The 57,844-nt window shown below is 42.8% G+C and overlaps 2 protein-coding genes, 1 long non-coding RNA gene and 1 pseudogene across 7 annotated transcripts; 2 read left to right on the plus strand and 2 right to left on the minus strand.

Annotated features, from left to right (window-relative positions):
• NECAP1 (NECAP endocytosis associated 1) lies at positions 1,529-9,421 on the minus strand. Of its 2 annotated transcripts, none has more exons than XM_021394289.1 (8): positions 9,190-9,421; positions 6,640-6,740; positions 6,384-6,488; positions 5,917-5,998; positions 5,091-5,199; positions 4,821-5,007; positions 3,937-4,030; positions 1,529-3,818 (listed from the first exon to the last, which is right to left on the minus strand). In XM_021394289.1, exons 1-8 carry the CDS (start codon positions 9,285-9,287, stop codon positions 3,770-3,772), a joined length of 825 nt encoding a protein of 274 aa, XP_021249964.1. In that variant the 5' UTR covers positions 9,288-9,421; the 3' UTR covers positions 1,529-3,769. The 2 variants fall into 2 exon arrangements, with proteins under 2 accessions (XP_021249964.1, XP_021249970.1); XM_021394295.1 differs by having other exon boundaries at positions 3,937-4,061.
• LOC110397687 lies at positions 9,424-11,026 on the plus strand. The gene is made up of 2 exons (XR_002437918.1): positions 9,424-9,730; positions 10,798-11,026. It is a non-coding gene; the product is annotated as an uncharacterized LOC110397687 (long non-coding RNA).
• On the plus strand, positions 18,855-23,404 carry LOC110397631 (annotated as a pseudogene).
• Positions 23,542-53,896, minus strand: FOXJ2 (forkhead box J2). Of its 4 annotated transcripts, none has more exons than XM_021393998.1 (12): positions 53,733-53,892; positions 52,486-52,609; positions 34,777-35,129; positions 34,166-34,240; positions 32,362-32,430; positions 31,892-32,032; positions 31,229-31,427; positions 29,048-29,368; positions 28,561-28,662; positions 27,905-28,105; positions 26,662-26,760; positions 23,542-26,069 (listed from the first exon to the last, which is right to left on the minus strand). In XM_021393998.1, exons 3-12 carry the CDS (start codon positions 35,107-35,109, stop codon positions 25,981-25,983), a joined length of 1,629 nt encoding a protein of 542 aa, XP_021249673.1. In that variant the 5' UTR covers positions 35,110-35,129; positions 52,486-52,609; positions 53,733-53,892; the 3' UTR covers positions 23,542-25,980. The 4 variants fall into 4 exon arrangements, with proteins under 4 accessions (XP_021249673.1, XP_021249663.1, XP_021249681.1 ...); XM_021393988.1 differs by having other exon boundaries at positions 52,486-52,612; XM_021394006.1 differs by having other exon boundaries at positions 31,229-31,424; positions 52,486-53,896.

Below are 57,844 nucleotides of genomic sequence, written 5' to 3' on the forward strand. Positions count from 1 at the left end.
TAGAACAATGCCAGGACCCCAAGCATATATTCCTAGAATCATAAATGCATTGGGTTTGAAGGGACCTTAATGATCATCCAATTACAATCACCCTGCCACAGGCAGAGTTGCTAACAACTAGATCCGGCTGGTCAGAGCCCCATCCAACCCGGCCTTAAACATCTCCAGGGACGGGGCAGCTGTAACTTCTCTGGGCAACCTGTTTCAGTGCCGTACCACCCTTCGAGTAAAGAACTTCTTCCTAACATGTTACCTAAACGAGAAGAGGGGAGATTTAAAATTGATCACCCTTGTCCTATCACTATCTGTCCATGCAGAATGCCAGTCTCCATTTTGTTTATAAGCTCCCTTCAAATACTGAAAGGGGTCTTCCCAGAGCCTTCTCTTCTCCAGGCTGAAGAGACTCAGCTCCCTCAGCCTGTCTTCATAGTAGAGGTGCTTTAGCCCTCTGATCACCTTCATGGCCCTCCTCTGAACATGCTCCAATAACTTCCCATCTTTCTTGTGCTGGGGGCCCCAAATTTGGATGCAGTACTCTAGACGGGGCTTCATAAGGGTAGAGCAGAGGGAGACAATCACCTCCCTCGCCCTGCTGGCTACTCCTCTTTTGATCCAGTCCAGCCTACAGTTGGTCTTCCAGGTTGCAAGCACACGCTGTTGGCTTGCATCAGTTTTTATCCACCACAAGCCCCATGTCTTTTCCCACAGGGCTGCTCTAAATGAATTCTCCCTGTCTCTGCTCATGTCTGAGATTGCCCCAGCAAAGATGCAGCACCTTGCACTTTCTACATCTTCTAGAGAACTGGCTGCGTGGACTGAAGCTGTACTGAGGGATAAGCTATATCTAAGCTAAAGCACTCATCCTTGATCCCTATCTGACCTACAGTACAGCCATGACCCCACCTGGAAGCGTATCCTGCTGATCTGAATCCTCATCCTAACCTGCTCTACCTTCCTGTTTAGGTACCACAGGACTTCCCTTTTTTGGAGAAGCCACTGCTCCTGCCTACATCACTGACTCAGCTCCCAGCTTGCTCTCCTTTTAGAGTAGTCTGTCCTTGCTTTCTCCTGACAAAGGGCCCACTCAGCTCATCTCCGCAGTCAGCAAAGACTGCTTCCCATTCACAAGCACCACAAGAATCAATTCTGACAAATACCTGCAGGATATAAAGCCTCTAATATCTGAAATGTTAGTTGGCAAGACAAAAGTTTTCTCATTTGCTAGTTTTATCCACATTCTTATCAAGAAACATACATATCCCTTTAGTCAAGTCTGTTTTCCACATTGTTTTTTTCTCCCCCTCACCACTTGGAACAGCCATAGGTCATGGTTACATCCTTCTTCCATGCTTATGCTTCTTTGCCCAGACAGAGACTGAACTTGATTCATTTCTAGATCTGCTCTTGCCCAGTTTGCAGGCAGTAATGTGCTTACAGAACAAGCAGGCTAGTGGGATCTTGTTGGAGACAAAGATCTTCACTCTGCAGTGCTTGCAAAACAACAATTTGACAACTTAGACTCATTATATTCTTTTCCCCAAGATTACTCATTTAATTACCATTTCACCAGTACATTTTATGCTTTATATACATATCTTTAATTTTTGCTTTTTTAGCTTTTCAAATACATAATATATTATCTCCAGGATACTAAGACAACATGGAAGAGGCTCCTAATTAGTTTTAATTGGTGCTACGAACATCCTTGGTTTGGAGAACTGATATGTAGTTGAAATGACAGGACCTGCCAATGCTATAAGGGAAGGGAAAAAAAAAAAAAGCCAACCAGTAGAGTCCATGGCTTAGCTAGCATACTATAGCCACCCACAGATTCTGAGCAGGCGAGGAGCTTACGTATAGTAAGACTGTGGAAATGTCTTGGAAGGTGTGGGGGGAGGAGGGTGGAAGGAAGTGAGAAGCAGGGGAACACCAAGAGAGACAAGTTATTAGGACTGAATGAGTGCTTAAAATACATCCAAGAGCAGTCTGGTCCCCACTACCACAAGCAGAAGTGCAGGGCTATTTTCAAAAAATAGTTTTGCTTCCAAGAATGATGGTCTCAGTGAAATGTAGTCCCCATAATGCCCTTAATGTAGTAAAAGGATAAAACAGACCTCAGAGCTTTGCAAATGCAAGGTACATACAACTAACTACTCTCTCTTTTAACCATCCTCACCAGGAAACCTTAATCCTACAGGGCACAATTTACTTGCATATCCTAGTTACAAAAGTGTTGCTGCTGGGCTGGTTTACTGTTGAAAATGGGAAGAAGCCTTCTAGTGAAGCACCAAAGCGCTAGTGTTCTAGTCATTGCCACCATCATCCTGGCTAGTGTTTTGCTTGACAGTTAGCATGGAGGTGCTTGGGAGATTTTTAGCCTGCCAGCAGGCTTTACCTAAAGCTATCAGCAGACTTACACCCCAGATCACATCCACAGCTGCTGAAGATGAAATAGTGTACAAAGGGCCTTCTGAAACTTTTCCAAAGAGGACAGAACCATATAGGAAATTGAGGATTTTCAGGGCACATTTAAAAAAAAAACAAAAACAAACTTTCCAAGTTACAGGAACCAGCTCACAGCCCTAGAAAGTTAATCTTAGAAGAAAATCCACAAAGAACCCAGGTGGGATAATTTGGCTGTCACAGTTGGACACTGGACTTACCATACATATCTTGCCCAAGTGATAAGTAAAAGATGAAAACAGGAGAGTGACTACCCCTTCACTGGAAAATAATCCACTGTCCCACCATGGTCCCTACTGTGGCATGAATATGCAATACTTGTAACAGTGAAAAGTTAACAATGAGTATCGCTTGACAAATAAAGGTCAGGGCTCAGGAGAGTGTCACAGGAACATGAAATGCTGAGCGGCAGGATAACTTGATTGTCATCTAGTGCAAGTAACTACCTAATTACAAAACCAGGCTTTTTTTTTTTTTTTCTTTAAAGCCATTTCCAGTTAAACAGCTTACTGATAATGAGGTTTTTTCCATGAAGAAAGGGGGGAAAAGGAAGAAGAGAAAGTGAGAAATTCCTCCAGTGAATCTGCAAGCCAAGCAAGGAGCCTCATGATTGGGTGTCCAGCTGGAGCGAAATCACAGGGGCAGCAAGTCTACTCAAGGGCTTGCATAATTCCTCCCATAGGAGCACAGGAACATCCAGTACTATCAAGAATTGCACTAAAGAAAGGAAGAGCACTGCATGTGTGGCAAGATTCACTCTTCACCACTGACATAATTAATCAAATGGCATTTTGTGTTAAGACTCGGGAGAAACATGATAGCTTAAAGCTTCCATTTAAAATTGCAGCCTTCAGCACTGTAGGCCAATCCACAGCAACTCAAGTTGCTATTGGAAGCGGATGCAGAAAGCAACAGTCTGTAACCAAAAAAATTTAAAGGACGAGGAACCCAGAGACATCTACCCAGTCTCCTCCTGTACGCACTTTCCTCTTGCTTTCCTTATACGGAAAAATAGGGAAGAGCTAGGATGTACCATGCAACAGCCAAGTGAGTAGAAGAGATGAGGCTCTCTTCCCTTTGCTCACCTTGTGAGGAGTCAGTATATTCTCTTTAGGTTCAGTGGGTTTCACTGTGGGATCAAAAATAGTAAGTTTTGACTGAAGTAAAGATCTGGCTTAAAAAAAAAAAAAAAATTGTCCTGACTTGTTTTTGATTGCAGACTAGAGAGACTTGTGCCCCCTGTGACTCCATTTGGTGCCTCTACACTCTTGGTCATCAGTTTATTCCATTTCACTGCTTTCACCATTCAGAACTGGACCCAGTTGGACTGTTGAGGAGCCTGATTAGGAACACCACTGAAAGAAAGAAAGGACAATCAAAGGCGTACCCCTAACAAAGCCTGTTAACTCACTGCTCCTCCAGCACATATCAGGATGTCACCCTTCCTGCGTGCAGTTCCCTTCATCAGTTTACCTGGATGCAGCGTTGAAGTCTCCCCAGACATCCGTGGTAGTTGATGTTGGTGTCTTGGATGCACATGCAGGAGCATCTAAGTCTAACAGAATATCTAAGGCAGAAGAAGAGGAAATAACTGAAATCTGTCAAGAGAGTAGAAAAACAAAACAAAGAAACATGCAAGCATTTAAACTGTCACCTTCTACAAACCACTGGATGCAGTGGCACAGAATCTTTGAATGGACTCCAGCTCTTCAGAAGAACAAAGTGAGAATTTTTAAAGACCTAGTCTGTTTTAACAGCAGCCCCTTTTGTCAAATGTGCACTGTGGCTCCAGCTCCTGCTATAGGATTACTCTGTCTTCAAGAACTATTAGGTGTCCATCTAGCATATCAACTGGAAGGTTTACAACATATTATTCCCTCCAAGTAGACCTAAAGTTTAGTCTCAGTGCAAGAACAGCAGCCGTAACAGTTGCTATCAGTACAAATCACACACTGCAGCCCAGCCCTATTCAGAAGCTTGTGGTTTCTTCTCACTCAGGTCTGTATATAGCACTGTTTCTGGATTCACAGGCATACCACCAGCACTCATCCTGTGGTCATGTATTTAATTCAGCATCCAGAAGACTCAGTAATCTCTTTGTTACAGCCCAATCTCACTATATTTTGCACTTTCTGGTCTTCATACTAAAGCTACCTCCTTCCCTATTTAAAGCCTCACAAGAAGTGCTTTTCCTGCACCTTTCAACAACCATGGGCTTATCTGTATTTCCCTACAGAAAACAAGCAACTGAGCACTCCTTTTCTGAACACTCTACACAGCTCTGCCAGTGCCCCTAAAGCACATACAAGTTTAGAAGAATCCAGGTAATTAAATTCCATATCTACGCTAACGTTTACCTGCATTGCTCATGTTACTGGATTTCAGCACGGGTGGTGGTGTGACATGGTTGGCAATAGACGTGGAAGAAGGGGGAGGGATGGAAGGGACTGCAATTTTGCCTCCTGGTGGGGGTGGCAGCAGACTTAGGCCCCCTGATCCAGACACACGAGGCTTGGCTGCTCCTCCTTTCTTTGTTGTCATGTTCTATATAAAAACGAGAGGACAAGTGAGAAAGATTATCCACTGGCATATCCAGAAAAAGAGGCAGGGTCATCTGGGCTCCTTACCCCAATGTTCAGTTTGATGGTCTGCCCTTCCTTGAACCCTAAATCTAATTTAGGACGTGTGTCAGCTTCTAGGGTCTCCTTGGAGATCTCAGTTTCCTGCTTCACCCACCTAAAAAGAAGACAGGGAAAAAGATAAGAGACTGTGGCAAACGGGAGCAGAGTTTCAAAAAGAAAAAGAAAGTGTGATTCTTTTCCCCCACGTGACAAAGAACTATCTTGCCTTTTCAAACCAGCTACCCCACTACTCCCAGTGTACTACACCAAAAAGCTCAAACGCCACAAACCCAAGAGACTGTCTAACACTGAACCTCTAGTGTCATAGGATTTGAGCATAAGACTCTGGCCCGCAGGAAAGCTGAGGAGGGCATATAGGGAAGAAGGGCATGTAGCAACAAGATGAGGAAAAGGGCAGATTTAGACTAGATATTAGGAAGACATTATTTACTGTGAGGGTGGTGAGACACTGGAACAGGTTGCCCAGAGAGGCTGTGGATGCCCCCTCCCTGGAAGCATTCAAGGCCAGGCTGGATGGGGCTTTGAGCAACCTGGTCTAGTGGAAGGTATCCCTGCCTATAGCAGGGCGTTGGAGCTAGGTGGTCTTAAAGGTCTCTTCCAACCCAAACAATTCTATGGCTTACAGATCAGACCCTGGAGGATTCTCAGCTTGCATGACAGTTGGCAGTACGTTCAAAGTATCCCGAATGGAGCCTGAGCAAGGCTTCATGATCTTCCCAAGGAAACCTCTGCTAAGTGAACAAGCACCACCACCACCCAACACATTCCAGGGGCCAGAGGAAAAACAGCATTCCAGAAAAGCACAACTCACTTGAAGTGATCCTGCAAAGACACATTGAAGTCAAAGGCATCACCACGATCTGTGAAACCAATGCCTATAAAAGCACTTCGTCCTAGCAAGGAGACAGAAGGAGTCACTGGAGGTGCCTTGCAAACAGGCCCATGTTCATTCACTCCAAAAACCACTCTGTGCCACTTCCTTCAGATTCATCTACAGCTGAAACCAGCATCTCACAGAAATTCACTGTTCCTAGCCTACAGGATGTGCTCTTCATGCCATGTGGTACTCTCAGAAACTGAATGCTCCTCCCCAGCCCCTGGACTGCGTACAACGCAGAGAACCCTTCTGCACCAGCCTTTCCTTCCCGCCCTTCCCGGCATCCCGCCCAGCCTCTTCAGCACTCCCATCACTATCTCAGTCCACCACACATACACACAGCTTCATCGGGTTCAGTGTCCTCCACCCCTGGCACTTGGCATACACATGATTCAACTCACCAGTCCCATCCTGAATCCGAATCACAAAATAACGGCTGGAATCTGTCACAGTCTCCACTGCAATGCCGGGATATTGGTCTATGGGAGCCTGAGCAAAGAGCTCCCCTACAAACAAAGAATTAAGTAGTGAAGACAGCAACCTTTTTTCTAAAGCATGTCCAGGACTGTCATGAACAGCAATGGGCAGGCTTAGAAGAACAGGCTCATAATTAGCAACCACAGTTACAGTTTCAACAAACCACATCACTCCCCTTACCTGAAACCTTATCCTCTAGTTTTACATATGCTGTTTTGCCTTTGGAGGTGACACGAAGTCTCCCTGTCCAGTCCGGATTATCCAGTTTCCAGTCAGATGCCCTGAAAAGAAAAGCAGCTGTTCACTGACCATATCTCAACCCTTCAGCCCAACCAGCTCAGCTAAAGTCTCTGACCCCAAACCTTCAACACATGAGGCTGTCTTCTCTCCTCAAACAACACACAAGATCTCAGCTCCTCTCTGTTGCTGCCAATCTACAAACATAGCTCAGATTGGTCTGTCTTTCCTCCATATAAAGGGAAACAGACAACAACCAGAGAACATCAGCTCTGCCTCTACCTTTATAAGCTTGCAGAAGAGGGAAGACTGAAGCCCAAAAGCTCACTTGGAACAGTAAATCCAAAAGGGACTAAAAATCAATTTGTGAGTATTTTCTAGGAAGACCTAAAAAAAAAAAAAAAAAAAAAAAAGAAAAACCAATCCAATCCATTATTTTACCTTACTGTTGTAAAATAACATCAAGTACCTCTGAATCCAGAGGTAGCTATGTTACATATCAGGTGAAATATCATACATGCAACCATCTTGATTGGCCCATCAAATAGACTGCTGGGGAGAGAGGAGGAGAAAACAACAACACACAAAAAACATGCCAACCTACAGAAGTTTACAATCAAATATATTTTCTAAGAACCATGATGAACTCCCGGCATCCTCCCTGCTATTGCCAGAGCCAACAGGTCAAATTCAACACTTGGTTATCCCATCCAGAGGGACCCAGACAGGCTTGAGCAGTGGGCCCAGGAGAAACTCATTAGGTTCAGCAAAGTCAAGTGCAAGATCTTGCATATGGGTCTATGCAACTCACACTACCAAGATAAGCTGGGGGAGGAAAGAATTGAGTGCAACCCTGCCAAAAAAGACCTGAGTGTACTGGTGGATAGGAAGCTGGGCATGAGCCAGCAATGTGCCCTCACAGCCCAGAAAGCCAGCTGTATCCTGGGCTGCATCAAAAGAAGCATAGGCAGGAGGGCAAGAAATGTGATCCTGCCCCTCTACTCTGCACTGGGGAATCCTCACCTGTCCAGATGTAGAGTCCTCAGTACAGGAGAGACATGAACCTGTTGGAGTGCGTCCAGAGGAGGGCCACAAAAATGATCCAAGGTATGGAACACCTGTCCTATGAGGACAGGCTGAGGGAGCTGAGGCTGTTCAGCCTGGAGAAGAGAAGGCTGCAAGGTGACCTGATAGCGGCCTTTCAGTATCTAATGAAAGTATCCAGGAAAGAAGGGCACAGACTCTTTAACAGCGTCTGTGGTGACAGAACAAGGGGAAATGGCTTCAAGTTCAAAGAGGGCAGATTTAGGCTGGATATAAGGAAAAAGTCTTTTACTGTGAGGGTGGTGAGGCACAGGAACAGGCTACCCAGATATATGGTTGATGTCCCATCCCTGGAGACATTCAAGACAAGGCTGGATGAGGCCCTGGGCAACCTGATCCAGCTGTGCACATCCCTGTTCACTGCATGGGAGTTGAACTAGATGACTTTTAAAGGTCCCTTCCAACTCTTAAGGATTCTACAATATCAAACTCATGTCTCAGGGAACAGTTCAAACTGAGAGCAGCAGAAGCTGGCTCTCCCTGGAAAAAGCATAGCAAGTCACTAACATGCTCTCATGTCCTGCACATGATTAACTAGGCTATCCTCATTCCTCCACAGTACAGGAGGGAGTGCTCGTGGTCTAAAGCACAGACAGTATACGAGGTGATTAAAATTTATCATAAGTATTCAGTATGTCATCTGTAGCTGAAGTCAGCAGAGCTAGAAGTGCTGTGGTCTCAGAAAGTACTTCTGACCTCCTTGCAACCAGAGAACAGCTCAGCAGGCACTAGCACCTACAAGAACCTGCCTCCCAAATCCCTGCTTATTCACGCAGACGGGCTCATGCCAGCTGATCACTTATGTGAACACCAGAGCCACCTGCTACATTAGCTGTGCTAGCTTTGCAAGAACAACATCAAAAAGGGATGGGGAAGGTTGCACATCTGTTACCAGGACAGCAGCTAAGGTATGACCCCAAGCACACACGTGGAAAGATCTGTGAAGTAAAAAGAAGCCATTTTTATGGCTTCCCCTCTGTCCCGGCTAAGCAATTATCAAATCCGACAGGCCTGATGCTACAGCACAATCTCGGTTAGGAAGCAAGCAGAAACGACCACTGCTGCACCCACTTCCAGTGGGGCATGAAGCACCGGCTCCGTCCCGACCACCCGCCTCGCTCCCGCACCGGCTGCGGCACCGCCGACAGCTGCACTCCGCAGCACAGACGCTGCCACCTTGATGTGATCACTGGCCCGCGGCAAGAACGCGCCCTCGTTCTCTCCCCAGCCCAGTGAGCGGGCAACAAGGGCTGGGCCAGACCAGGCAAGGGCAGTCACGGGGCCACCCTGGGAGCGCCACGGCTGACGGTGCGGAAGCCGCGCACAGCTCCGCGCCGAGCATAGGCCCCCAGCCCGGCCCCGGTCGCCGGCATCACGAGACCCTCTGACCTGTATCCGCGGTTGGAGGTTCGCGGCGGGATGCGGTACACGTTGACATCAGGCTTCACGCAGAGGACAGACTCGTACTCCAGCTCAGCCGCGGCCATCTCAGAGGCGAACGAGCACTCCAGTGAAGGATGAGGGATGGGAGCCTAATAAGAGGGGGCTCTTCCAACAGCCATCTTTGATGAGGTCAGACACAGTCTGGGGGGGCGCTGGTGAGGCCTTACTGGAGTCAGGCCACGTCGAAGGCGTGGAGGAAGGCATCTTGGATCCTGGCAACAAGACGCTCCGTAGGGGGCAGCCATCTTGGAATCGGTTCTGATAATACAATAGGAGCCGGCGCCATCTTAGATCTTGGCAGTGCCGTCGCCCGCCCCTCACCCCCACCTCGCAGTGGCCATGTTTGGTGCGGGCTGATTAAGTCGTACAGGCGCTCTGCGGAATCCACGTGCCTTCCGTTTAGCTCAGGTTCCGCACTTGGCGCAGAAGGCAGCCTTGTCGGGAGTGGGAAGAGCCCGGCTGAGCTCGAGGGCGGTGTTAGTTGCTGGTAAGGACCCGTGGACTACCGCGGTGCCACATCTGTTGGCTCCGGGGCTGAAGCGCTGTGGGAGCAGAGTTTGCCCTGGGGCGACGGTAGCGTCAGGAGGAGCGGACGGGCTTCCCCCTCGGGTCGCCGGGGAAAGCCCCAGGCTGCCAGGAAGGTCGAGAAGCAGCTTTCTGCCTGCCTTGGTCGCAGGGAAGAACGACCGGGGAACTCCAGACTAGTGTGGCACCGAGCAAGAGATGATGGTGTCGTGATGACTACTGAAAAGCCATAGCTTGGGTCACGCTGAAGAAGAGTTGGTTTTCACACAAGCATTTAGGGGGCTCTGAGGGATAGTTCTGGTTCCTTTTTCTTCCCTTGCATTTTTCTTTTCTGCAGTGTTACATCAAAACTTGGACTGCAACTGAGAATGGTTGATCATGCTCTCCGTAGTTGTGGGAGTGGGAGGTCTTGGGTAAAAAAGCAAACTAAGGAGTGCTGTACAAATGATTGCAAGTTTTCTAGCCAAAGCTGATAAAAATACACAATAAATCAGGCATGTCCAACCTGCTAACCTTAGGATGCATGTGGCTTGGTGTGAGCCATCCTGGCTGCAGATCTGCCCCACAGAGTGGGCCAGCCTCAGACCCAAACCCATCACTCAGCAACAACTAAACTGTCAGTGTACTATGAATGCTGTTTGAGCAGAAACCAGGACACCAGAAGGCTGCAGTGCCAACTCAAGTTATGGCAAATAGTTATCTGCATTTTGATAGATTGACTATACACAGTCTCATGAACAGCAAAAAATATGCAGCCATGCTTTCTGTTTTGATAAAGGAATTGGAGAATAGGTTTCAGGGTTGCTGAAAAAAAAAACAACTAGTTTTCAGATACTTTGCAACTCTATTTGACAAACACATTTTTCAAATGGAATATATAGGGTTGCAATCAGATATTGAACTCAAGAATCTCAATCTCAAGAATCAAGAATCATAGCTTTACCAGACTGTTATAAGAGAAAAATTTATAAGAGAAAAAATATCACTTGCTTCGCAGTCATGCCTTATTCATGTCATCGCTTTTGGCAGTACACACATTTGTGAGCAACTACTGTTGAGGATGAAGCACGGGAAGAGGAAAACTTCACAAAAATTCTCTGATGAGCACTTTGAGACCTCACAAAGAACTGCAACCACAACCATCAAACCAGACTGATGCTTTGATTTCACAAAAACAAGGTCAAATATCCCACAAGTTTTAGAGTTTTGTTCCTCTCTTCTTTTCTTACAGTTTTAATAAAAATATTAAATATTAAAATGTTTTGTTACTTATATACATTAACTATTGTAACAATGGAAAATGCAACACTGACAGCAGAGCAGCAAGATCTCAGGCTGCTATGAGTAAAGATTCACTCAAACACAAAATCAGTGAGCAGAGAAATAAAAGAAGCTGAATACCTTCACAAAGCCTCAAGTATACAAGGATCTCCAAAGAGATACTCTTAACTCCACTGCTAACCCTTAAAGGAGGTCTGGGAAGGGGTGGATCCTGGCTCCCCTGTGTTGGCCCTGCCTTCCCACCAGGTGCTCAATCACTGATTCAAGCTGTGACTTAGCATTTCTTCTACAACTATATTATACATTTTACGAGGACTGCTCCACATGTTATGCCTCCTGTTTTATTATATTGGCCCATGATGTCAGAACTGGATGTTGGTGTCATAGTAGTAGAGGTTGAACCTTCCCACTAATGGTGCATTTTGTTGCCAAGTGACAGATGACAGCAGGGGGACAGTCTGACAAAATAGTGTCTGTCATGCAAGTGCATATGAAGCAAAGGTGTGTCATTGAATACCTCCATGGGGAAAAAAGGGCAGCCACTGACATTCATCAGTGCTTGATGAACGTTTATGGAGTCTAACAGTGGATGTGAGCACAGTGAAGTGGTAGATGCTGTGTTTCAGCAGTGGTGACAGTGACAGTGGGTCACCTCCTCTGGTGGAAGTTTTGACAAGCATGGCATGTAGGCTCTTGTTCATCACTGGTGAAAAATGCATAGCTAATGGTGGTGAGCATGTTGACAAATATTGTTTTGTAGCTGAGAATTGGCTCTATCAAGCAGAGTTGCTGTGCTCATTTGTTGTAGTTTCCACAGAAATAAATAGGAGGCATTACTTTTGGAGCAACCTACGTATATGCAACTCACAACATTTCCTCTTCACTCAGTGTAGCCCAGACAAGCTTAAAGGTTAGGCATCTTTGTGCGTTAAGTAAATGTTAATTTCAGGAGAGTGACTTTCCAGAAGTGTGCCAAAAATAAGCAAATAGAGCAAATAGATATGAATTCATTTGTTTAGGTTTTTAGGACAAAGACTAACGGCATCTAAACAATTTGCAGTGTGGTAACACTTAATTAAGCTGTCCCTGTGTCAGGTTAAACATCCAACTAGCCCAGCATTTTCTCTCTTTTCCAGTACAAAAAAACTTTGAATCTAGGAAAGGGAGACTATGTTGGTGATTCTATAGATCTGGTAAACAAAACTGTTTTGAAATCAATAACAGGAAGAATCTTGAGTCATTAAGATGAACAAAACAGCAAACTTCTAGTTTAACTGCCAGATCTGAAAGTAACTGCCCTTGTTTAATAAAAAATGTGGACAGCTATATGAGTAAATATATAGAAGCAATGACAGTGCATGACTGGTGTGAGCTAGGTACCCTAACTGACAATGGAATTGTGCAAATATGAAAATTCTGTTTTCTTTTCATCAGAGGGCCAGCTAGTTCTGCCCCTCTGAAGTGGGAGAGAGGGGCTGACACACATTACTTTGTGGTGGATCTTGATGCCCAAGGAGCAGATGTCCATACCCTGCTGTGTGGATGAAGAAAGTCTTTGCTCTACCAGGCTACACACTAGGGCAGACAGATACCTGCCTAGGAAGAGAGAGCTGAACACTTGTGCGACTTGCTGAAGGATGAGTGGAAGTATTTGGAGCTGATTCTTAATGCGGATGTGTGCCACAATGTAACATAAAGCTCTACCTCCCTGCTTACAGTATGCTACTTTTGCTTGCCTGCTTGCTAGATTTAAGGCAAAGAGGTTAATGAGAGGCAAACCTCGGAGAAGAACAGAGTAGAGCTACTTAAAGCAGTATATACGGCCTTTTCCAACTCAAACCTTTCTATGATTCTGTGATTCTATATGGGTGTAACTATTTAGTAACAGGTAGACTGTTGCAGTTTTGCAATGACAAATCTGAAGTAAATAACATCAATTGTAATTTGCGTTAAGGTTTTAGTCAGTTGGTTATGATCACCAGTTGAAGTTTACCACCAAGGTAAGTTTCAACACAATCATCCTCATAGACACAATGACGGAGTATGAGCTAAATAAGTGGACAGTGAAGTGGACTGAAAAGTAACTGAAGTACTGGGCTTGGAGAGTGGTGACCAGAAGAGCTAAATCCAATTAGGTGCAAGTCAGTAGTGGTATTCAGCAGCAGCCAGCACTCATTCTGGTACTGTTTAACTGTGTAATAGCAACCTGGATGATGAAGCAACCCTTAACAAATTTGCAGATGATGCAAAACTGGCTGACACACTGGATGGTTTTGCTGGCACTCAGAGAAGCATCAGCAGGCTGATTGGCCAGACAGGAACATAATGAAGTTAAAGATGGGGAAGTGCAAAGTCCTGCATCTGAGAAGGGACAACCCCGTACACTTGATCATTATTAGAGCCAACTGACTGGTAAGCAGCTTTGCAGAGAATGATGATCTTGTGGTCCTGGTGAACATGAGCCAGTAATGCACCATTGTAGTAATTAAGGCTAACAGCACTTAAAGCTACATTAGGATAAGTGCTGCTAGCTGGTGCAGGGAAGGGGGTCCTCTGCTTCCTCACCGCTGGTGAGGCCACATCTAAAGTGCTGGGTGCAGTTCTGAGCTCTCCAGTACAACATGGACATAGCAGAGTGAGACTTGTGAAGAGCCAATAAGAGGATAAGTGTCTGGGATACCTTTCATGCAGGAAAGGGCTATGACAGCAGGGACTGTCTAGCCTGGGGAAGAGAAGGCCCAGGGCCATCTGATCAGAGTGTGTAAAGGACATGGCACCAGAGTCAGTGGTGTCTGGTGACAGGCAGTTGACACATGGAAAATTCTGCCCAAAGGACACAAGAAAACACTTTTTTACTCTGAGGGTACTTGAACATTAGAACAGATTTTCCACAGAGGCCGAGAAGTCTCCTTCTGTGGAGACTTAAAACAGTCCTAGATAATCTGCTTTAGCTGATCCTGGTTGGAGCAGTGGGGTGTACTAGACCTTTCTGTACTAGCCTTCCTGTGATTCTGTGAGTTGGAGCCTTTCTAAGCTAACTCTCTTTAACAACTGGGGGAGGGAGAGATCTGGAAGAGAAGAAATTAATATAGTATGGTGATTTGGAATTACTATCACAGCTGCAAGTCAAATGTCTGGTTTGATCAGGGGCCATTTTCTCGGAGTAACAAAATGCACCATCTTCTTTAAATGTACATCATTACCTTCTTCATTCTGAAGTGGGTGCAAAACACATCACTAGTTGAACTGTTTAAAATATTAATTGGAAACATAGAAAAAGATACTTCTTCATCTTGTCACTGTCCAGAATGAGCTGGTTGGACTAAAGATAATGTGCTTGTTGTGACAAGGTTGGCTGTAGTGGAGAAGTTTTAACTGAAGGAATCAGACTTCACCAACTGGTAGGGAAGGGTCTTTTTGCAAGGGGAAGTTTGACTAGAGCTAGCCAGTAACATGGTGGTGAAAAGGATGTGCTCCCATAGGAATATAGTGCTCTCAACAGGACACACAGATCACTTTCTAACCAGATCTCAGGAGTCCCTCAGGAAAGATGACAGCTGAGAATTGATGCAGCTAGAGGAATTGTCCTTGCAGACTGCTGACCACCCAAACCATCTTTAGGAGAACAGCTAATTTTTGGCTTGCCTTCCTATTTGTGGTTGTATGGCTTTTGTGTTTTGAGTCAGCATCCATGTGTTGCACAGAACAGATAACACGCTTGGGAGCAGAACTCCCCATATTTGTGATTCATTTTCCAATATAAAACCAAAATACTGAAGCCAATTCTTGTACACCTGTGATTTGCCATTTTTGCTAGCATCTCTTGATTTCTCAGATTAAGTGTGTTGGGGGGAACCTATTACTTGTTTTAAATTGTAGAATCATAGAATCATGAATCATAGAATGGCTGGGTTGAAAAGGACCTCAAAGATTATTGAGTTTTATCCCCCCTGCCATAGGCAGGGTTGCCAACCACTAGACCAGGCTGCCCAGTGCCACATCCAGCCTGGCCTTGAATACCTCCAGCGATGGGGCATCCACAACCTCCTTGGGCAACCTGGTCCAGTGCGTCACCACTCTCTGCGTTAAAAACTTCCTCCTAATATCTAACCTGAATCTCCCCTGTCTTAGTTTAAAATCATTCCCCTTTGTCCTATCGCTATCCACCCTTGTAAACAATCATTCCCCCTCCTGTTTATACGCTCCCTTCAAGTATTGGAAGGCCACAATGAGTTCTCTCCGGGGCCTTCTCTTCTCCAAACTAAAGCCCAGTTCCCTCAACCTTTCTTCACAGGAGAGGTGCTCCAGCCTTCTGATCATCTTGGTGGCCCTCCTCTGAACTCGTTCCAAGAGCTCTGTGTCTTTCTTGTGCTGGGGCCCCAGGCCTGGACGCAGTACTCCAGATGGGGCCTCACAAGAGCTGAGTAGAGGGGGAAGAGGGGGAAGAGGAAGTAGAACATAGTTGGCCTTCTGGGCTGCCAGTGCACACTGCTGGCTCATGTCCAGCTTCTCGTCCACCAGGACCCCCAAGTCCTTTTCCGCAGGGCTGCTCTCAAGGAGTTCTTCCCCGTTTGTATAAATACCTGGGATTGCCCCAGCCCAAGTGCAGCACCTTGCATTTGGCCTTGTTGAACCTCATTAGGTTCACATGGGCCCACTTCTCCAGTCTGTTCAGGTCCCTCTGGATGGCTTCCATTCCTTCCAGTGTATTGACTGCACCGCTCAGCTTGGTGTCATCTGCAAACTTGCTGAGGGTGCACTTGATTCCATCATCTACGTCATTGATAAAGATGTTGAAGAGCACCGGTCCCAAGACTGAGCCTTGGGGGACACCACTCCTGACCGGCCTCCACCCTGACACAGAACCATTTATGACAATCATTTGGCTGCAACCAGCCAACCAGTTCTTAATCCATCAAACAGTCCATCCTTCAAATCCATACCTCTCCAATTTAGAGAGAAGGATGTGGTGAGGGACCACGTCAAAGGCTTTGCAGAAGTCCAGATGCCTTACCTCTTCAAATGCCTTACCTCTTCTTATAGGCTGGCCACATTTTATGGTATCAACATTTCAGTCGACCAGTTCAAACATTTCATCTTTCTTTTTTTTTTTTAATTTTTAAGAAGTTAAGTACGCTAAAAGATCAGAAAACAGATTAAAATCCCTTTGATACAACCAATTATGGTTTGTCGAGTACAATGTCCTGTATTTCATGAACTAAATTTTCTGGGGTTGGAACAGCAGCTGATCTGGACTGATAAAAATTCAGAACGATAAGAAACTGGATTGGCTGGACGAATATTCTGATCTCATAAAATATGAAGTAGCTACAAAACAACAGATCGGACACCGACACCTGATGGTATCATGTTAGAATTTGTATTTATGAAATAAATTCAGTGTTATGCCAATAGGCAAGATATCTGATTTGGCACTGTGATCTTGTTTTTTTCTTATGGAAACTTTACAGTAAAGTATGTGTCTGCGCTTATCATTCCTTAGCTTCCTGGTATTCTTTGGCTCAGGATAGTATTTTGACAGTGCTAAAGCAGTTTCTTTTGGTTTTCTTGTTTTAGAGGCCAGTTGCCTCAAATATGAGTCATTGTAAGCCTTTCCCTCAAGGTGGGAAGGTTACTTTGCACATACATGAACATGAAGGGAAAAAAAGCAGTTCCTAAAATGAGAATTTCTTTTCTTTAGTCACTCTGGAGACATGACTGATGTTTCTTGCTCCCTAACACACTGAAATAACTGCTTAACTGGGGTAGGTATAATAAGCTACAGAATCCTGCTTTCCTCTTCAGTTTCTTGCAGTTTCTTAATGTTTACTCCTGAAAAACCTGGTACCCCTTCCAGTTCCCACTTACATCTATGTAACTACACAGCAGCCCTTTTAGCACTCTTGAAAACATAGTGTGGACAGTATTTTCTTATTTATTCATTCCTCTTTCTGCTTTGGAGTAAAATCTGTATTGCTATGTTCACAGCATTCCCTGATTCCCTAGTCTTCTACCATCTTCAGTAACTATATGGGGAGACAGCAAGCTTCAGCTCTTGCAGCACTTTTTTCCAGTTGCTCCTGAAAAAGTTGCTTCTGCATGTAAAATCACAATAAACTGAACAAACATGTTAGAATTTTAAGTCAAGTCCCTAGCTGCTTTCCAGTGACTTACTTCATAGCTTTCCTTATGGGTCACACTCACCTAAAAGCTAGTGGGCAACTGTTACAAAAAAAAAAAAAAAAAAAAAAAAAAAAAAAAAAAAAGGTAATTACAATGTTTGTTGCATTCTCTTTGTGATTAAACTTATCATAGAATCACCAAGGTTGGAAAAGACCTCCAGGATGATCCAGTCCAACTGTCCACCTACCACCAATTTTTCCCACTAAACGTTTCTTGAACACCTTCAGGGATGGTGACTCCACCACCTCCCTGGGCATCTTGTTCCAGTGCCTGACCACTCCTTCAGAGAAGAAATGTTTCCTAATCTCCCACCTGAACCTCCCATGGTGCAACTTGAGGCCATTCTCTCTAGTCCTATTGCTAGTTGTCCTGGAGAAGAGGCTGACACCCACCTCATCACAACCTCCATTCAGGTAGTTGTAGAGAGCTATAAGATCTCCCTGAGCCTCCTCCTGACTAAACAATCCCAGTTCCCTCAGCCACTTCTCATAAGATCTGTGCTCCAAACCCTGCACCAGCTTTGCTGCCTTTCTCTGGACATGCTCTAGGGCCTTGATGTCTTTTTTGTAGTGACAGGCCCAAAACTGAACACAGTGCTTGAGGTGCAGCTTCACCAGAGCTGAGTACGGGCGGATGATCGCTTCCCTGCTCCTGTTGGAAACACTATTTCTGATACCAGCCAGGATGCCATTGGCCTTCTTGGCTACCTGGACACACCGCTGGCTCACATTTAGCTGAGCGTTGACCAGCAGCCCCAGATCTATTTCTTCCACATGGTCTTCCAGCCACTCTGCCCCAAGCTTGTAGCATTGCCTAAGGTTGTCGTGGCCAAAGTACAGGACCCAGCACTTGGTCTTGTTGAACTTCAACCCACTGGCCTCAACCCAGTGATCCAGCCTGTCCAGATCCTTCTGTAGGGCCTTCCTACCCCCAGGCAGATTGACACTTCCTGCCAGCTTGGTGACATCGGCAGACTTACTGAGGGTGCTCTCAATGCCCTCATCCAGGTCATCAATAAAGATATTAAACAGGATAGGCCTCAGTGCCAACCCCTGGGGAACATCACTCCTGACCAGCTGCCAGCTGAATTTAACTCCATTCACTACCATTCCCTGGGCCCAGCCATCCAGCCAGCTCCTTACCCAGCAAAGAGTGTACCTGTCCAAGCCATGGGCTGCCAGCTTCTCCAGGAGAATACTGTGGGAGAATACAGTGTCAAAGGCTTTGCTGAAGTCAAGGTACTCTACGTCAGCAGCCTTTCCCTTATCCACCAAGTGGGTCACTTGATCATAGGAGATCAGGTTGGTCAAGCAGGACCTGCCATTCGTGAACCCATGCTGGATAGGCCTGATCCCCTGGCAGTCTTGCACATGCCATGTGATGTCACTCAAGATGATATATTCTGTAACCTTCCCTGGCACTGAGGTCAGGCTGACAGGCCTGTAGTTCCCCAGATCCTCCTTACGACCCTTCTTGTAGATGGGAGTCACACTGGCAAGCCTCCAATCCTCTGGGACCTCTCTGGTTGACCAGAAACGCTGATAGATGGTGGAAAGCAGCTTGGCTCTCTGCACCTTAGGGTGGATCCCATCTGGCCCCATGGACTTGTGACAGTCCAGGTGGAGTAAGAATAGTTGGTCTCTAACTGTTTCCACCTGAACTGTGGGGGGTTTATTCTGCTCCCCATCCAGACTTCCAGGTCTGGGGGTACAGTACCCTGAGGATAATTGATCTGACTTTTAAAGACAGATGTAAAGACGACACTGAGAACCTCAGCCTTTTCCTTATCCTCAGTGGTCATGTTTCTCGGTGCACCCAGTAAAGGTTGTTGATTCTTCTTAGCCTTCCTCTTACTGTTAATATATTTGTAAAAAAAGTTTTTTTGTTCTCTTTTGCAGTGCTGAGGTTGAGTTCAAGCTGATCTTTTGCCTAATTTCCTCCCTGCATATCCTAACTTCTTTGTACCCTCCCCGAGTTACCTATCCCTTCTTCCACAGGAAGTAGACTCTCTTTTTCTCCTGGAAGCTCAGAAAAAAGTTCCTTGTTCATCCACGTTGATCTTCTTCCCTGACAGCTCATCTTAAGCATAGGGGAACAGCCTACTCTGTGCCTTTAAGACATTCTTCTTGAGGAGCATCCAGCCTTCCTGGACCTCTTTACCCCTCAGGACTGAATCCCAAGGGACCCTCCATACCAGTGTCCTGAATAGTTCAAAGTCTGTTCTCCAGAAGTCCAAGGAAGCAATTTTGCTGCCCCCCTTTCTGACTTCACCATGCATCACTCCACATTTAGGCTATATGTTATACAAGAAATATATTGATTATATGGTAGTTTTTGTTTTGTTTTGGTCTGATTTAGTCCTGCAGTCAGCAATCTGTGACTGGCATCTAATTACTGGCATAACAGAGGTTTAAATAGAATCAGTCTTGGTTTTCTTATTCATGTAAGCTCAGTTACTTCTACAGGCTTTATTCAGCTCTTGCCTATGTGGTTTCCTTGCCTTCTGACAATGCTTTTAGGGACCATTCAGCAACACAACTGTTTTCACTGATTTGGTGTTTAGTTAACAGTGATTTTATAAACAATTCTATTAATGCCTACAGAATGAGTATCAAGCTCTTTCTCTCTGACCTATCTTGGCTTTTCTAGATTTCTTAACTTTCCCTTCTTAATTTACTATTACTTAAGTCCAAGAATTACTGAACAAATAAAGTTTTTCCACTGCCACTTTCACATAGTTTGAAAACCAGAGGTGTTCTTTGACTCAACTTCATTGTCATGCAGTAAGACAGCTTTTCTTAAACGTAAATGGTTCAATAACAGTATTACTATTGTATTTTTTCTCTCTACAACTACATCCCTGTCTGTCATTCTTAAACCATTAATTTCTTACCTTTTTACTCTTCAAGACTAGCTTTCCAAAAATCTAGCAGAGGGCTCAGAACACACACATAGGCTAGAAATACAAGGAAAGGAAGTGCTCACTGAGACTTCTCTAACAATGTTCTTTAACATAGATGCTGTCCTATCTATTTATAATGTCCAGAAAGTGGAGCAGGGTTATTTCATTAAGACAAGCACTGCTTTCTCAACCTAAATCTATTTCATTGGTTATGCCAGCAAAAGACATTTTAAAGGGAAAAGGAACTAAAATGCTGACATCTTTCTGAAGAAGAAAATTATATACAAAGCAGGAAGGTTATCAGGGAAGAAAACTGGTGATTTTATGGGCATATGAATAAAGTGAGAGCTCCACTTCAGAGTTGAGAATAAAAAGAACAAGGCTGAAATCAAAAAGGATGACAGAAATAGAAGAATATAAGTGTATACAAAACCTGTTTGAATCATGGACCTTACATAGCTAAGACACCATAAGAATGACGAAGCAGTATAACTGTCAGATTCGTATTAGTAAGTATTTAGTGCAAACTAGTATAGACTGATGCCTTTGTATACATCTAGCTCAGTACTGTTTCCTGACTCAGAGATGCTTCAGTACAGATAAAGAATCTGGGGAGGTGGGTATGTATCGTCTACTAATTTGTTATCTGTTTTATAACCACAGAATGCCTCCACTCCTGGTTAATAGCAGTTCATGGGAACAGGATGCTGTACATTACGCACCAGAATCCACTGGCTCCCTGTTATCTTCATCATTGTTTTCATCCTAGGTATGCCAGGCAACAGGTTGGTTGTCTGCGTAGCTGGTTTGAAAATGAAGAGGTCTGTGAACATCATCTGGTTCCTAAACCTTGCTGTGGCTGACTTCAAGTGCTGCTTGCCTTTGCCATTCTTCATTGTTCACTTGTTCCTCTATGAACACTGGCCATATGGTTGGTTTCTCTGCAAAGTCATTCCATCACTCATAACCTTCACACATGCTAATGTGTGTTTCCCTACTCATGGTGACCAGCATCAACCAGTGCCTCCTTGTGATGAAACCTGTCTGGTGTCAAAATCATTGAACAGTGAATTTTATTTCACTAGTATACAGCGGCATTTGAATCCTGGCCTTCTTTTTCCGCTGTCCTGGCAAGACTATCACTGATTATGGCAAAACTGAGTATGGCTACAATTCTGGAAATTATGAAACGCTAGATTATATGGATGACAGTGGTTCTGTAAATGAGTTATGAGAAAAATGCTCACCTTTAGTAACAACTGTCATGTATTCTAGCACCATCCTCACTCATGAGCCTGCTGACGATTATCCAGATTTTAGGCAAACAGCATATCCACCAACAAAGACACAATCACAGCAGCTCACCTCTTTTGTACTGTGGATGTGAACTCTCTGTTAAATTCTACTGCCTATCCTAACATCAGACTATTGGAATCTCATAGTGATCTACCTAATACTAACCTGCCTATATAACCCAACAATGACCTCAGTTTAAAGCTACTTGATCATGGTTTGCTTGATTTTGACAGTGTCGACAGTGGTATTGACTCCCTGGAAGATCTCTGTGTGGATGATTATCACATACCCCTCACCTTAGATGGAATAACCATCACTAGGGGTGTCTTCAGCTTCATACTCCCCCTTTGGCGTAATGGCAGTTTGCTTCTCCCTTATTGTTTTTAGAATGCACGCAAATAACATTCACAAGCCACAAAGTACAATGCTGCAAACAATCATCCTCATGGTAGCTGCATTTTTTTTGCTATTGGGCTCCCTACCATATCGCTGGAATTGTAGTTACTCCTGGTACAGGACTGAAGGAATCACGGAACCTCTCTGGATCACCTCTCTGCAGCACTTGCATATGCCAGCAGCCATATCAAGCCCCTGCTGTACATTTCTGTGGGGTGGGACTTCAGGGCAAAGGCAAGGCAATCACTGCAAGGAGTCTTGGAAGGAACCTTTACTGAGGGACCAACATGTTCAACCCCTTACTCCCTTGACAGAAGCAAGACTTCACAAGGATGTTAGTACTACAGTCTAAAGCAGGACTTCCCATCACCTTTGCAGAAAGAGCTCTGCATGTCAATGACCCACAGCTTTTTTTGCTCCAACACATCAGATTACTCATCAGATTTGCACACAGGGCACTGGGATGGTTCAGATCAGATCAGCTCATCCACTTTATATCCTACTATACCAAGACAGGAAGTTGGAAATACTAAGAGTAATAATCTCTGATGGAAGACTAGAAAGCAGGAGACCCAGAGTACTTTAAAGCGTAAAACAGGCTTGCAGAATGATTTCTGGTGGGTAGTTCAACTTCAGAATTGCTAAACAAGAAAGTAACCAGTTATTCGCATATGTCTATTACAGATGTTCTGTACCTCCTGTCTCTGACAAAATGCAGATTAAACCAGCACTAATATCTCTCCTTAGAATCTGCCATCATGTCATTCCTCTCCTTTGACTATGCTTTGGTCCGAGAGTTTATTTTTACTGAATGTACCTAGAGGGAAGTGCTATATTTTATTACAGCAATGCACAGGAACAGCATATGCACCAGTCAGCTGCACTGAACTAATTTTAATGTCCTAGTAGATGCCCAAGGTATCTCTTTGTCCCAGAAAATACATCACTGTACAGTAGTAATCCCTCCAATTCACATGCTGTAACCATGTTTCTTAGCATGCATTCACTGGCTCCCCAGCATTCTTTCCACCATTAGGAGTCCCAAACTTTCCTTTAAGGAGATGTCTGAGACTGCCTAAAAGTCTCGACTGCATTTTAAGAAAACACAAGCAGAATTTGAGCAGTTGCCATCACTGATGGAACAAAATTGGATGGTTGCTGGACTATTACCCAGTTTGTAAAGCCTTAGAATTGAGAAGTGATAAACTGTAGTCTGACCCCATGGCAGGTGGAAAACTGCTGTACTGCAGCTCAAGTCATTTCCTGGTCTCCAGAAGACAGACGTGCTTTATAGCAGAAAAAGATAAAAACTTCTTCCAGTCTGACTTTTTAGGGGTGTTTCCCAAGCTTGAATGTTCCCTACTCCTCAAAAACAGAAGTATGTTTATTAAGTACTCTAACAAAGTGGTTTAAGGAGCAAGGTCAATAAATGCTGTGAAAGACAGCTACTAAGTTGTGGTGTAGTTTTCACAGCATTTCTGGCCAACATGCAAGTTGAAAGATGCACTGATCTCAGTGTTGAGAAAACACAGCTGTAAGGATTTCTGAGACTCTCCTGATAACCTAAAAAGTCTCACTTGCAATGTACACATTGGTGAGGGCTGTAGATTGGTAATGTCCACACCCAAATTTTCTTTTCAAGGTAACTGGTAAGTAGGAACTAAGCCCACCTGTTAGACGCAGTCAAAAGAAATGCAATACTGGCACCAAAGGAGTTAAACCATAAACATTCACTTTTTCTTTTTATTAAGAAAGCATGCACAAAAATAAACTTGTGAGACCACGCCCCTCTCTCCTTGACCCTTGACACAAAACACTGTGGGCTACGCCACTGTGGAAGGGCCTGCAAGAACTCTCCATGGCACGTTTGCATCCATTCACTCCCTGCTGGTACCAGTGTGGAGCTTCACATAGCCAACCCGATGCCTTCCCACGCATTGACAATGCACATGTATTTCAGAGGCAGAGGAACGAGGCTAATTTGCACACTGACCGGCGTGTATTTACATATGCAAACAATGAGCAAATCAATATGCAGATGAGATAAATATGCAAATTGTGGGGACTTTCATATGCAGAAGGAGCTATCTTTCTTTTTTCTTCCAGTGGTTTCAGATTTCCACAGGGCTGGCTCTGTGATATGCTCTGCAAAGCACTAACTGGCACCAACCAGAGGTTGTCTCTGGCGCCACATTCCACAGAAACCCAATCACACATGCTTCCAAGCTGTATCATTACCATCCTGAGGCAGCATAGATAACAGCTAACTCCATGTTGAAGTTGGCTCTGGGATTCCTCATTTCTCTTGGAGATACTCACTGACGAACTCCCCCTCAATACACACATTTTAAAAAGAAAATGAAAAAAAAAAAAAGAACGTCCCACCGCCCCCCCTCCCCAATACAATGAGACTGTCCACTTCCCTGACAAAGATCCAATTGGTTTATCCCTACAGCAAATTTAAAAAGCAATTTTAGTTCCCTATCTTCCTTCAGTCAGAGCAGAGGTTTTTACCTCCTCTTCCCCAGGTACGTCAAAGCCACCATGATGTTTTATTTCTGTCTTGTTCCTTTCACTGATAAACAGGGAATAAGGGCTGGGGTAGGCTTTACAAAATACTAAAATGAAACAAGAGGTTTGACAGAACACAGCCATATCAGGAAAAAAAAAAAAAGGTAACGCAGGACACAGCTTAGGGGAGGAGGAATTTCAGTACTCACTCCTGCATCTTTTTTGCTTTCCTAATTTGCTGACAGAAACCATTAATTGGGATTTACATTCTATTCCATCATCCTCCTCAGCTGAACTGCAAGGAGTCTGACCTACCCGTCCCCCTCCTTCTATACGATACTCTTTGGCTGTTCGGCTCTACTTCATCCCCTCTTCTAACGCATCTCTTACAAAAAATCACTTCTAAGAGCCTCTCACTTACTCAACCAGAGGGTTTGAGCTCCTTGACCAGAAGTCCCCTAATTCACCTCCACTCTGAGCAGCAGCTTCATCTTTCCACCATTAACCCGTTCACAAAGTGGGAACCACTAACTGAGAATTTACACCAACGCAGCAAGGCTCCTGTTGCCACAGACAAGGACAGTCTCCAAAAAGGTACAAGGGGCAGAGGGCCAAATAACAATTGAGCAAATACTGACAGTGTGAGAAAACTTTTGAGTTTGCATATGCAAGTAAGAGCCTCACTGCATACTTTGAAGAAAGGCTTGAAGGGGCAGGGGTGAAATTAAAAGCTCTGGAAAACAGAATTTGCTGGATCACAACACCCTCGACTGCTTCTTTTACTTGATGAGTATGTAGGCTTCACTTCCTTGGAGACTGCAAAAGGCAGTGCAGAACACAGTCAGGATCCTCTCAGAATCACTCTTGGTCCTCACAAAGAGGCACTGCATCCTGAAACCCAACATCTCTGCTGAAACATCATTTCTACTACATTTTCCTTTCTCCAAACTCAGGTTTTCCCTCCCAGCTCAGCTCAGCTCAGCTCAGCTCTCTCTACTTAAGAGATCATCCTATTTGTACTTGGGATCTCTATTTCTTTTCTTGCTCTTCCCACTGGTGTGAAACAGTTCACTGAGCTGAAATCATCCCTCCAGTGTCCCTTTAGCCTCCTGACCTTTACAACACTTAAGAAATAACATAACTACAGGCTCCCGGGGTCTACTAGACTCTCACTCAGTAGCCAATATAACAGATTTACTGTCCGCTTTGAAGGGAAAGAGGGATTGCTAAATGCAAAATGACAGAGGCAGAGAAAGATGCACACAAGGATTCAGCCTTCTGAGGTCTTTTTGTGGCAGCAAGGACCCATCTTTCTGCCCTACACAGGGCACCACACAACATGAAAGATTTGATCTGATGCATCCGAGGCCACCAGAGGAGGGGAAGGGCTGTGCTCAATTATCGATAATAATAACAACAACAACAATAATAATAAACAAAAGAAGAAAAAAGATAAAACAGGACGCAATGAAAGATTATCTTCGGCAGCATCTTGCGGTGGCTTCTCTGGCGGAGATAGAGAATATATATCTATATACAGGCAAGGTAGGAAGGCTGGAGAAGGTGGTGTGGCACCATTCACCCCATGTCCCCCTCCCCTCCCGCGTCCTTCACAAAGGACGGGCTATTAAGTCTGTAACTCGCTAGGTGATCAAGTCCCAGTCGAAATCATCAGGGATTTCCTCATTGGTGCCTGGAGGAGGCCCTGAAGGCCGAGGGACCAGATGATGAGCTGAGCGAAAAACAGGTAAAAAAAAAAAAAAAAAAAGAGACAGAAAAGAGAAAGAACAGTTAGAAGAAAAAATGTCATGCTTTTTCACAGCAGGCACTTGGCCAAAAGAAAGCATTAAGGGCACTGTGGACTTCTCCGTTCCAGCAGTATAAGCAGTAACACTACTGGTACGAATTTCTCCCTATCAGACAGCACCTACCACTGTCTGTTGGTACTGTGCTGTGAAATTCTCCAGAGCAGCTTCTACTGTGGTTAAAGCTTCAGCTTCCTTAATTTTTCTCAAAGCTGATTGCTGATAGAACACAAAGGAACTTCAGCAACAGAAGCTTCTAACGTAATTTTGCCTTTGTCCAACCAGCTGATGGTGAGACAGGGCTAGAAGACCATTTATGTGAAGTGAAAGAAATTAGGCCACTGAAATTCTAAAATCTGTTAGAGCTATGGCACAGCCGAGCCCTAATGAAGAATCCCTGACAGTCCAAGCTCTCTCTCTACCCTGAGCGCTTCATTGGATTAGTGAGTGTTTTGGGAGAAACGCAGAGGGCTTGAGAACCAGTTCAGAGATACAGTATGCCTTACTGTCACCTCTTACCTGGGCGATTATATCCTGGAGAGTCCTGGGTAGAAATCTGGTACATCGGAGATGGACCGGAGAAGAGGTGGGGAGGCTGGGGTTGACCATAGGAGTTCACTGTGGAATGAAATGAAACAAACTGTTAATGGTCTGGTCAGCGGTCTTGGTCCTCGTTGGGTTGCATCTCAGCCATAGAGCAACTCACTCAAACACACAGAATACCGAGATGTTCAGTTGCCTGGTCCTAACCAAAAGCTATAGCTTGGTCAAGGATCTTGTTCTTGGCACCTGCAGGAGTTTCACCTATTACTTCCAAACAAACTTTTCATCCAGAAATGCCAGAAGATGGCTATTTATTTTTTACTGTTTACTATGAACTCATTTAGTTTAAATACTAGATGACACACACCATCACAGCTGCACCAAGATCACCTCTGCACTCTCCCTGGAGCGTGTTCTTCTATTCCTTGTCCAGTCAGTCTTTCTCCAATATAGGCACAAAAACTTTCTCCTTTACAGCTACTGCCACCTAGAACAGCAAGCTTTCTACCTTGCCATTCCTTACTGTTGGTTTTGTACCAAAAATCCTTCCCTTTTCCTTTTACAGGTTAACCATTTAAATGCAATTCTTCCTGGAGAAGATGCTTTTTGGTAGCATGCATCACATAATGGCATGTGTAGGCCACAGACAGAGGACATCCTAATAATTTTTTACATGTAGAGGAGACTGATTTCATATAATCATAGAACATCCTGAGTTGGAAGGGACCCAACAAGGATCATTGAGTCTAACTCCTGGCTCCACAGAGGACCACCCAAAAATCAAACCATTTATCTGGAAGCATTGTCCGCTTGAACTCCAGCAAGCTCAGTGCTGTGACTGCTTCCCTGGGAATCCTGTTCCAGTGCCTGATCACATTCTCAGTGAAGAGCCTTTTCCTGACAACCAGCCCAACCCTCTCCTGTCACAGTTTCACTGTATTCCCTTGGGTCCTATCACTGGTCAACAGAGCGAAGAGATCAGCACCGGCCCCTCCACTCCCTCTCATGAGGAAGCTGTAGGCCGTGATGACATCTCCCCTCTGCCTCCTCTTCTCTAGGCTGAACAAACCAAGGGACTGAAGATAGTTTGTAGAAACAGCTTCCACCAGCCCAGCCTTGAGCTGCTTGGTGCTACACTAACTACAAGGTAGCAGAAGTTTAGGATATGTAGAGAACTGGTCCTTCATTAACGTGGCATTTTAATTTCCCTCCGAATTACCTTGGTTCATGGATTGCTCCTGTTTGCCACTGTTCAGGGCACAAGAATCAGAGATTCGAGGGGGCTGCTGTGGGCCAACCAGATGAGGGAGCTGACCAGTCTGGGTAAGGAAGTGATTAAGGGAGTCACAGAGATTGGCAATATGGTGTTGATCCAGTGTCCAGTTCTTCCGCTCAGCCTGGCGCAGACTCTCCATCAACTCTGCAAAGGACAAGGACAGTGTCAAAGACAGCAACCACACTGCAATCACCCCTGTTAACAGTTTTTTGCCTTCTGCTCCTAAGTCCCACCTTCTCCCCACAAACCCAACTTCATTACTTATGATCAGTCACTGAAATAATGAAGAGCTTCCTTTTTAAGGTACTGTTTCACTGACTTGGGTGAAGAAAGGAGAAGCAGGAGGAAAAGATCTTCATTTACTTTCTCACATACTTTTATGAATTAATTCCTCCTGCCCTGAATTCCTACAGCATTCAAGTGTTTTACAGTCTTTAACAGGATCCATGAAGTAGGATGCGTCATACAAATGTAACAGCTGAGTCACTGAGAAAATGACAGACTTGCCAAAGTTAAGCTGAAAAAAAACATCTGCACTCCCAAATTCTAGCTACTACAGTCCCTAGTCACTGAGTCTTCATCACCAGGCCAATACCGACCTGAGAATTGGGAGTGCTCAATGCTAGACCAGTTCAGCCGGTTTACCATCTTGAAGCTCTCCTTCAGGGAATCAATGCTGGAGCACCAATCAGGGGGAAATGCTGTAATGAAATAGAAAAAAGATTATTCCAATACAGAACACGCCTTTCCTCCATCCCTAAACACAAGATAACTGGTCACTTCAAAGATCCTAATTCTGTAATAGCTAGGAATCTTTTCGCCCTTAGAAGACGAGGGGTAGTGCCTCCCTTGTCACTTAGCTCCTGACCTTATCCTGCATCCCTAAACAGAATCTCAAACCTAGCATGACTGTATCCCTAATAAGAAGGCAATTTCCTTCTCAGATTTCAATCATAATTGGCTATCATCCTTTTTCTGCTCACTATGTAGGCACTTTTTAGGGGAAGCTCACTTGTGGAATTTCTGTCTGAGGGATCCACACTTCTCCCTTTCTCCCAGCTGTTCTTTCCATCAACCCTGACTCACCGAAGCCAGCATTGTTGATTGAAGCCTGTGACTGCTGCTGCTGCTGGTGCTGGTGTGGCTGCTGCTGAGGGTGGGAGTGTGGGTGATGTTGATGCTGGTGGTAGCCTCCATGCTGCATTGGGGGAGGGTGCATGGACATCACTGGTGGAGGGCCATAACTTTCACCACCCTGCTGCTTTCCCCCTTGGGATGGGCAGCCCTCTGGCGTTGGAGTGTGGAGTGGTGGAGCAGCACCCACTGCTGAGGGGCCCTGCTGTTGCTGCTGGTACATGTAGTAGTTGTGGTTGGAGGGCTGCATGTCACCAAGGAGAGAAGAGAAACCTGTGGGATGAAAGAGAGAGGAGGAAACTTTAAGAGCTGCCTGGATTAGACCTCTGCTTAAATTAACCAGCTCTAATGTCACTCTGAGGATGAGCAGTGCTATTTAAGAAGCTTTTGAAGTGCCCTCTAGAGGCTGCCAAAAATTAGCACCTGCACAGTTAAGTTCTTACTGAGTTCCAGGTTCCATCAAAAACAAAAGGCTCTGCAAAGACCCAGCAGAATTTAACCCTTTAGTGTTAATTTAAGTGTTTCAACACTTATATGCCTCCATGGACTTCTTCTGTATTTATCAAGTAATGCATGTTTTTTAAAAATCTCATGCATGTGTTGTTTTCCTAGAAATGACCACTAAGCAAACCTAAGCAACAAAACATTTAGAAAATGGAGGTTGATAAATCTGATTTGTTGTTTCCAAAAGCTCCCTTCAGATTCTATCTCACGAGAAGTTTCATCTGAGACCTTCACAATTTTTCTCAGGCAGATCATTAGGGGTCACACTTTCTTCTGCTTTTATACACAGAGCACATTGCACGTCAGGGCTCCTTTAATTCTTCCTGACTTTGTAGGTGCATCCTTTCTATCCTCTTCCCTTACAGGTATCCCCTATATGCAGGAGCATCATACGTTCTCCATTCTTCCCCACTTCAGGAGCTCAGCGTATCTCCTACATCTGCTTCCCCGGTTCATTTTCTCCTTATATTGAAGAAATGCTAAGAAAAATCGCAGTGAAAAGGCATTACTTGCCACTAACATGAGCTACCCATTCATTAGCTGACCCTCTGCAAAAACAAGCCTCAGTTTTTCACTAGAGCCAAAATCAACCCTTAGACATACTAATTGTGAAGGAGCAAAAGGGTCAATATTATTCTGACTTAAAAAGGCTAATATCCTAACTCAAAGTTACCAACACAATTTCCTCAAAAACTGCAAGTTTTCCTAGGCTACTTTACAGCTGTAGAACTGAAAAACAGATCGCTGCTTAATTTCTAGAAATGAGGCACAGAACGCGTCAAGGTTCTTCTCTGCATTTGTGTAGCTTTCTTATTCTACAGCACCTCACACAACAGGCTCCTACTAGTAATATCAAGTGCCAACTTGATGAAAGCTTGCTATTATTTCACTGAAGTTATAAATTCAGGAGGCTCCTCCTAGAGTAACAAACTCTGCCTACACTATATGCTGGCTTACAGCATAGGTGAAAGTCTCATCTTACCATATATTCCTTTCTACACCAGACTAATATTTAGAAGAATGTTTAAAGATGAAGACAACAATTGGAGACTCTCTGGAAGTGCTTTCTGTGGAAACACAGATCTCATCCCTACAGCAGTTATGCCTCCCAGTAGCTGCTTCCTCAGTAGCAGAAATGTCAGCTATGAATGAAGTTGTAGGCTCCCTCTTTCCCTCATAGTTCAGTTCTCCAAGACTTCGTACAATTCTACTTTCAAAGGATCTCCGCAATGATGAATTTCCATTCTCCTTTAGGGGAACTTCCACTGCCTACATGAAAAAATCCTCCTCCTCTTACAGTTTCTAGCCCGACAGATCGTGAATACTTCTCAGACAAGCTATTCTTCAAGGACTTCATTCTTCTATGCTTCTACCATTTAAATATTTGCTTCTGTATTAAGACACGGTATTTTTAAATCATTATCCTTTTTATTCTGAGTGAATTAGTGAGGAGCAATAAAGAAAGGACATGCAGATTTCTTACTTGCCCCTGGCAGAACTAATTACAGCATGCCAAAGAAGGTTTGCTCCTAAAAGAAGAAAGATCTGAGACATACCAAGGATAGATGAGTGGACAAGACTGTGTAAACATATATCTGCCCATTTCACATGGTCCTTATGGTTACTCACCGTGCTGAGAGGAAGATGATTTCTCCAGCATGGATTTGTAGAGATTTCGGAAGGACCAGCTAAGATCCTGGAAATTGATCTCAGAGTAGGAGAACTTGAAGTCATGGTTGGCACTGTACAGTGGGGGGGGTACATCGGCCCCTTCACGGCCCTGCCCCCCTGCTACAGTAGAGGCAACATCCACAGGCCCTGCAGACTGCTAAAAGGACCACACATGATAGAAATAAGACCTTTATTTTATACTAGATTTTTTAACTTCTGACAGGGTCCAGAAAGTACATATAGATAGAACACACACTGCTATCTCATATCACTTAGGTCATCTTGCAGCAAGCAGATCTTCCCCAAAAGCTATTTTCCTCAAGGACAGTTAACCATCACTCTTGCCCTGCAGCATACTGCTCCAGCATATTCTTCAGCTCTCCATTAACCATTATGCCTTTACCCTTATTCCCATCCAGCCCTTTCTTAAATATCACTTCCTCTGTATTTCCTGTCTGATCAATTTTAACTTCTTCCCTTTTTTTTCTCCTCTGCCTCACCATTTTTCACTATTCCCTCTTTTCTCACCACTCCACTTTTCCACTCAAGCACCCTCCCTCTCCCTTTCCTTCCCCTTCTTTCACGCTCCTTAAGGCTTCCGTTCTTTTCTCCACTGCTCACCTGACTGTAGTTGGCAATGGGGGCAGTGCTCTGGAGTGACAGCTGAGGGGTAGCCTCAGGTGGCAAAGAGGCTTCTGTGCTGACCGGAACAGCCCCTCGGGGGCTCTTACTTGCCTCTTGCTCTGGGGAATCTTGTGGTATCTGTGGATGGGGAAGAAAGAGAGAAAGAGCACAGATGAAAAAACAGATGGAGAAGTGAAACTGCAGATGGGAAGCCAGTTCCCCCACTGTAGTCCTAGGAGGACTAGGCCTTAGTCACTGAAGAGACAAGATAATGATCTTTAAATATAATTAATTTTGCTGATGAACAGCAGTAACAACAGCCAATGAGCACTACATACACTTTAATCCTCCCCATCTATACACACTGGCCCGCAAAATGATAGCATCATCTAGTGTGGAAGAACTCCTTGGAACAAGAACGGAACTTGCCCTCCTGCTCCATGCTGTCGGGAAACAGTAACACTCACGTCATCATCAGGAGGATGCCGCCTCTTGCGAGATATATCTGGACATGTATCTATTGTCCAATAAGAGCCCTGGAAAGAAGACACATTGGTGAATGACTGTGCTATTAAATCAGAGAGCTTCCTACAGCGGGGGTTACCGACTCAAATAATGCAGCACCAACTAAATAATAGAACCACACTGAATATCAGACAACCAAGAATTGGAAGGGATTGCATTGTGCTGTACTGAACAATGATGCTATCCACTTCCATCACTCCAAGAGCAAAAGATGTTTTGATCCAAGACAGACCAAAACTTTGCGGCCTGTAAATTCCCGTTCAGTATCTCCTCACAGCATGTAATTTTTATTGACTGATGAGGACCAACTCAGTGCTCAGATTGGGCAAAAAGAACTACAAGGACCCCCTTTTCCATACTTGTGAGACTCCACTTTGAGTACTGTGCCCACTTGGGTCTTTCCTGTGCATAACATATAAGAATGGAACCAAAGGAGGTCCACCATGTTGATTAGGAGACTTACACACAGGATGTAAACGCGTTTCACACAGAGATTTGTTTCAGCCAGAGAAGGGAAGGCTAAGGGAATCTAGCCTCTGTATTCAATGATGTAATGAGATTATAAAAAAGACAGAGACAAACTCTTCTCAGAAATGCACAGCACAAGAGACAACAAAAGTTATAAAAAGGGAAATTCCAATAAGATATAAATAAACTATGGTGATGCTGTGCTAGAACAAGCACCCAACAAAGACCTCAAAAACCCAATCTAATTGTTCTTGTCTGGTAAGCTGGCGAAGAGGGGAGAGTGGAGTTTGACCTCTAGAGGTCTCTTTCAACCTGAAATAGTCTATAATTATGTCCATTTGTTGCTTTCTGAAGCAGTATAAGCAGAACTCTAGGGTGTACATTTTGACCTCCAACTGAAATCTGAATAATCAGCAACAAGTACTGGATGGATTTTCATCACAACCCAAAACCAATGTATCAATGAGAACGTGCAAACATATACACTGAAATCAGTCAGGATTCCCTGGAATAAACCATATAAACCAATGGTATTTTTGCACAGCGATCTTCAGAGAGACATATTACTTCCAATTTTAGATGTCAGCTGAGCATCATCTAGTCCTTCAAACACAACCTGAAAAAGCCAGCACAAGTGACCCCTTCTGGTAACTTCAGAATGCAGGGGTTAGGAGAGAAAGAAAAGTTAGACTTCTGTCTAAATGCCTAGTTTCTCATTCCCACTATCACCTTCTGCTTGGTGGTTTTGTAAAAGTAACAATTATCTGCAGGCCATGTCTTAGTTTTGCTAGCAATTCCCCTTTACAATTGATACATACTAACAGAGTTTTCTCTGCTGTTATGAAGCCAGCAAGTAATTAAACTCCGAGTTCTTCTAGTAACTGACTTCTACAGATTTGAACTACCTGATAATGACCATTTTCCCCCAACACCAGATGTTTTGCAGTCCTAAATAAGTAGTAGCAGTAGCTCGTAGTTCCCCAGATCTTGCCTCCATGATGTCATGTCATAATCTTGCCGTTCACTACCAGCCACTAAAATCCTTCATAATAGTAACATTATCTCTGAAGTCAACTGAAGATCATGATATGGAAAAGATGTCCCTCTACAGGTTGCCTTTAAACAAATGCTTCTGTAGTCAAGCACAGCAGTAAATTTTACCACCACATCCCTTTCTGCCTACACTTCAGGTTTCAAATTCCAGCAATCAGTTAGAAAGGGCCCTGACCATTCCACGCAGTTTTAAATGGCTTGGCCAGGAGCACCCAGATTTCTTACCTTCCCAGGATCATCCCTTGGTCGAGGCACTTTCCGAAAACACTTATTCAGAGAGAGGTTATGACGAATTGAGTTCTGAAGAGAGATTGAGAGACAAAGGTAAGTGCTATAACAAAAACGTACAGCTTTCTCTGTATGCTCAGGAATGGGTAAAGAAAACAGAAAGGTGGTGCATACTCAAAAGCACTACATACACCCACAATGGGGCAGAACAGAAGCTGAGGAAATCAGAGGAATTTATCAGGCTGAGTAACGTGCAGCTGAACCCCCTATACATATACAGACAGTACTATAAAGAATAGTATCAGTGTGATGCAGAGGTTGGTAGTGATGTGGGTTTTGTGGGTTCTTTTTTGTTGGTGGTGGTTTTTTGTCATTGTGGTTTTTTTCCCCTCCTTTCCCCAGGGTCCTACTTACAGGGCTGCCACATACATACAACAAAAATTTCAAAGAAAATGGGACTTCCACCTCCGTTCATTTCTTCAAAGTGGTCATCCTATTTTCACATCTGTTTCTTTTTATTTTGCTCAGTGAGCATATTTGGTACAAAAATAAGAAAATAAAGTCCATTTATTAGACAGAAAGAGTACTTTAGCTATGGAAGTCCTTACCTTCCAACCAATACCAGCATTTTTGTAGTAGGGAAAGTTGTCACAGATCCAACGGTAAATCTCACTAAGTGTCATCTTCTTGGCAGGGGATGAGTTGATTGCATATGTGATCAGAGTGGCATAGCTGTAACGTGGCTTGCCATCTTGATGCACTGCGGCCTCATCCTTACTTAGAGTAGCATTGGGATCTGTCGGTGAGCCTGGAGGACACTTTCGGGCAGCCCCTGGAGGTCCTGCTTGTGAGGAGCCCCCTAATTTTTCAATAGTAGCTCTTAAAGTAAGCTGTGGGAGCCAGTCTATGGAAGTGAGGCTGCTTTCCAAGTCAGAGGCCATGATACTGGAAGCAGCTTTATCTGTGAGGAGACAGAAGGAGAAAGGGATCTCCAGAGATACAACCAAGATGAACCGTAAGAACAAAAAACACATTTGCATTCCTCTTCTACTTCTTCCCCTATTACAAAACACCTGAGTGAAGATCTGCCTACTTCATATACCTTATTAAGAGATAGATATAATCATCCAAAAAAGGCCTATCACTGCATCCCCTGGAGGGCCATCCTTTCTGATAATAGTTAGGAAAGTGCTGATGCTGACTGCTTGAACAGTCTTATCCAGAGCATCTCAACTGTTCTCAGGTGGACAACCAAGATTTATTTAAAGGAAGTAGACTATCTTCTGCAGCTGTATCACATTCACTCCTTTACTATCTAAGCAATATAACCTTGAGACCTTCAGCAAGATTACATTATAATCCAGCAGGTTTTCTGCGTCAGGTAAGAGGAGAATCATAGCTAAAAGGGAGTACTTCTTCACACCATATCCAAACAACAATGGATCTAATGATCTAATTAACGTCTTCTGGAGAAGTCAGGACTGTGACCATCTTAATTTGGGAGAAATTATTTTCTCTCCGAGGCCAAAACTTTTTTTTCCCCCCTCTCATCAGGCAACATTACATTTAATACTATTTCTTAGAGCTAGGATTATGTATCTCATTTAAAACACCAAGATCATGCACAATACTATATATAGATAATTACATCTACCGTGTTGAGGTAGACACAGACCATACTAAGCTTGTAATAGTTAAACTTTTGCCTACCGTAACCCATTTTTCCTAAATATATGTATCATTACTATTGAATTAAGTCTTGCTTAATTCACCATATTACAAGAAACTATTTTCCCCAAACCACATAAGAAAAACTGCCTTACCCAAGCTCACACACAGGATGGAAATAGACACATGATCTTTCCTCTCATAAATATTACATATTTCCCCTCATAAAATAACTTACATCTGTCCAACATGACTAGCACTTGTACCCAGGGGTTTCTATTTAATTATTTTATAAGAAGAAAATATATAATAGTATGAACATGTATACATTTGTACACCCAGTACACAAGCATGTATGCTGTCTTTTGTAGTAGTCATGGTATCATAAAGATCATTATTCTTACTTGCAATTGGCTGCATCACTATACGAGGAGCTATCCCTTTAAGTTTGGACCGAGCTAGTTTCCACGGCCAAAATCTGCACTGCTCTGCACTTAATCTTTGCACAAAAGAAGAATAAAGTCTTAAAAGGCTGCAAGTTTTGCATTTCTTTGGAAATTAATCTTTTTAGAGAATTAGACAATACTACACCATTGCATGCTAGTACATAAAAAAGTTAAATTCCCAAACGCATGCACTTAAGCACATGGTCATGTAACAAATTACCCACACACATACGTCTAAGAGAGAAAAGTCTAACATTAACATACTCCACTTTTGAAAGATTCTTTACACAACATCTCCCACCCAAGCCCATCGTTCATCTGAGCAAATCAGATGAGACAGGGAGACACCCATCTGCGTGAGTAACAAATACACATTAATTCTAAAAATAGATATTTGACAATAGCACAGTGTGCATGGACCCAGCATTTTGACATAGGAGCTCCTCATTCTTGTCCTACAACCATATGAATTATACAGAACGATAGAATGGTTGAGGTTAGCAGGGCCCTGAATCTATCTGCTCCAAACCTTTTTCAAGAACGGACACCCAGTGCAGAGTGCCCACATTCATGTCCAGGCAGCTTCTGAAGGAGACCTCACAGCCTCTCCAGGCAACCTGCACAAGTGCTCCATCATCCACACAGCACAGAAGTGCGTCCAGATTTTCAGAGGGAACCTCCTGTGATCTGGTTTGTGCCCATTGCCTCTTGTTCTGGCACTGGGCTTCACCGAAAAGAGCCTGGCTCTGTCATCTTTGAACTCTCCCTTCAGGCATTTAGAGACATTGATGAGATCCCCCTAAACCTCTTCTCCAGGCTGAACAGCCCCAGCTCTCTCAGCCTCTCCTCATAAAAGAGGCATCCTTCATCATCTTGGAGTCTCTTTGTTAGACTCTCTCCACTATGCCATGTCCCTCCTACAATGGGGATCCCAGAACTGGATGCAGCCTCACAAGTGCTGAGAAGAGAGGAAGGATCACGTCTTATGACTTGCTGGCAATACTTTGCCTAATACAGCCAAGAATACCTTCAGCCTTCTTAGCAGCAAGGGTACATTGCTGACTCAAGTGCAGCTGGGTGTCCACCAGGATTCCCAGGTCCTTTTCTGCAGAACTGCTTTCCAGATGGGTACCTCCGGGATATCCTGGTGATCAGGATTGTTTTACTCCAACAAGTTCACAGACGCTAAACCTTTCATTTTCATGCATGTGCTCATCACACTTTTCAGAACTCAAAAACCATCACATGACATCAATAAAATGCAGCCCTCAACCACCAAAAGCAGTTACACCAATGCACTGGGCTCAGAAAACAAATCCTAATTGCACAGCTAATGTTATAACTCACACTCCAATGCATGCAGAGACTGAAAAGTTAAATTCCAGCACTACAGTAACTGTAGTGGGTGGAAAAAATTTCCTCTGTCTGTGAAAGAAAGGAAAAACCCAACAGCTACTAACCTATCTATCTACTCATATGCCACAGTCAATAGCAATGACTACTAACGCTGCACCTAACTAGACAATGAGGACTGCAAAAGGATTTCTATTATGTGCCTGGGAAGATCACAGAGCAGATTAAGCTATATTAAGGCACATGTGAGATGAGGGATGATCCAGGATGGATAGCACAGCTTCACTAAGGGCGGATTGTGTCTGACCAATCTGGTGGTCTTCTATGATGGAGTGACAGCATCAGTGTACAAAGGAAGGGCAACTCATGTTGTCTATCAGGGCTTGTGCAAGGCCTTTGACATAGTCCCGCACCACATCCTTATCTCTAAATTGGAGAGATGTATATTTGAAGGCTGGACTATTTTGTGAATAAAGAACTGGTTGGAATGTCATAGCCAGAGTGCTGTGCTCAACAGATCTTTGTCCAGGTAGAAGCTGGTCACAAGTGGTGTCCCACAGGACTAAGTCTTGGAACCAGTGCTCTCGAACATCTTTATCAACGATCTAGACAGTGGGATTGAGTATATCCTCAATAAGTTTGCTGATGACACTAAAATGGTACAGATGGCCCAAAAGAAGGAAAGGATGCTATTCAGAGGGACCCAAACAGGCTTGAAAAGTGAACACATGAGAAACAAATGAGGTTCACCAAGGCCAAGTGCAAGGTGTTACACTTGGGTTGGGACAATCAGGGATATGTACACAGACCTGGAGAACTCACTGAGAGCAACCCTGTGGAAAAGGACCTGGGGGTCCTAGTGGACAAAAAGCTGGACACAAGCCAGCGTGCGCTTGCAGACTGGAAGGCCAACTGTATTTATCCTGGCTGCACCAAAAGAAGGGAGGCCAGCAGGGAAAGGGAGTAGATTGTTCCCCTCTGCTCTGCCGTCTTGAGGCCCGGGGCCCTCAGCACAAGAAGGATGGGGAGCCATGGAGCAGGTCCAGAGGAGAGCGACAGAGATTATCAGAGGGCTGAAGCACCTCTCCTATGAAAAAAGGTTAAGAGCTGGGCTTGGAGAAAGCTCCAGGGAGACCTCACTGTGGCCTTCCAGTACTTGAAGGGGCTGATAAGCAGGAGGAAGACCTACTTTTTGCATGGTTTGCTAATGAGAGGACAAGTAGGAATGGCTTTAAACTAAAAGAGGGAAGATTTAGGTTAGATGTTAGGAAAAAAATATTTACTCAGAGGGTGGTGAGGCACTGGAACAGACTGCTCAGAGAAGTTGTGGATACTCCTACTCCTGGACGCATTCGAGGCCAGGTTGGATGGAGCCCTGGGAAGCCTGGTCCAGTGGGAGACAATCCTGACTGTGGCAGTGGAGAGCTGGGGGTGGAACTGGATGGTCTTTCAGGTCCCTTCCAACACAAGCCATTCTGTGATTCTGTGTCAAAATGTTCGAACTCGGGCAGACTCAGTGCTGTGATCACTTTGCTGAGGAGCCACTTCCAGTGCCTGAACATCCCCTCTTGGTGAGGAGCCTTTTCTTAATATCCAATCTGAACCTCTCCTGAACAAAGATCACCTCAATCGAAAAGTGCTACTCTCAAATATTAATAAATAAATAAAAGCAGCATGATTATTCCTTCCCAAATTATACAAGGGTAAAACAACAATGTATTTTTATACATCTTCTGGGGGAATGGAAAAAGATTGCTGATCTATCAATCTAACTGAAACACAGCTAGACTTGCATGGTAATTTTATTTGTACAGTCTTCACCAAAAAATATTATTCTGAAGAACTTTGGAGAAAACAAAAATCAACTAATGTCAGCTGAATGCTCAATTTTTAAGCATGCCTCAAATTTAAATTTCCACGGGGGAATCATAGGACAAATCATCATATGGACATCAAACAATTATGAAATATCACTTGAAGCTTTTTTACTATTGATTTGTATTGTTAGCACAAGTTTACCACCAGTCAACCTCCCCACCATTTATTTACAAGACAAGCATAGACATTAAAAAGATGAAGTTACAAAAGTCTGTGACAGACTGGAATACCAACTTGAACCACCAGAATGTTAAGAAACAAAATGAAACACTGTAGTTTCCATAGTGCTTCAGATTTGCCCAGGTTATGTCAGTAGAACATTCGGGATGGCTGGATATGCAGTAAAACTTAAGGTTGATAGGCAACATATCAATTGTCAAATATACATGCATTCCTGTATTAGAGTAAAAGACATTTGTCATGGACACAATCAGGTTAGAACTGGGTCCTATTATGTACACATTAAGAATCTGAATTTTTTCATTCCCTGGTTTTAAAACTCTTTGACAAGAACACAAAATCCTCAAAGCTTAAATAATAATTTAAATGTACCTCTGACATCATGGGCCAATGTAATAAAACAGGACGCATTACTTTTGGAGAAGCTCTCATTAAATATATACTATATTTAATGTATATATGTAACAAAACATTTTAATGTTTGATATTTTTATTAAATTGGTAAAAAAAGAGAGCAACAAAAACGTAAAGCTACTGCGATATTTGACTTTGTTTTTGTGAAACTAATGCACCAGTCTGGCTTGATGGCAGTGACCGCAACTCTTTGGGAGTTCTCAAGGTGCTCATTAGAGATTTTTTACCAAGTTTTACTTTTCCTGTGCTTCATTCTTGACAACAGTTGCTCACAAACGTGCATACTGCCAAAAGCGATGACATGAATAAAGCATGACTGTGAAGCAAGAGATATTTTTCTCCCATAAAATTCTGGTAAAAAGACACAATCAGATTTTTCAGTTGAATATCTGATTGTAACTCCATACATTTCATTTGAAAAAATGTATTTATGCTGAATGAAAATGGAGCTGCAAATATACAAAAAAAATTGATAATTTTTTCAGCAGCCTTAAAACCTATTCTCAAATTCCTTTATCAAAACAGAAAGCATGGCTGCATATTTTTCACTGTTCTCAGGACTGTGTTTAGTCAGTGTATCAAAATGCAGAAAACTATTTGCCATAACATGAATTGGCACTGTACTATACCCTCTTGGTGCCCTGGTTTCAGCTCAGACAGCATGAATAGCACACTGACAGTTTGGGTGATGCTGAGTGATGGGTGCATGCCCAGGGCTGAGAAGGGCCACTCGGTAAGGTAGAGCAGCAGCTATGATGGCACAGGGCGGACTGCATTGCGAGCTGTGCCAGGCTGCATGCGGCCCATGGGCCACAGTTTGGACATGCCTCTGCTAGACAGTAGTTCAGAACAAAAAGCAAAGACTTAGACCCAATAGCAATCCATGAAAAACTTTGAAGTAGAGTAAGATTGTTTTTCCGAGTTTAAACTTGATCGTATTACTGGCTTTATAAATCTGTGTCCTTGCAGTACAGGACATTTAATATTCACACACAGTCAAATCTTCATGTAAGGCAATTCTAGAACTTAATCATTACAAAAATAATTTGGTGTAATTTGCTACACAATTATTTAAAAGAACACTTACTATCACAGTAACACTTACTATAATTTCTGCTAGATATCACATTCACCTAATCCAGGCAGTATCAGCTTGACACAACTTAATGGTTCAATATAACAATGTTGCAATCCAACTACAGCAGCTGATGGTTCTACCAAATTCTCAGTTTATCACCTAGCAATTCTTTCAAACTCCTTTTTTATGATGGCACTTAAAGAAAGAAAAAAAAAACAACTTATGACTAACAGCAAACACACTGAACTGGAATCAAGGGTGTTTAAACAAACAAACCAACCTACCCCACCAGCAAGCCAGAATTAACTTCAAGTAAAAAGGAAGTTAAAGAGCAGAATTCATAATCTCTCACTTTACATGTACAGAAGCAAATGTTATCAGTTTATGCATTGGCTGATTTTAAAAACCCGCAATAAGGTTGGCAGTTATAACCACCATCAATAGCTGGAAATTGACAACAGAGTCTTCATTTCTCAAGTACTAATTCCAGTACAGCACCAATTTAAGACAGATTAGAGATGCAAAAATGTCACCCAAGCACCAATTCAAACCTACAGCTAAACACACAAGAATCTGTCTGATTTATAAGGGAAGTATATTAAAGAAAATCCTAGCACTGACTATCTGTTAATAACTACTAATTCCCTTGGGATTAGTAATACTTTACTACAGCTTTTCAGTAAAGCTACTGCCCTACTTTGAATATTTGCCAGTAGTAAATTAAACCTCACACTGAGAATGTAAGCCACCCTTCGGTCTATCAGATTGTACTACACATGCTGCTGGACTGAAAAAATCTGTACTTTGTCTACCTTGCTGTTTTGTGAATGCTTGTTCCTGAACAGTCAGCTCTTACCCAGTATCACTATTACTTATATATCAGGACTGAAAAAGATCTAAAAAGCAAGGAACGGCACTCTAAGGTTCATACTGAATGCAGTCAATAAAAATTTACAACCCAAAATATTCTCTAAGACAGGACTCAAAGGCTGTCCATTCAGAATCAGTTACAACTGAAGTAGGAGAGTAGAACAAGTGAAACTACATTGTCCACAGCCTACAGAAAATTCATATTCTACAGCAGATCTGTAAATTTATTTCCCTATATTTATTTTCACTGTTGCTTTTTCTTCCTCCTGCTCTTCTAACCCAAGGAAACACTACTGGCAAAACATTCGAAGGAGACTCAACTTAAATTTATGAACAAACTTTGAGAAGGAAGATATGCAGAACAGACTGCCAAGCAGTGAGACATACTGCTGCAGAACACCTGTAAAAATAAGGTCACTTCTATTTAGGTGTCTAAAGCACAGATCCAATGATCTAAATGACAACAGATGGATGTTGTCCATCTAGTGCAGTCAGAGATAAATCTAGCTTCCGGGGTATTTAACAAATAAACAAAAAGGCAAAAAAGAAGCAGCTGAGTACAACTTTCCTGAAACAGAATAGCGAGCAGGATGTCCATCAGAGTAAACTGCCTCAGAAAGTAAGAAAGAAGGTAACACACAAGAATGCATGGAAAAATAGACAGCTTCTACTCTGATGGAAAGAAGAAGATAATTCTGAAGTACTTGTGTAGATTACATACGCAAGAAACCTGTACTCTAATACCAATACAAAAAGGGCAAAGAAACAATACTGCAAATTCCTGCATGAAGAAAAACTTGCCATCTCTAGACGTGCTTTCCCTCAAAAATAAGGAGATATGGACTACGCAGGCAGAAACAAAACACTAAAAATCCTACCTTTTCTAAGTAAATCTCCTCACTAAGGGATTTTTTTTTCCCCCTTACATGAAACAAAAAGATAAAGCAGATCTGGTTACCTGCATAGTCTGAAATTGCTATCCATCATTTTGGTAACTATTTGTGAAAAGTCTTCAGGAAATTTTTATGTTTCTGGAATCAAATCCAAAAGGGAGAGAGAGGCTACTTTGTACTGTTCATAAAATGAAACTTAACCTGAAAGGACCATTAGGCCTTGTTGTATCAGCACACAAAAACAGAGAAATATTGCAGTTTGGAAGTACATTTCCGTCTGCAGTGTCATTTGAAAGGAAGAAAAGCATACCCTGGGGCAAAGAGGTAACACCATACCCTAAAACCATGTTTCCCTTCTTTGGAAGCAGTACAACTAGCAGGAATAAAAAAAAAACAAAACCAACCATGCTAATACAAGAGTTAAATTAATAAACTAATAATTTACTCCCAATAAATTAATGGATTGAAGAGGTGGTAATACTGCATACACAATTCACAATGGTCAGGAAACAAAGGAAAAAAATATACTTAAAAATAAAAAAAACCCTCAAAATATACTTCAACCAAAGGAAGTTGTTGTCATCTAAAAGCACAGCACAGCATACCCAACATGAATATGAACTGTCTTAATTTACACATCCCCATGTCTTCATCATCTGACTCTACACTCTTATACAAAACTATTTAGTGTGCAAGACCAAACGGCTTCAAATGTTTAATGCCATTTCACATAAAAGAACACAGATAATACCGTAATTAAGACATTCTGAACAGGAAATTTGCTAAAAGATATAACAATACACTAAAATGGTACTAGAACATCAGAGTTAGAGGGAGACAAAATCTTTTTGTTCCTTATTGCTCACTACATATCACTGAACTAATTTTGTTATAATCATATTGTTTTACAGATATGGTTTTCCTTTGACAAACAAATTTCAACAAAATGAGGTTCATGCTAAGTCCGGGAGGAGAGAACAAAAATAAATCAAGTTTGTTCACATAACAGATTTTAATGACATAAATATCATAACAGCACATTTCCCTTCACTTTATAAAAGGTGCATGAGCTGGAAATAATTCTGAATTTTGAATTTAGTTGGTGAACAGCTGTGACTGTGTATGTAGTCTTGGTGGAATGGGAGCAAGATTTGCGTGGACTATAAAGTCAGCAAAACTCTCATGCTGGAAGTGCATCAGGATCCAATTCCAAAAGCAATTGTGTACTAGTTCTGCATAAATCTGGTTTACAAAACTCGATCTACATATTTAAGCTTATTAATAGATGGCATTATGGCCAACATTCAAAGTATTCTGCTGTCAAGGAAGGCAGTCTTTACATGCATGTAAGGCTAGGATCAAGTATGGTTAGTATTAAAATCTGCCAGGGAACTAAGATCAACTAGTAAAAAGATTTTTGTCATTGGTTATATAAACATTCAGTAGAAATGCAGAGAAACCTCAGTCTGAAAATGCGTTCAAAGTTAAGATTAGTGTCCTTATTTATGCTGCCGTGCAAGTGAGAGTAGGGCATACATAATGCCTGTCAAAAGAAATAGCAAACCGTCTTAAGAATACCGGTATGCCTAAAATACTTCTGAGCTGAAAGTTACTTTATTTGTAATAAGACCACCACAAATGATTCAGCCTAATTTTAAACCCAATGTCCCATTATAACATCCCCCAAAATAACAGATTTGAAACAAAAAGCAAACCAAGTACATTGAAGCATCATGAAAATACATCACCACAGCAGATTCTCTACAGCATCCCTCCACCTTTAGAACCACTATGCTATATTTTAGGTAGGCAAGAGAAATATCTGGCATTTAAGAATATTTATTAACAGAACAATTAGTCCTACACTGAGGAAGGTATTGTTTAATATTTCTGGAATAACTCAAATTTAAAGAGCACATATCTGGAATGAAATTTCCCATTGCAAAAACAGAAGCCAATTGTAGATAAACTGTATTTAAGAGCAGCTATTTTCCCCAGCCTCATGGAAGCACCTTGTCTGAACGCAAGCATTTCCATTTTAGCTGCCTATATGAATCACATCCAGCAGTAAACCTTCAGTACACAAAACATTACCCAGAATGTTTTTAAAATTGGGGACAATATCAGAAGTAGATCAGCATGCAAAATATCCTGTTCAGAAGATCTTCACGTCGTTGCAAAGACAGACACAAAAACTCAGCTCAGAAGAATGCAACCTGTATTCGTAAATGAAAACTTTATTCACATTCCCATAAAAAAAAAGAACATCAATAAAAGATGACTGTTAGTCCTGCAGCTTAATAACACCAACATTACAAAACTTCTACATAAGAGGGCTCCCTGGGTTAAATGAATGCCAGCCAGACATATTGAAAAGGAAAGTCTGAGTGCAAGTAGTTAGAACCCTTTCACAAAAGCTGAACAACTCAAAAAAACTTCAGTCCATATTAATTTTGCAACAGTTGCTGACACCAGCCACAACCCATTCTGTTCCACTTGTGGAAATGAGTACTAAGCAGCAACAATGTATTGAATTCACACAGAATAAGGCGATTGATACCTACTGTTGATTAGTCAAATACCACCTGGCCAGGAGGTACATACTGCAGATGGTCCCAAAAATTACCAGAGTACTGTAGAACAGCTTGTTAAAGAAGAGTTTGGAAGCAAAGTACATCTGAAATTGCAGTTGGAGAATGAACAGATGAATCACATAGTACCATATAAAGGTCAAATTAGGATTCAAGCTCTATTTTAACATAATTCTTCTTCACTTTTCTGCTAGCTATTAATTTGAACTAATGTGACTCAACAGTCTTCCAGGAGACAGGACATCTGTCAACCCCTGGCCAGGCTCACAACCTTTAAATATTTGCACTTAGTATGAAAGTCAAAAGAATTCTGTACCACATTAGTAAGGAATGCATCCACATTAACAGTTTCTTCTGGCTTAAAATGCTATTATTTCTACTTGGTATTCTGCATCCTACTCATAAAGCGATCCATTCTGCATGTCATCCTCAAACTATATCTCTTGTTCAGACACTTATCGATACTTAAAGAAGCCCCATTCTGCCGCATGCATGCTTACCCCAGGTGACACCTTGCAACTCTGAATCATTATTATTTTGCTTCAATCCTGCCCTTCCTAGTCTTCCGAGATGTTGTGTCTTTGCTTGTGACCATCTTTATTTACTTTTGTAATCATTTTCCTTCACAAAAGAAGAAAGGGACGGGCGGATACATGTTATAAGCCAGCCACCTCTGATATCACTAGACCCTTTTTAATAATTTTCAGATATGTCAATAAGTGGTCTCCAGTATGTCTGGCCTTTACTGGCTGGCAATTTTCCTACATGTATCAAGCTATGAGTCAACTAAGGAAGAATGTGAAGGGATGATCATGGAAGAAATGGAAAAGCACAATATCTTGCCTGTGTTGCTGGAGAGAAAACTGACAATACAGTAAAAGTCAGCAACAGGTAGGGGAGAAACATATCTGGAAAGCCCCTCAGAACAGGTATAAAAAGCTTATGTGGCAAGCAATTGCCAATAGGCTGAACAGAGCAGGGAGGAGAGATGGTAACGCGTTAAGAAAAAAGGCCAGAAAGTTTGCTTCAGCAACTGTCTTTTTGACAAGACTCAAGGAAGGTAACAGTTGTCAGAGGCCAGCAAGAACAGATAGCATTAACTGAGACAGCAAAAGGAGAAAGCATAAAGGGTTACCCAATTAGAGTAAGAAAGAAGAAGCAGAAGATGAAGGCCATGAAACTGGAGGATGAGATCCTATCCTATACATGCAGAACAAGAAGAGCTCAGAGAAAACACATGTCCAACTGTGGTCCAGCTATGGAGTCTCACAAAAGAAAATGGGAAACAAAGGGAAATCTTAAGGGAGATTTCTGGAGATCTATCTTAGCCTTCTTAGCTTTGCCTCGGTAATTTTAAACTAATAGCAAATTGTTTTACCAAAAAAAAAAAAAAAAAAAGACACTGAAGTGGTATACTGAGATACATAATTTAATATCACTGGCAGGAAAAGAAACAAGGAGAGCATGCCAGAGGTGGGTTTCTATGTCTAACTTATGACAAAAAATAAATGAAGTAAGGTAAATGGCCTAGCGCAGAAGTAACTGAATGAATGACTAGAACGGTTACAGGGAAACTAGTAAAATACAGACACAAAAGTCAAGGGAGGACAAGATTTCAAGACTGGGCATGATCAAGTGTCAAAAACAGCAGGGAAGCCAAGAAGGATGAAGATGGAATAGAGACCCTGAGACCTGGCCAAGAAAAGGTAATTAGAGATCTTAGGAGTCAGGGATACCCATACTGAAGTCAACTTGAAAAACAGTTCTGGGCTACAGACATAGTACAGGATCTGTCACCCTTTAGTTTTGGCGTTTTGGGTCCTTCCATGAAACAAAAATGAGTTGAGGAATCGTGCTTTCACTGCTTCTTAATGCCAAGAAAAGCAGCACACAGAGTCTTTGAGTTCGATTTCACATTGTAATCAAGGAAATCAACAGGAAGAACACCACTGATAATAACACCCAGATTTATGAAGTGTTTCTCATACTTTGGAACCCTTAAAAAGGATCGATACCCGATTCTTATATAAATAAGTCCTGGAAAGAGAAGAGCACAGCCCAAGGTCAGACAGCAAAGGAGCAGCAGAACCATGCAAAGAATGCAGGTCTCCCAGAGCAGTTCTCTATATTCAAATCTTGCCCGCCTTCAGGTAGAGATAAAATAAGTAGCTCTGAAATTGCTTTTAACAGTTTTGTTCATTTTCTCTGCAAGTTACTGATAGAAAGGGAGGACTGTTTTTTTTTCTACTAGGAGGAGGGACTAAGAATTCAGAAACTTCGCCCCTTTGTCACCACAAAAAGTTCAGAATCTTTCCCAATTATTCAAATTTGAACTTTTACCAGTTATTACATATTTCCACTATATTCAGCCACAGCCTTTACACAGTAAAGAGCATTAAAAAAATCTCAACTGGTAATGTAAAAAAAAAAAGCAAATACTTTTTCCTCAAGATATAAAAGCTCTCACTCCTCATCTCTTCCTCATTACTCGGTCTCTATTATACATTAAAAAGGCCAAACAAAATCACACGTTCATTTATTTCTTGACTTCACATCCAGTAAACTGACCAGCTTAGAAAGAAGATCAGAAATTAGATATTGTGCATAGCACAAACTGTTCACCTCAATTCAAGACCAAGATCCTGATATGCTGGGAGCAACAGATGATAAATGCAAGGGTTTTTCCATTCTAACCAGCTAAAATCTAGTTATTCTTGAGGAGGAGGACAGTGGAGAAGGTAAGGTGGGAGAATGAACAACTCTGGTCACAGAAACAAAGCATCCTTCTCCAGCATGGATGACCTGCATATCTTCAGAGGAATAAAATAAAAGGGATTTTCTATTTGTATAAAAGCAGGGTTCTTGACATAACTGCTGACGAACAAAGAAACAAACAAACAAAACCAACCAACCACCCACAGTGTCCACAAGCATACTATCTAATGAAATCCAAACAGGCCAAAACGCAGGTGTGGAAATAAGGCCTATGAAATGGGTAAAGAAAGAACTGCTGACAATAAAGCATCTTAGAAATTCTTGCTTTCTGAAGAGACAAGAAGCATCTTAGGCTTATAGAACCACAGGACAGAATGACAAAGGGACAGTAAGGAAAATAAGACGCAAAGAGCAGTAAGGAGAGAACTGGGAGGAACAGTGGGGTGTAGGAGGAAATGAGAGTAAAGAAGTAGGAGGGGTGGAAGCACGCTGGGCCTTAAAGGTGAGGAAAAACCTGACTATGGCATTATGACAAGAAGCCAGTGATGGGATTTGGGAAAGGGTTCACAATGGTCAGCAGCTTGCAGAATCCATACACCTTCTATGTTTAAGATACTAACTCTAAGGTTCATTTTAGGATGGAGTATGGGACAAGATAGGTCAAAGACAGGAGAATAAAATAGCCTAAATCTTGGTAAAACACTACAGGCCACCACAGTAAATGGGTCCTAAAGTCTGTTTCAAGGCCTTCGGAAATACTGAGAATGTTTCAATATTCCATGTTTCTTTTCAATAGTAAACTGAAAAATTTACAGTTCATTAACCGTGAAAATACATGACAGCATTCTTTGCCTTCTCTCAGTAACACAGGCTGCACTGAAATATGAAAAACTAAGGACAGAGAAGAAGTACACAATAGATTTTTATGTTCATCATATATCCTTTAGAAGGAAGAGGGACATATCAACAGCAGAATAGGTAGCAGTATTGATTCCAACTACCAAGCTCTTATCATCCTTGTAGGACACATCATCATCTTGCTGAAATAACAACAGCCAGCAACATAGAGGTTTAAATGCTTTTCTTTAGGTTTCAGAGTTAACACAACTGGAGTTCAGACATCTTAGGCTGCCCATTAATCTGGACACTGCTCTGATTTTCAAAGTTGTCCTCCAGAAGTGCTAGAAACTTTTTTTTTTTAAATTAAAGTTTCAATTCTGATGCATCACACAGTAACAGTTTCTGCAAATAGAGTACTACAAAATACAGACTTCTATCTGAACATCATTGGTTACAGTCCCAAGACTGGGAAAAGCAAATGGAAAAATGAGTCCAAAAGCATGACAGAAAGCTAATGACAGAAATGTAATTCCTGTCTGACAACTGTGTAAAATGAGATAATCATCCCAGCGTTGCTCTTGAGGGACAACTGTCCATATCACAGTTGCCATTAATCATATTTCCCTTCTGACACTTGAAGGGCCAAAGATCCAAACTGTGACGCAGACTGAGTCTCCCACTATATAAAGGTCAGCTAACATTTAGGGGAGGATGCAAAGATACCAGTACCTCCAGACTGAGAAAAAACTTCTCCAGAAACATAAGCAGCATTCAGCTCTATTTTTATTGAAAAAAATAAGTACTGCTTTTGTCAAAATCATATCTTGGACTAGGAAGCAATATCAAAACTCCTTAAATTGTTTATTCTGTTTCATTTGAAGTTATCTGACTCCTTATTCTGCCCTAGACACTTGCCTATAGATTTCAAGATAAAATCCAAGGAACTTACAAAATACATACTTAATACAACCTTCTAATCCTTCAGTAATGTAATTCGTTTCCCGTAGCTGTCCAGACTTCCTTATTTCATTTTTACCTTAGAGCCTGACATAAATTCAGGTCTCAAATATAGGTAGAGTGCACACAGGGCAGAACTATACTGCTTCAACTTTAAAAGTCAACTTTTGGAAACACAAATGACCAAATTTAAATGTACAAATCCATACACACATCTAAGAGACTCTGTACTAAAATACCAATATCTCTGTTGCTTCTGTTGAAGTCAACTCTACATTCACGGGCACTTATGAGAATTTGGCTATTTACTTAGGTATCTAAACATTGGCTTTAGAAGTCTAATTTTAGGTGTTTGAGTTTAATATTCTTAATGTAAACTCTTAAAGACATAGCACTTTCAGTCAAATGCATCTGTACAGTGCCTTGCACTTTCATTTCAATAAACAATACTCACCACTTTTCTTTTATAGATACCTTTGTATAAAATAAATGATGCAGAAAAGCTGCAGTATTCCACCTCAGAAGAAGCTACATTTAGGCAGTGATAAACATTTGAGCCATATACCAACATTGTCACTGAAAACCTATGCTCTCTAAAAATTATTCCCTTCTTTGAATGTATCAGTATGTCCTGAATTTGTATGGTTGTGTTTTAGACTATGAAATTTTCAGAGCAAAGATTGTCTTAAGTTTGTGTATCTGAGTCAGCACTGAATGCCCTGTCAGCAATTAACAAATAAATAGCAAACAATTACGCTAACGCATATGATTTTCAACCCTGGAAGTCTGTCATGAATATTTAAAGCTTTGGCAGAAAATTAAAAAAAAAAAAATCTCAATCTTTAACATCATAACTAAGAGGGAAAAAAAAATTATATACAAGAAAAAAATCATTGTGAGAGTGCAAATTTTCATAAGGTTGGCATGTATACATTCTGTAAAGTGCTCTGGCACCCATCAGAGCCAAAAGCACTTGAAAAACGTCAAGTCATTACGGTGACCATGGGTGTAGAGAAAGGCAAATTAATCTCCAGAGTATGAAAAGTCTGTCACCCTCCCCCCCCCTTAATGTACAAAGGCCAAAATGCCCCAGTTATCTCTTTCCTTGCGCTAGATAACACTGTACTCAAAACAGGTTGATTGCATAACTACAGGACAACAGGTAGGAGAGCATCTAACAATATCCTCAAAACATACATATGATTCTTGATTCAGTCTTCCCTTAGAAAGGGGCATCTTCTCAAGCTAAGGATAACTGTCAAAATTCTTTGCAGAAATTGGGAACACTTTGGATGAACCTGGAGGCATTTTCTGTTTGATCTTATTGATAAATTACACCAAGTTCTTTCTTCATGGGCTCCCCGTTAACCACATTAATCTATCCCAAATAGATTCTGAAAGGGTTCCTGTCCTGGTCACGTGCCCTTTGATCCTGTGTTTCCTCACTGCTGAACACAAACATAAATATCTCAGGTGAGGTACCCTTAGACTCGATTCTTCTCCTACAGGAATCTGCTGCGGTTTCATTTGAGATGAATTCTCCCTTGAACTTGATTTTTTTTTTTAGGAAATCACTTTAGTGTCAGAATACTCATTTGAGATCAGAATTAACTGTCTCATCTACAGAAAGCAACCAGCTTGTTTCACCACAGCACCAGCATTACCATTCACATTCCTAGCTTGCCAACACAGCATAAAACACACAGAAAGACTACAGAATGGCTTATTTTGGCTGTCAGAGCAGGTTCCACTAGCATTCTTCCTAGACCCCTGAGCACAACAGGACCCACTCTCAAGGGCATCCATACCAGAATTCATCCTACAGTCTCTAGGTACAATAGGACATGCATCCCAAAGTACTAGCTCTGAGATCTGCATGTTCAGCTTCCAAGCACAGTACAGTACGCAGCCCATAATGATTTTATTCCCACAGTTATTCACATAGTAGTACACAAATGGAGAACAACTGACACTCCAACCCCATGGGTGCATCCTTGGACACTAGCGCTACAAGTCACCATTTTTGCCTCCAGAATGCCTTTTTTGGGCAGTATTATCCTTTTCAATGATCCCTAAATGACAGAAAATAATTTCATGACAGTGATGATAAAGGCTGAGCCTAGGATGAATATAGCATTACAAAAAAGTAGAAGGGAGAGGACAAAGGTTTCTTACAATTGATTATGGTTAAGGTCTCCAAGAAAACTCAACAATGAAAGAATCAGATCAATTCCATACAGTGTAAAAGATTGCCAAATGACAGAGAGGGAGAAAGACATGCACAAAAAGGCTTGAGAGAGGTTCAGAAACAAAAGGAGAGAAAAAAAATTAAAAGAAAAGCAGATACAGTGAGAAAAGAGATGTTGGAAATAAGGATAAAAGGCAAAAGAGAAGGACCAACAGGAACAGGAGGCAATACAATGTAGTCACTCACTCTGTCTGGAAGATTTTTCTGGAGGGAGGTGGATTATCTTCAATGCTGGTTTCTGGGGGTGCTGCTCTTCACACTTCTTCTCTGAGAGCCATTCTGAGAGTCTTGCTGACAGCTATTCCAAGAGCTTCTTCAAGAAATATTTTGAGAGCAAGGGGATTGTGAACGAAATCAGAATCTTGAGTATTAAAACAATCTGCTTGGGATCTTCACTCCCCTGAAACTGCTGTTTTTATCCCAGGATGGAGATCCTCTCTCACTTCTGGCAGCTAACTACTGTCTCCCTTGGGAGAAACCCTTTTCCTCACTGACTGCCACGTTGGGATATTGATCTTAAATAATCTCCCTACCTGGAAGTCTCTCTTCTTTTTCCTGCACGCACACCTTGTCCTTAAGGGTGGGCAGATCTCTTTCTCTGACAGAATTCTTGTCAGCTCTGTGGATAATATCAGTAAAAACTACATAAAAACAGAGGCTGACAGCAACTGGAAAAAGGAATAAGAGTACCTGAATCTGCCTGTGCTTTCTCTCCCTTGTTTTACTTTCTCTGCTGCCTATTGACCTGATGTAAATAATTAAAATTACTAGGTAATTATCTGGAGCTCCTACTTATTTCTCTTTTGGTAACTACCTCTCTTGGGCATATGAGGATTCTTCTGTTGAGGCTCCCTGTTTACTATCTGGTCTAGGGAAGAGCTTGTTAAGGGCTGCCTCCTGTCTTGGGGAAACAATTTCCTCACCCAGCAGTTATGTAGTAAGGGGGAGTAGGTAGTCAGGGTTATTCTCGCAACCCTCAGAAACTGGAGAACTGAGGATGCCTCTCACCTAAATAGGTATCAAAGGATCTCCACGAGGCTCTCTTCCACTTCGTGGAAGAGTAGATTTGCTTCTCTATAAAGATTTGGTGTTGGGCCCTCTGCCCACTCTCAGCTAGTTAGTGGGGCTGGGGGCAAGTGCTAGGCTCCCTTAGCTAGTTAGCGTGGAAGGGGCCGGCGGGACCGCCCTCGAAAAGGGCCCGCCGGGTGCTCCGGCTGCGAGCAGGGCTGCTCAACCAAGTGCTTCCCTCCCGGCTGCGGATGGAGCAGGCGGGCAGTCTCTCCCCCACCCCAGCAGGCTACGGGGGTGCTCCCCCACCCCGGCTGCCCGGAGGCCGTCCCTGGCTTCCCCCCAGGCCCCAGCTCCTCTTGCCCGGGCCCGGCTACCACTGGAGGCCACAGCGGCTCGCGAAACAGAGCAGTCGCCTCCGCCACCTTCTGCTGCGCCTCAGCTTCGTCCCCAGAGGGCTCCCCGGGTTCCGGGGGGCCCCAGCCGAACGGCGCTGAGTCTCTCCAGGCCCCACCGCTCCCGCAGCTGCTGCTCCGGGCTGCGGCTCCACTGCAGGCCCCGACTCCTCCCCGGCCTCCGCTCCGCCTCCCCCAGCTCCCCTCGGCCGCTGCTACCCCCGCCTCCCCGGGTTAAGGAGGCGCCGGGCTGGGGCTGCTGCGGCCGCTGAGCGTGCGCCCACACTCGATCTCCGGAGAGAACTGAGTGCGTGGTTTCGCCCGAGAAGCTTGGCTGCTCACAGGACGAGGACCCCCCCCTTCGCCCCCGCTGGCAACCCAAGCCTCGGCCTACTCCAACATCGCCGTCCCATCCCAGGGCTTTGCTTCACCCCAGAGATACCCGCAGGCTGATGGACCTAGCCCCTTGGGACACTGACAGAGAAAGCCTCCTGTTCCATCTCCCAGCCTACTGGGACAGCTGTTGGGGCCCCTGCATAACAGTCACTCACCCAGACGGTGTTCATCTGCTCCAGCCTTAGGACACATCTCATCCCACCCACCTGACACTGCTTCCAAACAGCCAACATCAACTCACCTTCACAGCCCCCACACCTCTGGCAGATGACCTGCTGCCTTGGGTGGGCTGCTCCCCATCATCTTTTTGGCAGAAACATCATTATTCCCCCCAGTCATATAATAACTGTGTCATGCTCCCACGCTGACACCAAGTCTGCTCCTATCCCCCAAAAATTCCATTCTTCCTTTCTAATAATCTTCCCTCACACTATATATTTGTCAATAACCTATTACATTAATGTCCCCAAATTTTAAGAGGCATCCATAACCCTTTTAAAAGTCTTGTCACTGCCCCTCCAATATGTTACAATCAGCTAAAAGCATACAGAAAACCCCGTGAATGACATACAATGTTGTCTAATTTTCACCTAGCTGGCTAAAAATGTGAATTTGTGTTGTTACATTGCAAAGCTCATTTTGGAGACATGGACTAAGACAACTGTCCATTATTTTAGAAAATTAAAGGAGACTTTCCAGTGAAGTAAATTATATAATAGAGCAAATACTCCAAAAAGCATGTGGGAGAAAGAACAGCCATTGTGTTGGATCCCCCTTAATCAAAGGCCAGTACTGTAGGTAGACCACTACTACACAGACATCTGAAATATACAAACACGTAGCAGCCTCAGGTTCCCTACCTTACACGAAAGATTCCCTATATTTTACAATCTCTTCTTTCCATGGCTTGCTTCATTTTTTTATCTCTCTGAACACTGACACTGGTATAAGGCATGGAGTATAGGACATTAAACATGAGTAGGGGAAAAACTGCATTTTCTGAGCAAATTTTACCTTCTGTGAACTGTAATATGAGAACTGTTCTGATGGTAGAAGGACTGTTGTGAGACTTACACCTTTTGCAGGGCTTAGTTTATTCTTCTATCTGCTAGAGACTCCTTGCATTCTATCAACAGGCCAAAATCTGTGCCAAACTCCCATGCTTTCATTTCAGAAAGACACTGGAGTTAACACTCAACCTCCATTCTCACAGTAGCTTTATGTTTTTGTTGCTCTTATTTTTTTTTACCATTTTAATAAAAATATTAAACACTAAAATGTTTTATTACCTATATACATTTAGTATATATTTTATGAGAGCTGCTCTAAAAGTAATGCCTCCTATTTTATTATGTTGGCCCATGATGTCAGAGGTAGATGTTGGCAGTATGGCAGTAGTGGTTGAACCTTCTTACCAATATTCCATTACATTTTGTTGCCATGTGACAGATGGCAGCAGAGGGGCAGTCTGACAGAATGGCATCTGACATGGAAGTACGTATGAAGCAAAAGTGTGCCAATGAATTCCTCCATGCAGAAACAAAAGCAATCATTGACATTCATTGACAGTGGATATGAGCACAGTGAGGCAGTGGGTGGTGCATTTCAGTCGTGGCAACAGTGGGTCACCTCCACTAGTAAAATTTTGATGCGCGTGGCATGCAGGCTCTTGTTCATCACTAGTGAAAATGCATAGCTAATGGTGGTGAGTATGCTGAAAAATATTGTTTTGTAGCTAAGAATTTGCTCTATCAAGCAGAGTTACTGTGCTCATTTTATCTGCTGCAGTTTCCATGGCAATAAATAGGAGACATTACTTCCGGAACAACCTACATATATGCGGTCCAAGACAATTCTTCACTCAGCGCAGCCCAGGAAAGCCAAAAGGTTGGGCACCCATGCCATAGGACACCACTAAGAGCCAGGTGGTATTCATTACTCCCTGCTATTTCCATACCAAGCCCTCCAGTCCTCCTCTAGCTAGGATCTGTGTCCATATTTTCCATAGGCTCCTCATTACTTGAGAGACAAGATAGAAGCATCATTTTGCCCGAAGGCACTTATCGAAGGTATCTGCATATTGTTTGATCTATAGCCAGCTGCAGAAGTTTTGGAAATATGCAGCTGGACTCAACACATTCCAGGCATCCCGTTTGTGTTTCCCATTTACTTTTCCTTTAAGTTTTTATTGTTTTCTTCCCCAAATTCACATCTGAAATATTCCCTGCTTTTTATAGGCACAAAATGATCTGATGTAATTAACTTACTCCACTACTTGAAAGAACATAAATACAAAAATGCTATCAAATACAAAAAGGGCCTTTGAGAGGCAGCTATGTGTTGCAGAAACACATAGAATCATAGAATCACCAATATAGGAAAAGACCTCCAAGCTCATCTAGTCCAAACATCCACCTTGTAGTGAGGGGCCCCAAACTGAACACAGTACTCGAGGCACGGCTTCCCCAGAGCTAAGCACAGCAGGATGATCTTCCGGGCTCCTGCTGGCAACACTGTTTCTGAAAACAGACAGGATGCCATTGGCCTTCTTGGCCACCTAGGCACATCGCTGGCTCATGTTTAGCTGAGCACTGGCCAGAAGCCCCGGGTCCATTTCTTCCACACAGTCTTCCAGCCACTCTGCCCTGCCCATCCAGGTCCCTCTGTAGGGCCTTTGTACCCTGAGGCAGATCAACACTTCCCAGTGTCATCAGCAAACTTACTGAGGGTGCTCTCAATGCCCTCATCCAGGTCATCAATAAAGATATTGAAGAGGAAAGGCCCCAGCACCAACCCCTGGAGAACACCATTCGTTATCAGTCATCAGCTGGATTTAACTCCATTCACCACCACTATCTGGGCCCAGCCATCCAGCCAGTTCTTTACCCAGCAAAGAGTGTATCTGTGTAAGCCATGGGCTGTCAGCTTCTCCGGGAGAACACTGTGGGAGACAGTGTTGAATGCTTTGCTGAAGACTAGGTAGGAAGTAATGGATCATGATCCCATGATCATATTTAGTATTTGGAAAACCAAAAGAGCCATCCCAAAGTTTCTTCCAGCTAAGAATATGGGAGGACTGATTTAAAAAAAAAAAAGTAATAAAAAGTGAGGACTAGTTTCACATTTAATATATTTTATGCTTATCCCAATTTTTTAAAATGCCACTTGACTGAATTTTTTCTATAATTTCTAACTATATATTGCTATAAATTTTGACAGATGGATCAGGGATGGTTGGGACTTCTGATATCTATGAAAGTGTAGGAAGCGGCTTTGGTTCTTGGCAGTCAGGACAATGAAACTTATGATATTTGGTAAGGAATTATCTTTCACATCCTGGCTAGATTTCTGTTCCTTCCATTTGCAACCAGTAATAAACACACATTTCAGCAATCTAGCATAATGCATAATATGCAGTTTAGCATAATAGCATTCTAATACCCCTGAGGGTTGTTTCTTTTTCCAAAACCACACCTTCTTACTCAGTAAAAGATCTGATACTTTTTTTGTATGTAAATGTAAGTAGAAATGTACTTTTATTGCTAGTGCTATACTACCTAAACCATTTTCCATGGCATTTTGTAGAAATGACATGTACACCCTCTTTACATGTACCCACATATAATGATGGGTCTTATACAATTAAGAGCCTAGAGTCAGTGGTTTAGAATCAAGCCCTTTAAATACATGTTCGGAATCTTGATTACTAAAATGGCTCAGAACCCAGCACTTCTGACCAGTGCCAA

Source organism: Numida meleagris, chromosome 1 (assembly GCF_002078875.1).
Source record: "Numida meleagris isolate 19003 breed g44 Domestic line chromosome 1, NumMel1.0, whole genome shotgun sequence".
Taxonomy (NCBI): domain Eukaryota; kingdom Metazoa; phylum Chordata; class Aves; order Galliformes; family Numididae; genus Numida; species Numida meleagris.

Coding starts and splice junctions, on each gene's coding strand:
- NECAP1 (XM_021394289.1), bottom strand. CDS start 9,287: ATGGCCGCGGCTGAGCTGGAGTACGAGTCTGTCCTCTGCGTGAAGCCT. Junction 5,008..5,090: donor CCATCAAACTGAACATTGGG/GTAAGGAGCCCA, acceptor GTTTTTATATAG/AACATGACAACAAAGAAAGG. Junction 4,031..4,820: donor CAGTAACATGAGCAATGCAG/GTAAACGTTAGC, acceptor CTTCTGCCTTAG/ATATTCTGTTAGACTTAGAT.
- FOXJ2 (XM_021393979.1), bottom strand. CDS start 35,109: ATGGCCTCTGACTTGGAAAGCAGCCTCACTTCCATAGACTGGCTCCCA. Junction 32,033..32,361: donor GGCATCCTCCTGATGATGAC/GTGAGTGTTACT, acceptor CCCCATCCACAG/ATACCACAAGATTCCCCAGA. Junction 28,106..28,560: donor TGAGCACTCCCAATTCTCAG/GTCGGTATTGGC, acceptor TGTCCTTTGCAG/AGTTGATGGAGAGTCTGCGC.